Source organism: Nelumbo lutea, chromosome 4, assembly GCF_056320005.1.
Source record: "Nelumbo lutea isolate HS-2025 chromosome 4, American lotus-T2T, whole genome shotgun sequence".
Taxonomy (NCBI): domain Eukaryota; kingdom Viridiplantae; phylum Streptophyta; class Magnoliopsida; order Proteales; family Nelumbonaceae; genus Nelumbo; species Nelumbo lutea.
Window position 1 is genome coordinate 29,671,442 of NC_142687.1, and position 72,089 is coordinate 29,743,530.

Consider the following 72,089-nt stretch of genomic DNA (forward strand, 5'->3'; position numbering starts at 1 on the left):
TCTTCATCGTGATTTGTGCGTTCATGTTCTGAGCTTGCGCGCACTTCCAGGTCAGTGTTACCTGTTCTTATTCTTCAAAGTCATCTTCTCCTTTTCAGCTTAGGTAAGCCTCCTTCGTTCCTACTTGTTTTCCTTTGATTACGATGTCAAGTGTCAGAATTGATAGTCTGTTGGATGCCAATAACGAGTCAAGTGGGACCGAGGTGGACTCCTCAGGCTAAGTAGAGTCTGGTCCTGCTGAAGTGGGCACCTCGGCACAAGGTTCCGAGCCCAGCCCGCCCGAGGTGGATTCCAAAACAAAGGAGCGGGAAGACTCTAGGAAGGAAGCGTCAAGCTCCCGTAGTTCTCGGAGGCTGGGGTCAGACTGCTACGGTCCTTCCGTGATAATTGCGAAGAGGCTGCAAACATTGGCCGAGCACTATAAGTTCCCTGAGGACCATGGCTGGTGTATCCCTTTGGAGGGATATCCTTGGGACCATGATCTCGATGAGGTCGTGTTCGAGGATCAGTTGATAGTCGGCCTGTGCTTCCTGCTCCACCCTTTCATCGTGGGGACTCTTATTTTTTAACATAACCATAGGTCAGCTTCACCCAAACTCACTTCGCTCTATAGTAGGTACCATCTCCCTATTTCACCACTTCGGAAAACCTTTGACCATGGACACCTTTAGCTCGATCTGTTCTATTCAAAACTCTACCTGTCTTCCTTCTTCTAAACATCGCAGTTACTACTTGACCCCCCAACCTAGGTACAAGATCCTATATGGTCTCCCCAACATAGTCTCGGCCTAGAAGTGGCACTATTTTATCGTCACTGTGGCTGGGGGTGGCCGTTTTCGATGCACTGGAGAACGACCATCATTGACCTCGGAGTCAAGTTAGATAAGGACATGAAGAAACAGGTCCGTGCCTGGGTGAAGCTCAGGTTGGAATTAGACGACTTCCTAGCTGAGGAGAAGTTAGTTAATGCAAGGGCCGAGTCTGGGTAGGTCTCCACTTCAGTTTCACACACTTAGACTTTTTCCTTTCTCATCAACTTCCTCGTTGAGTTCGTATCTTTGTTGCAGGTACCATGGCAGATATCCCCGTCTCCAAGCTTTTCTTCGATATGAAGAAGGGGAAAAAGAGGAAGGTGTCTCGCATTGAACCCCAAGTCATCGAGCCCGTCGCTAGTCCTACTGCACCTGCTGCCCCTAGGAGGAAAGAGGATGTGCCCATCATCGACCTGGTCGAGGATGACCAGGGAACCAAGTCACCAGCTCGTAAGCCCGAGGTGACCCAAGAGTTCAAGCCCTAGCCCATCCAACCTGAGGTCGCCGCTTCTAGTGCAATTCCCGAGGAGGTCCAAAGCATTTTTGATGCCTAGGTTGCCACTCTCAAGAGAAAAGAAGCCATCTTTCCTACCGAGGTGTCGAAGAAGCCATTTTTTGTGGTGGTATGTTTTTAACTTCACTTCTCTATTCTTTGTGTTATTCTCGCCTTACTGGATAGTACAACTCTTTTGTAGATGAACTCGATGATTCACTCGTTGGTGGAGCAGCCTGACTACCAGATGGAGCTGTCGAGTCGAAAGCAGTAGAGTGCCAGTCTAGGACGTTGAAAGCTGTGGAGCTGGTGAAGAAGTGAGAGGCAGAAGCAAAGCGGAAGGAGGAGCACATCTGCGAGCTAATGAAGGAGGTCGAGGAGAAGAAGGCTCTCCTTTCTGAGCGTGAAGTTATCTTCTCCTATGAACTAAAGGAAACCAATACTTGCACTATTCAAGCTTACAAGACTTGTTCGAAGTTAAAGAATTTTGTGAATGAGACAGCTACCTCGGCCTTCCGCAAGGGTTTCAAGGTCTGCTGCTGGCTGGCGAGGCGCGCGTTTCCCCAGCTTGATCTTCAACTGCTCACAACGATTGGGATCTCCACTAAGACTGTGATTTAAGCAGTGGACGAAGATTAGGACTCCGAGGAGGATGGGGATGATGATGTTGAGCTGGAAGTTGGAGAGGTCAGGGAACTCCGACGTAGCAGTCGACAAGGTCATGGAGACCGATGAAGTTGTAGTTGTTGCAAACACATCTATGGAGGTGGACCTAACCAAGGATGCCAAGAACACTAAAGGAGGGGGCGAGGAGCCCCATCAAGATTAAAATGTGCCTCTTTTCTTGGACCTCCCTGTATATACAATATATACCGAGCCTTCGAGCTCGGTAGTAGTGCTTTCTCTCTTTTCTTTTCTTTTCTTTTGAATGTACTTCTGACTCGTTTACATCAATACAATGTAGTTGTTCACCAGCAACCGTGTTGAAAGTCTTGTTTGTGCAAATTTTTCAAAGTGTGGATTACCCCAAAGTGCTGAGCTAACGAGCTAGGTATGAGTAGGAATAAACCGATCTCGATGTACGCCGAAGTAAGCAGACATTGTAGGGTATGTGCCCAGCCTGCCTATGTACAGACTACTTTTATGTTTGTCCATGCTGAAGCAACTAGGTCTTAGGCTGCCTATGCCAAAGCGACTAGGTCTTAGGTTTCCCATGCCAAAGAGGCGACTGGGACTTATCTGCCCATGCCGAAGCGACTAAGTCTTAAGTTGCCCATGCCGAAGAGGCGACTGAGACTTGTATTGTGTTGAGTTCTTTTGTCAGCTCACCACCGTGGCCCTTAGGCTCTGGGAGTGACTCATAGTCCTCTCTCCAAATTGGTGTCATTTTGACCATCTCAGTGGTCTTGTGGACTTGGTGAAATTTTGGGAATGTTGGAGCTGCAAGCTCATAGATAATACCTCCTCAAACTGTCAACTTTCCAAGCTTGAGGTACCTGCCTCCCTTCCATGGTCTTAAGCTCATATGTGTCTGCTCCAAACACTCGTCTCACCCTATACATACCCTCCCAGTTCAATCCAAGCTTACCTACGCCGGGCTCAGGTACCATCACTTTACAAAGCACCAGGTCACCAACTCGAAACTATCATCTCCTGACCAGACATTATAGTACCACCCGCTATTGGTATGCCACATTCTGGATGTATGCTAGGTCACACACTTCTTCGATCAGGTCCAAGTTAGTTTGGAGTTCGTCATCATACGCCTCCTCGTCATATGCTTCAAACCGCAACGTCGATACTTCGATCTCTACAAGGATCATGGCCTCCATTCCATATGTCAGGTTGAAGGGCGTTTCACCAGTTGCAATCTTGACATTCGTCCTATTGGCCCAAAGGACACTGGGCAGCTTGTCCACCCACAACTCCTTAGCTCGAGCTAAGCAAGCTTTCAGTCTGTGGCGGATAGCCCTGTTTGTCACTTTGGCATGTCCTTTTGCCTACGAGTGTGCCACCGAAGTGAAATTCTACTGAATCCCCATCTTGGCACACTAGTTTTGGAACTTGATATCTTCGAACTACTTCCCATTGTCTGAGATCAACACCTTGGGTAGTCCGAAATGGAACACTATGTTTTTTCAAAAGAAGTTCTACATGTTCCGAGATGTAATTTTCACCAGCGGCTCAGCTTCCACCCACTTCGTGAAATGGTCCACCACCATGACCAAGAATCTTCTTTGCCTGGTTACCAGTGGGAATGGTCCGAGGATGTCAATCCCTCACTGCACGAAGGGCCACGGGCTAGTCAAGTACTTTAGATCGGCGACTGGTTGATGGAGGATATTAATGTGCCTCTCACAGTTGTCGCATTACTTGACGAGCTCGAGTGCATCTGCCTTCATGGTTGACCAATAGTACCCTTGTCTTAGTGCCTTTTGGTCTAGCGATTTGCCCCCCAAGTGTCCTCCACAAAGTCCTTCATGCATGTCACAAAGTTCCAATTTTGCTTCTGAAGGCCGCAAGCAACGTATGTAGGGGAGCGTAAAGGACCTCCTGTACAGCCGCCCGTCGATAAGGACGTACCGAGCTTACTGACGCTCTACTCGTCGAGTTGCGTTGCGTTCTGCTGGTAGGGTCCTGTGGAGCAAATAATCAACGATTGGGTCAATCCAGCTCGGTTCTTCTTGCAACATGGAAGCAACCTCTTCTGCCCCCACCCCCACCCCCCCTGAGAATGTTGGGTTGAGGCAGGTCTTCTGTGTATATTGTCCGCATCGAATTGTCACTGGTGCTTGCCAATCGCGGTAGGGTGTCGGCCTTAGCATTCTCGGATCTTGGTATTTGCCTGATGTACCAGGAAAGGAAGCAGGGCAAGAGTTCCCTTACCTTAGATAGATAAGGAGCCATAGTGGAATCTCAAGATTCGTAGTAGCTGTTGACTTGGTTTACTACTAACTGAGAGTCGTTGCACAGTACGAAGTGCTTTACACCCATTTCCTATGCTAGACGTAGCCTGGCAATCAATGCCTTGTACTTCGCTTTGTTGTTCGATGCCTCGAATCCGAATCGGAGAGCATACTCCAGCTTTACCTCACTTAGACCGTACAGTATTAGTTCACCACTACTTCCTCATTGGTTAGATGAGTCATCGACGTGGAGGATCCAGGGCTCCTCATCCCAGATCGATCCTACCCTAACCGGGACCGATGCCGCGTTGGTTGACGCCTCCGACATGTTAGTGGGCTCAATCAGTTCAAGGGTCGGCGCACTGAACGTACATTCTACTATGAAGTCCGCCAAGACTTGAGCCTTGATTGTTGGTCATGGCTCAAACCGGATGTCGTACTTGCTCAGCTCGATGGCCCACTTCGTTAACCTACCAAACACCTCAGGCTTGAGCAAAATATGCTTCAAAGGCTTGTTGATAAGGATGACGATGGTGTGGACTTGGAAGTACGGGCGTAGTTTCTGAGCTGTTACTACTAGCACGTATGCTAACTTCTCGATATCAGGGTATATGGTCTTTACATCCTGCAAAACTTTACTCATGTAGTAGACAAATCATTGGACCTGGTCTACTTTTCTTATTAGTACCGAGCTAACCACCTCATCACTCGCGAAGAGGTACAATTTCAACTCGTAACCTTCCTCAGGTCAGGTTAAAACCGGGGCGGTACTTAAGTACTTTTTCATCTTATCAAATGTAAGCTAGCATTCTTTGGTCCATGCAAATTCTTCATTCTTTTTTATTGCATTAAAGAAAGGTAGGCACCAACCCTCCGATTTAGACATAAACCGGTTTAGGGCAGCTACCTGGCTAGTTAGCCTTTGGACTTCCTTTATCTTTTAGGGTGGTTTCATATCTAATATAGCCTTGATTTTGTCTGGATTGGCTTCGATGACACGCCGGTTCACTATGTAACCGAGGAATTTGTCCGATGTGACCCCGAAGACACACTTGTTTGGGTTAAGCTTCATGTTAAATTTTCTTAGAATTCAAAAAATGCAATTCAAATCATCAATTAAAGAGTTCAAAAACTGGAGTCCTCACGACCATGTCATCAACATGACACTCCATTTTATTACTGATCAAAGGTTCAAAAATCTTGTTTATAAGTCACTAGAAAGTTGCTTCAGCGTTTTTTAACCCGGAGCGCATTACTTTGTAATAGTACAGCCCTAGCTTGGTTACAAAAATGGTCTTGTCCTAGTTGGCTATGTTCATCCTAACTTGGTTGTAGCCGGAGTAGGAGTCCATGAAGCTTAGCAACTCATGCCTTGATGTCACATTGGTGTGTCTGGAAGCGTGTCGTTAACCACTTTAGAACATCAGTTTCAATATTTATAAATTTTTTGATTCTCAAAATAACTATAAAACGCAGTTAGTGGTGAGAAAGGGGTCGTATCCACAGGGAAGCGAGGGAAAATTATTACGTACTTCAATCCGAACAAAATAACAAGATTTGAGATTGCAAAAATACAAAATTTAATTAACTGAACTGGAATCCATTAAAATAAAATTTTAACAATGCTAAAAGTAAAAATTACAGAAAAATAAATAAATGAAAGAAATAAAAAAAAACTAAATAAAAAATCTGCAACTCGGTCATAGGTAGCAGTCTCTAGATCCATCCTTTGACCCTAGAACTCCTCGAGTTGGGCCTTTTGTCTTACCTAGCCGAATTTCAGATCTACAGAAAGGAAATTAAAGAACAAAAAATAAAAACACGGGTAAAAAGTAAATCTAAAACTATGAAAAACTGGTTGGGATCCGGATCTAGAGGTGGTAGTAATGGCTAGGCAAACTACAAGCAGGAACCCCTCCTCTTGCCTAGGCATTCTCCTCTTCCTCTACCCTTGAACTTCTCAAGAACAGCCTTCCATCTTACTTGGGGGCAGAATCCAACTTAAAAGAAGATAAAGAAAACAAAAGGGACAATTGATCAAATCCAGTGGTGGTAGTTGCAGATTGGTTGGACTGCTTGCAAGAACCCCTCTTGACAAGATATGGGCGTCATTCCCTTCTACAACCCTTGAACTCCTTAAGAAACCTTTGCCTTGTGAACTGGGTGAATTGACCAACCCCTTCTCAAGGGCCCTTGGGTCCTTTTTATAGAGAATGGTGGACAAAACTAGGATTAGAGAGAACGAGATGGGTAGCTCTTGGGTTTATGCAAAAATATGGGTGCCTTAGGGTTTGAGAATGGAGGGTTAGGATTGTTCTAAGGAGACCCTAAGGCTGAAAAGAGGAGGAAATGACACCCAATATTATGTAGGGCTGAGATTTTGGTGCCTAGAGCTGGAAAAATGTGATTGGTTGGTGTGATGTGGCACCCTAAGGTGATTGGTTAAAGTTTAAGTTGTGAGGTGTAAGGCTTGGATGCTACCTAAGGAGAGATCTAAGGGTATGAGGGGTTGCTAAGGCTTTGATGGTTGAGATTAGAGATTAGGAGAGAGTGGAAGGTAGAGATTTGATAGTCTAGGGCGTCTAGGGTTTGTTAGACGTGAAAAGAACGAGTGGGGAGGCGCCCTAGGGTTTTCTAAGGAGAGGGAAGTATGCTAATGCAGTAGAAGGGGTGCCTATCTGGGTTTGGCAGAAAGGAGGCACCCTCCTCTGCTTAGTTATTCACAGAAACACCCCCTCTCTCAATTGGAATTTACACTAGCTTCCCAAAAACTGTATTTCAGCCCTTAAACTACCCTAGTTCTCCCTAGGATTTGCACAGGGACCCTTAGAGGTCACAATATTGAACTTAACTGGGAAAAGGCACATTTTGACTATTCTAAGGCCTAAAATACCCCTGAAATGATGCATTTAAGGCATCAAAATACAGAATTATCATGTGTCTATCACTCCATCCAAATGACCATAGTATGGTTGCTGTCATGACCGCACATGCTCTTTACTTAAATAAGCTCAATAGTAGTTACATCGTTGTTACTGGAAAGCACTAGCTAGTGTTGATGCCTCTCAGGAAATGACACCAAATTTTCCATGTTATGATCACAGAAGTAGCAGCCTGTTTTCCACCAAAAAATTCAGGTATTTTCATTAATTTTTCTTTAATTTCTTGCAAAATTTTAGTATTTTCATGCATTTCCTGAATTTGATGCAAAATTGTTGTAACTTCTGCATTTTTCTTGCAAAACTTTTATATTTTTTTTGCAATTTCTGCAAATTTTGAGTATTTTCATGCATTTTTGTAAATTTGTTGTAAAATTATTGTAATTTCTGCATTTTCCTACAAATTTTCTGCAATTTCTGCATTTTATGGTATTTTCATGCATTTTCTACTTTTTTATTTTTATTAGGGGCAAAATTGGAAATCATGGCTGATTCCGATTCCAACCTCTTGATGAACCAAACAGCATCAATCAGAATATGATTATGATTCCTGTTTGAACCAAACAGATAGGGGGAATAGACCATTCCGATTCCGATTCCAAAGGATTCCCATTCCGATTCCAATCATGAACCAAACGGACCCTAATTATTATTTGGATATAGATTGCAAAATCCAAATCCGATCCATACATAAATACACAATTTGAATCCACGATAATCAGACCGAATGATAGATTAAGCCATAGAATTTTAGGTATCAATGACAAGCATAGTTTTTAAAATCGACCCGATGACCGAACCGATCAGGGATCCGGTTACCAGATCGAATGGTCCAACCATTCGAACAGAACACTAGGCCCGTTCTGACAAGAATATAAAAAAAATCAAAAAAATAAAAAATAAAATAAAAACAGTCAAAACCGTTTAAACGATTAACTACTCGATATAACGGTTCGCTAACCAAAATCAATGATTTTAAGAGAAAATCCGGTTTTTGAGGAAAATGAAACCGGTCCGATCCGATTTTGAAAAACATGATGACAAACATAATTTCACATATCAATTACGCCGCATTGGGTATGGATAGGATGTATGCGTGTCCTAAACTCATCTTTAGGTACGTTTGTGGCTTGCTAAGGGGGATTTCACCAATGTGCATGATTTTACTTTTCAAAAATGACATGAAAAAAACAATGCTGATGTGGTAGTTTCTTTTCTTATGTTTTAGTAACAAAACCATATGCATTGACAATGACAAACACCCCAAGGACATTAGGTTGGTAGAGAAAACATTTGCATGGATTCAATACAGATTTTTGAAAAACTATGTCATCACGATATAAGATAGCCACTTTTACTAAAAAAATGCATGCATGGATTGATGTTATCACATATAAACAGCAATGGTACTAAACAATATATTGACCAATTCAAAGTATTTGTGATAGAAAAAAAAAATCCCTCGTCTCACAAATTTGCATTGACCAATCCCAAATGTTGCAAATAGGTAAAAGTGACAATGGTACTAAACACAACCTTAAAAAAGACAGATAGCAGCGATTGTCTTAAATTCAAAACATTCCAATGACCTGAATTTTCAATATTTGATAGTTTTCATGTCTGTGTTTTATTAGGAGGCCACAAGAAATGCAGCGGCTGTCAATATTGGAGCAAAAACAAATATGTATCATATAATACACCCACATGTATTGATACTTTTGCTTATTTACCAAATACGTAGTTTATCAAGTTGCATTGTTTGTGAAGTACATAATTCAACACCAATCAGATTTAAATGAATGAACCATTGTAATTTTGAAAAGTGTGATTATTGATGTAAATATTTGCATTGATTCTATCAATGTTGTATTTACATCGATTATCAGTGTAAAACTCTACTGTAAGTGAAATTTATATCTATTTTCAATGTAAAATTACACTCCATCCAAACGCTAATAAATACAAACCGGAAATTAAATTTCACACCGATCTGTATTTACACTGAAAACAAACTCAGCCTAAATGGTTACTGTTACCAGTAACCAGACCTCATATAGTGCCTATCTTCACCCAGCACCACTAGACCAGTCGTCCCCAAGTAAATTGTTTGCTTGAAGCCAAAAAGCTGATGAATAAACAACCCTTTCACTTCTAGGGTCATAACATTGTAAACCTCTACAGAAAAAATAACCCATGACCATCAAACTTGCTTGATACCAATCCAAAAGCTGGAGCAACCTTTGCAAGAAAACAGCTAACATTTAATACAGAGGATATCGGTCTTCTTGGAACCACTTGTTTTTCACCCATTCAATGATGAATTGGTACTATGTTTCTCCTAAGAGAAGACCAATGGACTGGCTAGCCAGACTGCCTGCACGAAGGCGTATTTGAGGAAAATGTGGCAACAATCTTCAACTTCTCCATCACACTGAATTCAGGCATTGTGTTATAAGATGATGTTCTTCTAAACGAACCTCTGGTTAATTAACTGCAATGGTATTGGAGCAATGGGACCAAAATAAAATTTTTAACTTTGTTTGGGACATTCAGATTCCTAAAAAGCTTCCATATAGTTTGATTAGAATGGCGTCTGGGATGTTGTCGTGCTGATCTTCGGTCTTGCTCCAATTTCCAAGCCAGGTGATAACCAGATTTAACGGTCTAAGCACCATTTTGAATCCCAAATCATCTTGTCATCCTGATCAACAGAGGAGACAAAGAAGTTGCCTCTTTTGCAGAGGTCAACAGCTTGTATGGAACCGGAAGTTATCTTGTCGGATAAAGTTTCTTAGCTGGAGAGATCATTTTCTTTTGGAAGATGTACATATTATGGTGCAGAAGTTGGAAGAAGTCAAATTTGTTTATGGTAGTATAACTTTGAATCAAGGTTCAAAGTATGGACACGTATCGGTCCGTATTGGCCGATATGTATCGTTTCAGGACCCCTTAGATACGCCCCTACAGTGGGTGTATCGGGGTCTGACCGGTTCAGGGTGTGGAGGAGGCCTAAACCGGCTCCCCTGAACCAGTTGCAAAAAAAAAAAAAAAGCACTAAAAACTATATCGGGCATATCGATATTTTGAACCTTGCCTTGAATAGTATGGCTCATAGGCTAGAATGGAAAGCATGTTTTAATTTGTAAATTAAAATATAATATGTACCGAAGAACATCTTTTGTATTCTCCTTGAAATAGTAATGAAATACTAGTATTTTGTTGAAAACAAAAACTGGCTCAGTTCAAAATTCACTAAACCTTAAATCTATCAAATACTAGTCTATCAAATTAAAAATGAAATAAGAATCTATACTGTGAACAGACAAACAGGCTTATCTAATTCCCAAATTCCACTTAATCCTAGAGGATATTAAATTAAAATCCTAACAAGGGTCTATATTCAAGCAATATACAAATAGAATCCAATCAATAAACGGATCACACTTTTAGATCCATTGAATCCTATTTTATATTTCAATCCAACTTAAATAAATAGGATCAAATCTGATCTTTTTTTCTTTTGAACTTTCTCAGGCAAATAACTCAGAATTAATGTTGGTTCACACTTTAAAGTCTGGAAATAGAGGTTGATAGATTATTCAACCAAGGAAATTCCTCCTAGAAGGACAACTATTGACCAAACCAACAAATACATTGGAACTCGTTTGATTTTAGGTGGTTTGTGTTTGCCCAGTTGGTTGATCCCCAAATTAATTATTGCATTCAGGTAAGTTGGTTTAGGATGGAATTAATTCCTGGCCAAACCACCGGGTGCCAAAAGGAAGTAAATATTTACCTCATGGAACAACTTTCTTCTATTACAGGGGAACCACCGGGTGAGGTTGGTCTTGATCTTGATCTTGAAGGAGAAGACAGAAAAGGCTTGGGTGGAATCTGCAAGGAATTAAGACTTCCTTCTAACATCTCCACAACCTTACTCATTGAAGGCCGACTTGAAGGATCAATCTGGATACACCACAAACCTACTATACTCATCTTCCTTACAATTTCTTCTTCTTCAGTAGTGATATCTCCACATAACCCAATATCCTCATCCATTCCGAGACGCTTATATATCCAGTGGGGAAAATATATTTCGCTAGTATTGCCAACACCCACGTCAATGTTCTTCCGTCCACCAACCATTTCTAGAACCATCATTCCATAGCTATAGACATCTGATTTGTGCGAGACTCCTCCAAAGTTTCTAGAGAATACTTCTGGTGCAATATAACCAGCAGTCCCTCTAGCACCCTGCATTGATATGCCACTTTCTTTCCTATCAGGACATAGTTTAGCAAGGCCGAAATCCGATATCTTCGGGCAGAAGTCTTGGTCCAGGAGAATGTTATGTGGCTTTATGTCAAAATGTAGAATGCGAGTGTTGCAACCACGGTGTAGGTACTCCAGCCCTCGAGCAACGCCTATTGCAATTTGATGAAGTCTTGCCCAACCAAGATGACGATTTGCCTGTGAAAACTTCCCTTCATATATAAACTTTTCAAGAGATCCATTGGGCATGAACTCGTAGATAAGAGCTCGTTTTTTCCCCTCAAAGCAGAAACCCAGGAGAGTGACAACGTTGACATGAGAGGTTCTACTAATGCTTGCAACTTCATTAATAAATTCTTCTCCATTGCCTTTGGATTCACTCAAAACCTTCACTGCAACAAGCTGATCATCAAATAGCTTCCCTCTGTAAACACAACCATAGCCTCCTTGTCCTAATTTATCTTTGAAGGAGTTGGTTATTTTCTTGACCTGTGAATATCTGTATCTCTTTGGGGCAAGGTAATGAAGGTATTCATAATTCTTGAAATAGACTACCTCTGTATCTCCGTTATTTTTCCTGTTGTTAACATCTATATCTTTGCTTTTCCGGCGAAGGACGATGCATATGACAAGGACGGACCCGGCTAAGACTCCGGCGGCGCTAATACCTAATGCAATCCTCATCCATCTTTTCTTATCTGCCGAAAATAAAAAGAAAATAAAAAACAAAATCTATCTTGGCTCTACCATTTTCGATTAAATGAAGAAAAAATTTTGAGAACTGATGAGAAATTGTAACCAATATGAAGTAGAACGAGGAGGGAATGACATTGCTGTTGAGTTCGGATCTTCTCCTCACAAAGCACGCCATACACCAACCTCACAGCATAGCATATCGCAGGGGTGAATTGGGAACATCCTCCCGTAAATGATAACACCATGTAAGAGAGATCTCCTCAATGCATGCCTGTGATGCTCTCTGTGAGGAACAAATCCGATCTCATTGCCAGGGCTATCATGAGATTTAGTCCTTTCCAGACCACGCCACATGAATTCGGATCTTCACCTCACAAAGCGCACCTCACAGTACGTTTTAGCGGTGCATCTGGAGAATCTCCCCATGAATTAAAATTTACAATTAGGGAGATGTTCCACGTGAACGTGCTGTGAGGTCAGTTTGAGGATGCGCTCTTTGAGGAGCAGATTCAATTTCACCTCACACCAACCATACAACATATCACAGGTGTCAATGTGCATTGGAAACATCGTGTAAGGGAGATCTTCTCAATGCATCCCTGTAACGTTCTGTGAGAAATAAATCCAATCTCATTGCTATTACTATCATAGGGATTTAATCTTTATAAAATACACCTCAGACCAGACCAACCTCACAGCACATCATTGGCTTCGGACAGTGTAAAGCCTGTTTGAATACCGTTCAAACATTCTTGCATGGGGAACATGGGGAGATATTTTCAATGCAAAGCTATAACGGTTGTTCCAATGGGTTTGGTGTATTGAAAACATATCCCCATTAATGAATGATAACATTAAACATGGAAGATGTTCTTAATACATAGTTGTGATGTACTACAACATTGGTGTGAGACACGCAGTGAGGAGCAAATCCGATCTCATCATTCATTGACATTGCCACTCCTCTTAAGAGATCAAATCTGCTCCTCACAATTGGCGCCTCACATGCACATCCTACCATGCATTTGGGGTACATCTCTCCTACTTATTAGTTATTATTCATGGAAGATGTTCTCAATGCATAGTAGATGTGCCTGTGAAGCACCCATTTGTGAAGAGTAGATCCTGGCTCCTTAGACACATGTTATCAATGAGGGCATGTTGTTAGTGTATTGATGACCTGTACAACAACTCCGAAGGGGGTGACAATAGCAACTAGACCCGGAAAAAGGTTGACTCGACCTGACCCAACTCGAAAAAATAGGATCAGGGTTTCATACTCAGCTACCAAAATGTGAAAGTGACCTGATTCGACCCAACCCGAAAAAAACTGAATTGGGTTGGGTCATGGATCAACCCAATGACCCGATTATCAAGTCTAATTAGAATTATTTATGCATTGTTAGAAGTTTTCACTCTTTAATATTTTTTTATTTAGTCTCTACTTTTTATTGTTTATTCTTTAAATTGTTAAATGTTAAAAGTTTTTTATTTTATATTTAGAATTTTAAGGTTAATTCTTTTAATTTTGAAATTTTTTATATAATTTTTCTTTATTCTTTTAGGCTTACCATCTTGGCAACTCTTCATATGGAAACCATTTTAGTTAGCGATCAAATGGGGAAAAGAATGAGAAGCAATAAAAATCATAACGAATATAAAATAGAACGAGTGAGGAAGGGCATTGTTAATTTGCTATTGGCATCTCATATATTGGCTGGCACTGCCGCTCCTCTATTCGACACATGTCCTAGAAGTGTATTGACCTGTAGAACCACTACTCCGAACTCCGAAGGGAGTGACGATAGCAAAAGGTGAACTCGCAATAGATGTAAGAGTCTGTCTACCTAGGAAAACGAAAGAGATCAGAGGCTTACCTTCTAGGCAACTCGTCAAATGAGGGCGATCGCCGCAGAGACAACTGAACCTGTATGCTTTCCAGTCAAATCCACATTGCCCCCCGCTTTCTAAGCAATCACTACAGTTGGCAGCACTCCATCTCAACAAAAACCCCTTATTTAAAATCTCCCGGTACATCTTACCCTGAAATATTTCATCCCCAATTTCCTTCTCAACCGGTACCAATACCGACTTGTCGCATTCTTGGAATAAGTAAGAAGAGTTAAATAAGGCCAATGGAGAGGAGGTGTTATCATGGGGTGTACAATTTATCCTGTAGCGTGAGTGTGCATCATCCAGAAGAGAGCTACAATTGAAGAAGATGAAGAGATAAGCCTGGTCGTTGTGAAATCTGAAGGGAGTTCGATCCAGGCTAACGTTATAAAGTGGAGATGGACAATAATCATCTGCAGCCCCTTGGTACGTGACCCTAACAGATTGGCTTTGGTCGTTGATTTCTTGAATCATATAATCATTCCCAGAGATTTTGAGCATAGGCTTGTCGCTCTTGCAGGAAATCTCAAAGCCTGGGTAGCCGCAGTACTGAGGTAGTATGTTAGTGTCATTGATCCAGAATGGATAGCTTATGTTCTGGTTCCCGCAGATTTGAGGCTTGCAAATTTCGAATCGTTGGTCAACGCAAAGAACCTTTTCTACCGATAAGACCGAGAAGAACAAGAATAAGAAAAAGGAAAGCATACCGTTATATCTAGAGAAGCAAGGAGACTCTGAATGGGGAACGTTAGATCCTGACTCCCAAGGATGAGGAGAGGGAAAACTCATGAAGGTCTGAAGGGAATTACAGATGAATTGATCGAGAAGAGGGAGGGGGGAGGGGGGTCTCTTTAGGTTTGGCTTGACTCTGCCTAAAGACCAGAGGCAAGAGAGAGAGTGCAGTTGAATTTTGAGCCATCGCCTTGCGAAACGAGGACCATACCAACTGTACAAATACCCATCATAATCAAAACGTTCAAGAGTCGATAAAATCCAAATATGACAAACGGATATTTATAAAAGAAGGGGGTCTTTACTACAGTTCAGTCCACCCCCAGAACATAACTATATTTGCAATTTTGCATTACAAATATCTCTGCAATAAGTATCTGACGTAGGCGGTCTACATATGTAATAAACTAATAATTAAGATCCGATCATCCGGAATGGATGAAGAAAAACGTATTCTTGTAGAAAGCAAAAATGAAAACGATGACAAAAGTTTAACTTTGTTCCCAAAATCTCAAGTTGTGTTTTGTACCTGGAGTTGGAGTTGAACATGACAAATTTCATTTTGTTGTTTAGGCTGCATTTGAATACGGTATAAAAGTAAAATTATATAGATCAGTTTAAAGTTATAGACCATTATAAACTAGCAAGTATGATTATCGATGTAAATATTTATATTGTTTTTATTAAATTTGTATTTACATCAATTTTGGAATGTTTAATTACACTCCATCCAAATGCGGACTGAAATGTTTAATTACATCCATCCGTATTTACACCACAAATAAGCTCAGCAGCCCTAAGACAATGTTGTGCTTTCCTACCACATTTGTGGCATAAACCGGAATCCAAGTGAGGCAAGAATTGGTCACCGAGTGGTTCATGCACCGGAATTTGATAGATAGAACATCTATCTCGAATAGATGGTATAGGCTAGGTTCCGGTTTGTTAATTAAGAATACTAGAATAGATCATGTTCTGGGCCTGTTAATTAAGAATAGATCATGTTCTGGGCAATGAGGGTACTGAATAGTGATTACTGATAAAAAGAAGGGATAAATAGACTGTATCCCACCTCAGAATTTTGAATTTTACTGCAAATTACAATTATTCAAAATTTCAAACACTTTCACCTAAACACCAATACCCACCTATATTGGCATCAATTCTGAGCTGGCACCTAACCAATCAAGGGCTGGTTCCTTGGTGTGTTAGCTGGGTTGGCCCAGCATTGACACAGAATTAAATCCCGCAACTAACACTTTGGGAAAAAGTAAAGCGGGGTAAAGGGGAAAAAATATTACTGATTAACCAAAAAATTCTGAGTTGCCACCTACTCCAAACTGTAGGATGGCGTTAAGATTTGTGGAGGTGGACTGAACAGTAAAAACCCCAAAAAAAGAAACTAGAGAGTTGTCATCTGACATCTTCTCGGGCCTGAAACTGGTATTCGCATTTACAACTGAATTAAGTAATATTGGGCCTAATTACTCTAAGGGGGCATTCTTTTTCTGAATTTTGAGAGGGGGAAATTTCCATTGACCAAGAATCCCATGTTTTTTTAAGATTTATTTGAGGACCAGGGAAAGTTTATATCCCTAGGTATCACTTGCTTGGGTAAGTGATATCCATCTCTTAGGTGGGTAAATAACTTTTCCACCTTGGGGAAAGTTGCCAACACTTGAATGGGACAAAATTGCCCCTTATAATATGGATTTTTATGGTTAAAATGGTCAATGTCTTGTTTGCATAAAAAATAAAAGAACATGGATAAATGCACTTATCCGGGTAAATTTTTCCTGAAAAACACTTATCTGAATAAGTGCATTTACCCAAATAAATAACTTACCCAAAAAACAAACGGAGCGTAAAGAAAATAGATTGAAAGTGGGTGACACGACTTCTGTATGTCATCACACGAGCCAATTCCAAGCCGTGAAGGACTGAGGAATATTGTATTAGTATGACCAAAACTGGATTGAAGTTCATAAAAATCTTCCTTCTTTGTTGAATAGGATCATGGGTCTGCCATCTTGACATTCTATATATGGTGCCATATATTAAACAAACGAGAGTTTAATTTCACTTATATTTTATTATGAGGGATCCGAGTTCTGACTACTGCATGAAGGGCGATCCAACGCTGCCATATATCCCCTCTTCTCTATTATATTACATGCAATTTTCGAAGAATAGAGGTTCTGAGGGGGAGAATAAACTACCAAGTATAGACTGAAGACCGGGGGCACAGTGCTGTTGAATTGTCAGCCATCGCCTTGCAAAAAGGAGCTATACTAGCCATGGTTTTGAAAACTGGACCCAACCCGATCGTCAGATTGGTTGACTCAGAAATCTGTCAGACAATTGGTTATATTTCACTCTAAAATCGTTTTGGGCCGAAAAGCGTTAAATTAATCAGCAACCCACTGACTTAGTCAGTCGAACTGTTGACACACGACTTGAATAATGGTTTTTAGTCATTTTTTATTTTAATTATTTTTTTTTATTTTTTAAATCAGAACAAATCATTCATTTGAACCTGATGATTGGACCATTTGACCCAAAAACCAATGGCCAAAACGGTTTTATGTCCGATCCAGTTTTTAAAACCTTGATAGTTGATACTAACCGTACAAAGACCCATCACAATAAAGAGTGAGGACTGTAGATCGAAGGTTCAGTCAAGTGTCCAGACTGATTGCGAAATGGAGTCATGCCAACAATCTTGATATGTTATTATGATTTATGCATGGGCTACTGATCATAAATTTACGACAAGATTCAACCAGCTCCTTCATTTCTCAAAGTAGAGTTACTGGAGTAAGAAGAAGTCAATTGGCAATTAAAGCCAATCAATTCAAAACCTCAACTGATGAGCTGCCCCGCAGTGGCCAGGACCTCAATGCTTTCCAAGAGTCGGCTGTTTCCTCTCACCTTCCCCATTGACCAGAAAGATCAACTCTCAAAATTGGGTGGCAATTTAAAGCAAAGGATTCCGGGAGAATTATCATTATGCTCTGTTCACTAGGATGTTTTAGTAATTCGAAAATTCAGGTTGTATTTAATGGATATTTAACTCCCACCTAAATAGCCTCAGCTGCTTCCAACCAAAAACTAAAATCACATACAGTTTCTGAAAGAAAGTAGTACTCAGTATGTTAATATATGGCTAACAGGTAATTTGGGGGTAGGGATATTTGGGGCCTGATCTTTCAGGCCAACAATAGATCGCATGAGACAAGGGTGACTTACTATGGAACAACGTTCTTATAGTATTTGCTAGCTTTTTCTAGTTTTCCGGGGAATGAATGCTGAGCAGGACGAAGCCGCCTCCAAAAGTATTTTAATTTCATCCATTGTCACAATGTTGAAAGTCGAAACTAAAGAACCATTAGAAGTTGAATTGATATTTCAGCCATTTAAGGGAAAGAATAACAAATTTACTCTTCATATGCCACAGCTGATTTATACTATTACATATACAAAGGATGCATCATCATTTTAGGAGATTCAAAACAATTGCCGGGCCAAGAAAAAAGGCCTAATAAATTGGAATGAGAGAAAGAATATGACAAAAGAAAAGTGGACAATTAAACCACTTTGACTCCACTAGGGCGTTTTCCCTCCATTGCATCCTTCTTATTACGGCAATCAGCACAAAGGAAAGGACCTTGCCAGGGTTTTGTGCTGGTGGAAAAGATAGAACCAGCATGAACTGAGATCCCCTCGCTAGGGGCAAGGTCTACTTGGCAAACAGCACATGTGAAAAGACCAGATGTTGACTGACCCATGGATGACTCACTGCCCAGTCTGCATTCCATTATCAAAACAAAAAGTACAGAAACATTAACATCATATAACTAATAGGAAATAGGTGAAAGAGTAAATGATAATAAATAAATGAATGGCAAACCAGATATCAAGCTCAGAACTAGACCTGTTCAGGGCCGGGCTCAGACTTGGCTTTTGCTAAAATTTTAATGAGCCCGTCCCAAAACCTGAGCCTGAAGCCTGAACTGTGAACAAGTTTATTGAGAGCAAAGATGAAGTTTAAGAGCAACGAATGGCAAACCAGTCAAGGGTGCTTGAAATAACGTTTTCTAATCGGGAATTGATAAATGTCTACTTGCATTAAATTTTAGGGAAAATTGCATATAGGTACCTTGTACTTTGGAGGAAGCCACACTTTAAGGCCTGATCTTTTAAATGTGCCACTTTTTTTTTTCTTGATCAATAACAATCAGCTTTGTTAATATAGAAGGAAGCAATTATAAGATATAGGGAAGGTAAAATGACTTAACTCCCCACCAACAAATTACAAAGAGAGAGAAATTAGAAATTAGCCTAAAACAGACACCCCATTCACCCCTTGCTTAGCTAACCCTTCGGCAAATGAGTTGCCATTTCTTTTCACCCAGCTGTACTTCACCTCAATGTCCCTATTAAAATCTGCCACTTTAGTACCTGAACTCTTGGAAATATACATTTAAGTCTTACTCCATTAAATTAACGTTATGGTGAAGGGTAAAATTACAAAAGTGCACATGTTTTGATTCTCTTTTTTCACTATTTGTTTTTCTTCTACCCTGGACTTTGGACGCAAACCAGCAGTAGCAAAATAAGCTCACCCCAGTCCATTCATAGGGGTAGTCTCACTTTCAGTCTTTTCCACCACCAATTTGCATCCAAAATCCAAAGGTAGAAGAAAGATGGACAGTAAAAAAATGAGTCAAAACATAGGCATTTTCATAAATTTACCCTAACCGTTATGTTAGTTTAATGGAGTTGGACTTGAAAGTATATTTCTGGATGTTAAGGTACTAAAGTGGCACATTTCAAAGTTTAGGCTCTAAATTGAGACTACCCCCAAAGTACAGGGTAGCTATCTGAAAGTTAGCTTAAATTTTATCCATACATTTACTCATTATGCTTCTCAGTGTTTTCAAACGAGCATAGAGATTAGAGACTCTGCAATTGGATCTAGAAGAATATGGAGCACCTTAAACAAAGTTTCAAGGTTTTGAGCCTTCAATATCAGAGGTTCCAGCCTAGACCACTTACTTCTTCCAGTTGACGTGAAGCTCCAGCAAAAGAAAAGCATAAATTTAGGACCAGTTCTCTCCAATTTCTAATATTAGTGTGACAAAAGTGAATATTTAGGCACCTTGGCAATAGTATTTCTAGGTAAAACTGTGCATAGAAGATTCAGTTTAGGCTTTACAGTTTAGCTTACGCAACAGCTAACACACAATGCTGGCCTTTTGGAAAAGATATCACCTATATTTATGAGGTGTTTGATTTCATTTTCCTTGTTTTTCATTCACACCAAACCAACAAAAATATTGTAGCAAAAGAAAAAATCAATAAAAATAGGGAAATCCGCCAACTGACGTTTGGGAAGGAACAGAAACTCCCACCCCTGGTTTCTAAGAGATGATAAAGATCATCATCATGAGCGCAAAAATGCAATTCATGATCCATAATCATTAGAGTTTGAAAAAAGTTTTAAATGCCAGCTGTCAACCTGACAGGCTGACACAATCCCCCTCCTTTATATGGGTTTGGGACCAGCAGTGTTAAACAAGATCACATTGGAGGAGTTTCTCATAGATGATAAAGATATCTTTCAAAAATTGAAAAGAGTTTTCCCTCACAAAAAGCTACTATTATGCAAAATATTCAAGTTACCAAATGGCCCTAGTTTCTCCCAAATCTTTCTTTCCTTAAGAAAACACTGTTTTTGAAGAATGTGTGGGCCTGTTTTATTAGAAGTAAAATACTGAAAGCTGACCTAGATGTTAAACACCCTCTCAATAAGCATTTGATCTAGATTTATAGCTCTTATAAGGCATAATCTAATTGTTGTCTGGAATTCTGGATTCCTTATATCAGCGGGGTTCAGCAGCATGAATTTTATTCCTCCATTCTGCTGTACCTAACTTTTGCCTTTCTGAGGTGGAGCTTTACCTGTTAAGAGAGATTTATTTCCATTCTATTTTCTTTCTTATTCAGGTCTGTAATTAAATACAGTTCATTCAGGTTTAAATTTTGTATCTAGCCTCTCCCTAGTCCATATATTTCCAAAAACATGATAGGTTTGAGTGACGGTTCATCAAAATAAAAAGCATCAAAAAACAAAAAAGAAAGAAATGAAATAAATAATAGAAAGAAAGAAAAAATGTCTGAATGAAATGCTGGTGAAAATCTAAATTGTCAACTCTGGGTATTGAGAAAATATTCATATGGGCATTTTAATAGTATTCAGAAAATCCAGAATGTAAACTCCTGGTATTCTCTAAACTTGATGCAGGTTTTTGTATGAAATCTAGGTGTAAATTAGAAAAACAAAAGTTTCTAGCAATTGCAGTCAACTTAAACTGAGCAAAACTGCAATGACATTTGCCACTAGCAATACTAGTAGAGAACAGTGCTTAAATGTTTAATCAAATGGGAAGTTGGTCATTAGATTTGAATTACATAAGCTTGAATATACATGTAATTTGGAACCTAGAAAGGTAATTACCAACTATCTACATAAAATACTCAGGTCAGGAAGTAAATGGTTTAGAACAGAAAACATGAAAATCTTGCAGCAATCTCTCCAGTTTTATATAGACATTCCAGGTATTTTTAGAACCTCAGATACATCATGCATATTATTCTAATACAAACCGACCAAGCTGGATTTGCAACAAGGTTAAATACATCTATGAAGAGTCTAATTTTCATCTAGGAAGAGAAAACTGGAAGCAAGAATATTTAGAGAGAAATCAAGAAGCAAAGAAGCCAAGGTAGTGCACTGAGTAAAAACATTGGATGCATTTGCACCTTTTACAATAGATGACATCATTAGGAATTGGTAGCATGTCATATCCTCCTCTATAATAATTCCTTTTCTTTTCCAGGGAGACTCTATTCTGGACCTGTTGGCATTGAGGACTCTATGAAGGTAGAATTATGAACAATACACTGAACAGAAGTCATGTAGCCAACCCCACACAGTGGACAAGGCTTAGATGATGATGGAAAAATCCTTAAATTCCAGAGACTATAGACTGAAGGAGACTCACATGTGATCATTGGCCAGATTAGAAACAACAAAGCGGCCATGCGGGATCATGGAAACTTGGACACACTTTAAGGGAGACTAATAAATGTGAATTGGAGCTGGGCACTAGCTACAAGTGAACAACATGTTATGCCAGTAGCCTCACTGAGGCAGGGGTTAATAGAATTTAGAAGTATTGAGGATTAATTCTCCAAGGATGGAGTCTGTAAATTCTTAGTGGTGGCTAGGCTAGAAAAGGCTAGCTGCCCTCAAGGGGTGCTTGAAACATGATAGTTGTACCTTATTTTTACAATATATAATTATATAAAAAAATTAATTGTGGCTGATCAAAACAAGAATCCAGCTTTTATCACAAATAAATGTTTTTAGTGTTCAAGGATAATTATAATTGATTAAATTCTGAATGGATTGTACACCTTTAGCTAAAAGGAAAAAAAAAATCACAAGTCAAATTTATACTTCTATTAACCAATCTAAAAAGTCAATGCTTTTAATATAGCTAAAATCAACCAAACAGAAGATAGAAAAAATACTAACCTTTCTGCAAGCATTGCTGACCCTTCTTCAAATAGTTCTTCCACTATACCTACAGTTGACAGACTTTTTGCCAGTTTATTTGCAGAATCACAGGACCTCTTCCTGAATATAAGAGCTCTAAGCTTATTCTGCTTTTTGGGAGGGTCTACATGTACAACAGGATTATCTGGAGGAATTATGTCAACAACAATGCAAGTTGTGTCATCTTTCAGCCCTCTTGTTCTCAATGCTTCCTGAGCGATAGAACCATAAAATACAATAAGAACATGACACCCCTTGGGGAGTTAGCTTAGTTGTGCACACACACACACACACACACACACAAAGAAAAAATAAAAAAGTTTTTCCCCTTCCTGTCTCCTTTTTTTCAATCTGAACGATTAGTTAAATAAGTACATGAACACTGATGAGAAACTGGCACTGGGTGAGTTTAAATTACCTTCACCACTTGCCTAGCAGCAAGCTCTGCAGGCAACCCACGACAAGACTTTGCGGCCATCTCAGAAGATAGTGCATCCCAGATGCCATCAGAAGCAATTATTAGCCTTCCCCCTGCTTTTGACAACTGGTACACCAAAGAAGAATGCTACAAGTTCAGAAGGATGATGGAGATGATGGATAAACAGCATTGAAATGTTGATCATAATCAATAAGAAACTAGAAATAGCAATTGGCAAAAAAGATGCCCAAAAGGGAATGGAAGTTCAAAAGTACAGTCTCACCAAGATGATCTATACCTTCACTTGTTTAACGTATGGTATGGGAACTATAAATTCCCCAACATCCATATCTCCAATGGACCTTGAAAGGCATAAACCCCCAGGCCAACAACGAAGGGGACCAACCTGTACATTAAAATTTAAGAAGCTGACCATCATACTTAATTAAAATTATAGACAAAATCTTGAGTTATGTGTTTTAATACAGAAACTAAGCAGAGACTTTTCTACTGACATTTTAATATATGAATAGCAAAACTAAAAATAACTTACCTCAACACCACCAACAATGCTTAGTCTCCCAACTTCACCTCCACTTGCAGTCACTCGTTCTCTCCTACAGTTACAGTATACACAATTTAAATGTATTCTAACATTAGTAAAAACAAATTGAACAAACAAGAGGTTCCAAGAAACAAAATAAAATAAAGAAAAAAGAAATAAACCACATACTCTTCTAAATTCTCTTCAAGCCGATGATCGACAGTCAAGATAGAAACAGAACCACCCTGAGCATCTAAGATGCAACGTGAATCCCCAACTGATGCAACTGTAACAGTCCAGCCATCAACTATTACAAATGTAGCAGTTGTTCCAGAAGTTTCCCCTGGCATCAATACGATGATGAAAGTTGGGACCAGTACATCTTCAGAAGATAACACTGATAAAATACAAGGCAGATAGGAGTTAACCCCATACCTCTGCTTTGGAATTCCTTGTCAGTCTTCACAAACCCAGCAACTAATGCCCGGGGCAAGGCATGAAGCCACTCTTCTTGCCCAAGACCACGAGGTATTGCACCCAAAACATGATTTAACAAGTTCTCCCTTGTAAAAATTGCCGCAGCATTTCCATTGTGCCCATCAAAGATCTGAAAATTAGTTCATCAAATAATGAACCACGGGCCATCACATAAACAGAACAACAAAAGTAGAAGAAAATTTCATCAAAAGAAATAGTTTAGCGTCTTAATGTTGGAAAATGATTATATAATAGCTTGAACATCTATGAACTGAGAAATTTATCAGTATATGACCAATGAATCACAGTTTTAATTTCCATTGGTTTGTATTCATATAAAAATAAAAAGCATAACAAATTTGCATTATGATGAAAAAATCAGTAGAAAAAAGACTGCAAAAGTCGATGGTTACTGGTTACATACTGCAAATACAGAAAACGTAGACGACGAATTCCCTGGAATCCTCTGACAGTCTGTCTTCACCAGGAAATAGTCTTCCCCTTTCCTAGACTGAGCAGCGTGACCATATCTCACACTCGGCTTCTCCATCTTCTCGCTCTTCAATTCTCTGCTGATCAAGGCCGCAAGAGGAACTAGATCGTGCCGATCACGCCTATCGTGCTTATCATGCCGGTGACGCCTCCCCTCTCTCGACGCCATATCAACCAACCCAAATTCAAGTCTTCGGCTCACTTCCACAGCCTCCAAATCAAAATCCTGGACTTAAAGACTAACCCGACTATGTTGTGATCTCATCATGACATCCCGAAACAACTCCATTAAACTTAAACCCAGAAAAGAAGATCCATCCTTAATATATTTCCATTTCCAGGTTAGTTGTCTTCCTCAACATCATCAATGTCCCACATTCCCACACTCCATTGCATGAGAAGCACTGGCCCCTAATTAAACACAAAATCCAGTATTTACCAAATAAGTCCAACATTCCCAACCTGATCCAATACTAATATGGTGGAATTAGTATCAACGTAATACAATTGGTCATGAGAAGAAATAATCCTAGAGAAACAAAAAGAAACAACAAACTGTTGCAATTCAAGCAACTGTAAGCTCCGCAAAGAATCCACCGCACGGAGGACAAAATGTCGAACATCTCTACGCCCCAATCACCAATTCAGCTCAGAGATAAACACAAAGAACGAGTGAGTGAGAATTACCTCGTCAGTTCTCGATCTTGGCCAAGTCACACCGCCTACACCGTCTTCTCGGAAGAATCCAAATGCAGATCCGATCCCAGTCACCGCCCACACCAACAGAAAACCAACAACAAGGAAGCTCAACACGAAACGCGGAGTGGTGACATGATATGAACTGTAAAACCTAATAATCTAAAGCTACACCCCAATTAGAAGAAAAAAAAATTCCACGAAAGTCACTGAAAATAATAATAAGCTAAAACACTCTCTTGATTTCTTCAAACCAGACCACACCATCTGCATTTCAAAGCCCCACCACCAACCTCAAAAAGGAAATGCTCAAGCTCAAAATGCTCTCCAAAGTAAAAGAAATAAAAAATTCTTCTCAAAAATTAGAATTTTGATTAGTTCAAACCTTTAAAGGAGTAAAAAGCAAACCTTTTTATTAAAGAAGAAACAAAGCGGCACCTTTGCTGGTCAAGTAAATCAATTTCTCATCCTAAATTTAAAACCCAAAAGTCATTTCTCCGGAAACATGTACAAGAAGAAAAGCAAGAATAATCAACTTAATAAAAGAAAACAAACAAATAATTAGTTAATTACAGTGGCCTCAGATCTCAGGATTCAGGAATGCTTTGAGAGAACGACTGCTCCAGTTATTATTATAATTTGAAGGAAAACGTGGAAAAGCAAGAAAAACGAGATCTGTTAAAAGGGTCCAGAGTAAGTTCATGCTATCGGGGCCTCGCTTTCACGCCAGAAGAAAACCCAGAACCATTTTGCTCTTGGTTGGAAAAAGCTGTCACGTGCCGACGTCCTCCATGTGTTCTTCTTTGCTTCTATCCCCTATCCCCAATCTGATTCTCCTAACGTGAGCCGTGTGCGCAGTCAGCCCGTCCAACGAGAGAAAGGAGAAATCTCTCTTCCCTATATACACCAGCTACCCAATTGGTGGAAGGGCCCAACTATCACAGCACAAAATTTCACGAATCAGATGGCAGTGATAATCATTTGGTGGGTCCTGTCCTGTATCACTCACTACGGGGATATTTGTAGTGCGATGCATTGTGAAGTACTAGATCCTATAAAAAAAAAAAAAAAAAGGAAGGAATTTGGCAGCGTGGAGGCAGCTGTATCAGGGCTCAGGGGCCGCGGCTGTAATTATACGTGCATGCAGGGATTGAAGTGTCCATTGACTATTAAATCTTTTCTTTGGTAAAGAATTGGCGACTAAAATAACTTTCATAAAGTCTGAGCTGTTTATGATTGGATATTCACAGTTATATATTGATTGATGATGTGTGTAGTAGTTGTAAAGAATGTCGATGGCATTTAATATGTTAACCAATGGTTTAGAAAATTTTATAATATTATAATTCTGTATATCAGAATAAATAAATTTTATAACTTTATTTTGATATTATAATTTATAATAAATCATATCTCTATATTCTAATCAACGGGCTAAAAGTAGCCCAAATTTTGGGTTATTCCTAACCATTTGATCTAATTTTGAAGCCATTCCAAGATGGGAAAAGTCATAAGCCATCACTATCATGATGTATTGGAAATGTAGTGTACTGAATGTAGGTCATTCATGATTCATGTTTACTTCACAAACTGGCGACCAAGTTCATTCATGGGGTGGAACCCACTGAAGAGAAGTGGCCGGCCCACTGGAAAACCACATCTCTGATATCAGTTGACGGTGGATAATTAACTCGCATATTGAGATGATTTACCCTAAGTTGACCATACATTCTGTTTATTTATTTTCTATCTTCTTTTTATATATGATATACAAGGACCCACACCACCCACTAGTTTGATAGATAAATGTTTGTCCAAGCAGATTGTGTATAACTTTTGTGAATCTCAGTTAATGAAAGCACATAGATTATCTCTTTGTCTGTCTTCCAGTCCTCTGCTCTCAATTCCTGGGTTCCCAAGAATCAAGTTTTCTTGGTTGGGTAAGTGCGAGTTTCTATCAACTCCACCAACTTGACGTCTCAAAAGGTTTTTAAGGTGTGGAAATGGATCCCATTACGTAGAAACCATTTATTTGGCACAACTATTCTCTCAATAATTCCAACAAGTGGAGCAGACATTAAGGAACAGTTCATGTGTCATCAGACACACATTTAGTACCACATAATAATGGCCTATACTTACTCTTTTGGAAAATTTGCACACCATTTTGGATGAGATTGACCTTACAAATTAAACTTAAAGGCTCAGTTTAGAAAGATTACAAATCATGGTTTTAAAAAGGCTAAACGTGGAGGCTAGAGGTATGCCTCAAGGAATAAGTTCGAGGAGTAAGTCTTAAAGTATAATTTTTTTTTTTTATTTATATGTATATAAATACAATGTATGTATATGACAATTTATTTCATTTTATAGCCAATTTATATATTTTCTTTTTATTACATACATATTCTTTTTAAAATGAGCTTTATGCTTTTTCTAATTTTGTTTTCTATTTTATTTGGTATTTATGACTCTGTTTATCTAAATAATTAACATATACATGCATATTAAAATTATTTGTAATATTTTATGCATTAAGGATGCAACTTATTTATTTATAGCAATTTTTATATTTATATTCATTTTTCTCTTAAAATTAATCATATGTTTTATGGTAACAATTTACCTAAATAAAAATAAAAATAGCTTTACTTAATATATATATATATATATATATATATATAATCTTTTTCCAATATAATTTAATTTATAAATGATGAAGAATTAAAACTATTAAAAAGGGGGTTCTGTTGGAGCAAAGGCAAGTGAGCTGAAACAGAGGAGAACCCCCAGGTGTTAGGGCAGAATTGATTGGGGATTTGAGGGCGGAGCCTCTGGCCTAAACCTAAATTTGTTTGTAGTAGGGAATTTTTGTTCATTGTAATTAGATTGGGAAAAAGAAACCTTATTCTAATATGTGCATTTGGTAAAAGAGAAACTAATGACATTTTTTTGTTTTATATGAAGTATTGTGGGATTTTTTTAGTATAGATTGGTTTATTTTATTTGTAAGCAACTAAATGATTAAATGTTTTTTAAATCTTAAGAAGTATTATAACTAATTTATAATATTTTTTTTCAATTTTAATGCTTTTTATATGAGGCTTATGCATCACGAATTTGAGGCGCAAGGTATTGACACATAAGCCTCTCAAAAATAAAGACAGTGGCCTCTTAGTAGAGGGGAAGGTCAAAGGTGCATGAGGCCAGGCATTTTGGCTCCACCTAGCCTCAATGCCTTTTAGAACTGAGTTACAAATATAAATAGGTACAGTGCAAGTGCAAATATATACAAAATAATATGTAGTATAAAATCTCGTATTTTGTATTTATAAACCTTGTATTTGCATTTATGTATTTGTATTTATACTGTTCCCAAACTAAGACTGGAGTGTATTTGTGAGGCGCAGATGTGATCTCCCTGCTCTCTATAAACTGTTCAGCTCTTCAGATCAGGAGGCAAACAGTGGAGATCAGTTTCAGTCAAAACAAGCCCGTGCTCATACCATCTCAACAGCCTCTTGCAACCTTGTATCGGGAATATCTCCCTATAAAATAAATCCCATGAGTAGGGAGATATTCCCAATGCAAAACTGTAAAGACTGCTCGAGCAGGCATTGCCCCAACGGAAGCAACTCCAAACAGTGGGACAGACTGGGCAAGAGAGCCGAGTAGGTGGCCCTTGAACCAAAGTCTCTTAATAATACAGAACCTCAATCTCGCCACATGGGAAGTCGCTGCACTGAATAGGTTATTGTTTATTTTTCCCTTTTCTTTTTTTTTTTTTTTGTATAGGCACGTTGTCATTCAATGAATAAGTTGCTAATGGGGTTGTGAACTGAGCTGCTTAATGGCTGAAAATTAAAAATTTAATTAACTTATCCGCTAAAGACAAAACAGGTCATTCAGTTCAGCCACTTCAACTGAGACAGGGCATAAAATTGAAGCCTCAAAGTCTCTAATCTAAATCTCTTTTCTTCTTATTTGGACGGTTGGTAAATAGGATTGGTCCCGGCCAGCCATGCATTAACTAAGCAAACAAAGTGCACCGTTGAATACACGCATACCTTGGGATAATCATCTATAAACTTTACAAGTAAGACAGAAATCAGGCGGATATAACAAAATATCTACGTTAACCACCACAAAAGTCTAAACAATAGCTAACGAAAAGCACAAGAACCCGATTCACGCCTGAATAGAAAAATGCATCTGGAACCCATTAGGAGACCCATCCTTTCCACCGCGCTTCTTTTTCCCCACAAATTTGGAGGTATTCATTGCCTACTTTCTCAGAGCTTAGCAATGACTTCAATTCTAGTCTCTTTTTTTTTTTTTTTGCAGAAAATTTCTGAACCCACTTACTTAAGGAGGGCTCTTTCACATTGAATGATCGAAATATCAATTTGAGGAATCGTTGAAGCCACGGCATTTAGATTTAAATGGCAAAAGCTCGAAGACGAATTAGTTGCTCCTAATGTGAATATCTTAATTTATGATATTCATTAATGATTGCTGAAGCTATTGGCTGTTCTTTTCTCTTTAAATAGAGCATGGTCGACCTGGTGGCTCTTGAGCCTATTAGCCTTGATCCAGGAGGTCCTTAGATAAGTGACTATCAAGTGCCAGGGGCCCAATCGCCACGATAATAAAGCTGATTCTGTTCAAAGCCAGACTGTAGTCTGTAGAGACTTGGAATCTTAGCAACTGTATGTTCACCAAGTCTGGTCACAGCATTGCGGAACTATGCACACATGGAATTGAAACAATATGCAGCTAATAGCAGAAAATCTTCTTCAAACAGATAATTCACACAAATGGAACAAAGTTGTTCCAAGATTTCAGTCAAGCTTCTGCCTCTACACAATTATCTGATTCAAAGTTTAAAGTAAGATAAAGAATGGATCATAAGAGGATCCTCCATCACATGATCAACCAACCAGTCACTAAAGATCACTTTGAAAGTAGAAGAATTGAGAACAATAGCCCTCCCATGAGACAGCAATTTCTTTCCAAAGCTTCTCTCAACCAGACTGCGGCTTTATGGCCAGCAAAGAACCATTTAATAGGGGATCTCATGCTTTTAGTAATTTTTCTTGCCAGCAGCAGAAGCCCCTTACTGATTAATGCAAGAGCCCGTTAGCTGAAAAATGTGATCTAATTACTTACCATTTGATTACCAAAAAATTTACTTACCATTTACCAGGGCAACATATATAAGAGATCAACTACAAAAATCCACACGAATGAGGAATTGTTTCTGAAATAAACGCCTTCATTGAGGAAGACACGACCAAAAAGGATACTGGTTTTATTTCTTTTATTTCTTTAATTTTCTTAACATTATTTAAGGAGTACAGCAGTGCAGCATCTAGCAAGTTCAAAGATCTAGAAGAGAAGGCCCATAAAGATATGCATAATGCAGTGGGATACAATTTAAAGGTGATGACCATTTCAAGCATGAGGGTATGTGAAATTCTTATGGTACTGTGTGCCAAATCCTTACTCTCAGTAATTACAGAACAAATGCAATGACCGAATTAGTACTCCACTCTCCAGCAGATGCTCCAAATTCAGATGCTACTAGAGTTTTTTACCTTCCATCCATTTGATGCATTTTTTTTTCCTTTCATTTTTAAGTTCAGTAGATTTCGTTCGGTGAAACTTGGCCTCACTTCCAAGTTTTATCAAAAGATGCATCACATGACAGATGGTAACTTCACTTTTTGTTCCTAATATCAGCAGTGCCTCTCTGATAGAGATATCAATGGGTCAGATTTGGTTTGGGTTTGGCTAAGCCTGAATACAGCCTCACTTGACTGATCCCCAACTCAAACCTGCCCCACCCCTGTGAATAGAGTGGACCAGGGTTTGTCAAGGCATGAAGCAGAGAAGGCAGAGTGAGATATAATGTGAAAATATTAAATATAAAATAATTTTTATTATTAGCACAACTAGAAATACTGTTTTAATCAAGGAATAAAATGATATAATAGAGAAAATGACAACAATACTTGCAATCTACTTAGAAGAATTTGAAATATTCATGGAATGGCAATCTAAGTATGACATTTATCATAACATGAGCACAAACCGAATCCAACTAGAGGTATACTAAACCCGACAGAGTAGGGGCAGCGTGGGGCAGGTCACCTAATTAACCTACCCCCATTGAAATCCCTATCCCATGACAACTACTGATTAGAAGCTGCTGCCAGACCAAAGGGAGAGGTAACCTGATATGATCTATAACTTCACATAAATACAAATACTAAACGTAACATAGTTATGTATACATAATGAAGTTGCCATCCTGATCTTTGACAATCATTTTACCAAATTGATGGCTATTGAAATGTAAAATCATAATTATGATTCAATTGATCATTTCGAAAGAGTTTTGTGCGTTGTAACAGAATATGAAAACAAAACAATGAATACCTTTTCATGGAGCTGAGGCTCATAATTTATTTGAGATGCACATAGTAGCCAATCACCATATCAAGCTCTTTCTTCTACACCTGTCAACACGGTCAGCACTCATCCGTGATTTTTCTTGCTTTTTTGACTTCTTACAATTCACAAGTTGACTATCTAAGCTGTTTCTAGAGATTTCAGAATGGTCACAACCTACTTCATATCCATCTGAAGTTCCACTTTCAACTGGTTTACTCTGATCTCCTGAGCCCGTCCTTGCTTTTTTAGGACCATTTGTTGTTGTCCTTTTACCAATAGTCAACACAAATTTCTTCAGGTGTTTAATGTACTCGGGGTAAAGTTCAAGATTGCAATGGCCACCACCATTAAGCCAAAGAGGTTCATATTTTTCCTTGCAAAGTTCCCAAAGCTGCTTTCCATGGGAGAAATCAACAACTTCATCTGCTGTGCCCTAGATGAATCGAAAATACTATCATTAGGTTTGTTCAACAAATTTTTTAAAGATAAAACTAATGCATGTTCAAATATTATAGACATATAATAACCACGAGTATCACATAAGAGACTAGTTTAATGTTTCTAAACTTTCATCTTATAGACAGCTATTGCATCGGTCCTTGTCTTCTTCTTCCCAAAGATAAATTTTGATTTCAGTTCCTTGGGGAATCCTGGACAATCATGGATTTGGGTAGCATTTAGAAGGGTTCTTATTGTTTACACTGGTCTGATTGGTGAGGGGATGACTATTAGAAAAGATGCATTAGCAATTAAACATTAAACGAGATTCAAATGGATTCCGGATTGCTTGCTGGACAGATGCAACATCACATAAGAGAGGCTAGATCATTGTAGCAGGGTGAACATCTCAACACATTGGCAATGCATTAACTGATAAGAGAGGCTAGATTGTTTGCTGGGCTGAGGGGGTCATTTTCCATTTGCCAAAAGGTGTTGATCTTCAGTAAATAGTAAGTCTTGTATTAAATTAAAAGTGTAGCAGAGGATTTGCAGTATGGCTTAGTAGTCCCCAATGTGTGGTGGGAATCTATACAAAAAAATGCAAAACACAAACAAAATGCTATGCAGATCTATATTTTTTGTCTCTATGTGAAGAGACTATCATGAGAGAAAAAGGAAGCTCTCTATGCTATGCAGTTTAGGAATAAATCATCTGCAGTTTCTAACTCCAATGCCAAAAAAATTGTCCATCAAGAATGGGTTTTAGATTCTTGAGTTGTCCGTTGCAAGGCATGGGTTGCCTGTTATATTTTGTTGGGTTTTCTATCTTATAGTACTTTAACTTGCTTCTTTGATTTCTAAGCATGGTTTTATTATCTGTAACTAAGGCTCAGTTTGTTTGCGCATTTGCATTGGTAAAAATGAATGAGAGTACAAATAGGCAGAGTGTAAATTCCAGTTTACTTTTGCTTTATATTTGACTTCGTTTTGTTTTATTTGTTTGGGAGAAGTAAAATAGGAATTAAAATGATGTGGTCCCAAACTGTTTGAAAGAGAACAGAGGTGGGAGGTTTATTTGTTTGGAGCAAGCTAAGAAGCAAGATGATGTGGTCCCTACTTTATATGAGAGAGAATTGATGTAGGAGGAATGTGGTTTGATTTGTATTGGTTTTTTGGGATGCAAAATTTGCACTGTTAGTGAGTACAAATGAGACAAAAGTACACATTTTGTATCAGGTAGGAATACAAATCATGGTTACAAAAAAAAAATGCAGAACTGAATCGGGTGAAAATTTTGTATCCAGTTCAGATTTGCATTGCAAACAAAGAGAGCCTAAGATAAATTTATTGGCAAAAGCAGGACACAAAAGAAATTAAAATAAAACAAAAAATACACCACAGTGGCTCCACTTTGCTAATGCATTCTCATCTCAGATATAGATAAACAATGCACCTGACCACTAGTCATCCTCGGTTGTGGTATTGACAGGAACACAAAGATTTTGTGCCAAGTGGAAAGATAGCCCTATATTTCATTTTTATTGTATGAGACATGTTATGACTCGGCCTGCCTTAGAATTCTATCTGTCTGAGATCGGTTAGGTAGAAAGAGGTAGAAAGGTGGAAGAAAGAGAGAAAGAGAGAAGGGAAAATTCTGGTTTGAACTGGAAGTGTCAACATAACATTCTCCCAGTCGGCCAGGCAAAACTTATATTATTAAAAATGATTGAAAAGACATATGTGCCCTTATTTAAGTTAGGCGCATTGGTTCCAACACAACATTACAGATCAGCAACATTAATCTAGGTAAAAAGATAAAAATACCCCTACGCTAACACTCCCCCTCAAGCTGGTGAGTATATATCATATACTCCCAGCTTGTTACATATGTAGTCCACTCTTCCCCAACTCAAGCCTTTTGTAAATAAGTCAGCCCACTGATTTCCTATATTAACATGTGTAGTGTCTAGTTCTCCATTCAGCACCTTCTCCCTTACAAAGTGGCAGTCAACTTCAATGTGCTTGGTTCTTTCATGAAACACCGGATTAGACAAAATATGAACTGCAGCCTGATTATCACAATAGAGCTTCATTGGAGTGTTGATGTTGTACTCTACTTCCTGTAGAAGGTTCCTTAGCCACACTAATTCACAAGCGGTGTGCACCATAGCCCTATATTCTGCTTCTGCATTGCTTCTTGCCACAACTGTCTGCTTCTTACTTTTCCATGTCACCAGGTTACCTCCCAGGAAAGTGCAATAGCCTGTAGTAGACCGTCTATCAGACATAAAACCGGCCTAGTCAGCATCAGAATACCCTTCTATTTCAAGTTTTCCGCCATTCTTGTATATCAGACCGCGACCCGGAGCCCCTTTTAGATACTTCACAATTCTCAGAACTACATTCCAATGAGGAATCAGAGGTTTTTGCATGAACTGGCTTACCACACTAACCGCAAATGAGATGTCTGATCTAGTAATGGTTAGGTAGTTCAGTTTGCCCACAAGTCGTCGGTATCTGCTAGGGTCTTCAAACACTTCACCCATATCACTGCTTAGCTTGGTATTTGTGTCCATGAGTGTTTAAGCTGGTTTGGCACCCAACAAGCATGTTTCTTCCAGCAAATCAAACACACATTTTCTCTGGCACAGGTTAATACTATACTTGGATCTTGCTACCTCTATCCCCAAGAAGTATTTCAGCTTACCAAGATCCTTTGTCTGAAAATGATCCTACAAATAAGTCTTCAGCCTGTCAATACCCATGTTATCATTTCCAGTAATAACAATATCATCTACATACACCACCAACAGTATTTTTCCTCCTAGAGAGTCATGACTAAATACAGAATGGTCAACTTTGCACTGTTTCATTCCAAACTTCCTTACCACCTCACTAAACCTAACAAACCATGTTCGAGGAGACTGTTTAAGCCCATATATAGCCTTCCTTAGTCTGCACACCTTACCATCCTCCCCCTGAGCAACAAACCCTAGAGGTTGCTCCATGTAGACCTCCTTGAGTAAGTCACCATGCAAAAAGGTATTCTTGATATCAAGTTGATATAGTGGCCACTCATACATGGCTGCAAGAGAGATCACAACACGAACTGACCCTATCTTAGCAACCAGTGAGAAGGTCCCTGTGTAGTCAATACCATAGGTTTGGGAGTACCCTTTTGCAACCAATCACGCTTTCAGGTGTTCAACACTACCATCAAGCAGATACTTAACCGTATAAACCCATTTGCAACCAACAGCTTGCTTCCCAGGAGGAAGAGCAGTGATGTCCCAAGTATGATTGTGATGAAGGGTAGAGAGTTCTTCTTCCATGGCTTGGCACCACCCTGGAGAGGCAAGGGCTTCCTAGACATCCTTAGGGACAACAACTAATGATAACAAGGTGACAAACTAGCGATGGGGAGCGGAAAGGTGAGTAAGTGAAACATAATTAAAAATAGGATGAAGGGTGCAAGTGCGTTTACCTTTCCGCAAAGCAATGGGAAGGTCAAGCTCAGATGCTAAGTACGGGTCTGGTGCCAGATCCGTTGACGGAGATGTAGCCGGAGGAGTAGTAGCTGGTCCGCGTGGGCGATGTGTATACACATGACGAATAGGTGGGCGTTCAATAGGTGGTGGCACCGGAGGCAATGGTTTGGTCACTGCTGGAACCAAGGGAAGAGGGTCAACAACGGGAAGTGGAAGAGGAGGAGGTGATGAGGAGGAAGAAGTATCACCGGACCCTAAAAAGAACGGAGTAGACTCAAAGAAGGTGACATCAACACACACAAAGGACCGTCGAGAACTAAAATGGTAACACTGATGCCCTTTCTAGGTCCGAGAATAGCCAAGGAAGATACACTTAAGAGAACGGGCATCGAACTTGTCAATCCCGGGACCCAAATTATGGACGAAGCAGACACACCCAAATACCCTCAGCGTAAGAGGAAACGGAGGCAAAGCGGGAAACAAGACTTGAAACGGAGAATGACCTTCAAGGATGAACGTGGGCATCCGATTAATCAGAAAGCACAAGGTAAGCACTGCATCACTCCAAAAGGGTTTGGGAACATGCATGTGATGCATGAGGGATCTTGTTGTCTCCAGGAGATGGCGATTCTTTCTCTCAGCCACCCCGTTTTGTTGTGGGGTGTAGGGACATGAGGTATGATGTATAATGCCGTGTTGGTCCAGGTATTCCTAAAATGATTAGGATAAATATTCGCGGCCATTAACAGAATGGAAAACTTTGATGTGGGTACCAAATTGGTTACGAATCTCAGCATAAAATTTCTGAAAAATGGTAAACAATTCACTTCTTTCTTTCATTAGATCATCTACAAAAATGATAAAATATATGTATCCATTATATGACATCACTTTATAAGGACCCCAAACATCTGAATGAATTAAAGAAAAAGGACTGGACACACGGTTATCAACCCTAGAACTAAAAGGAACACGATGGTGTTTCCCAAACTGACACAACTCACAATCCAAAACAGAAAGCTGACTCAAGGATGGAACCAAAGACTTCAAGACTTTTAGCAACAGATGACCAAATCGGCAATGCCACTGGAGGGGAGAAAGAGATGACTGGAGAGCTGTTGAAGTTCTACCACCACCACCATCAAAATAATACAGTCCACCAGCTTCATGCCCTCCACCAATCTTCATCCCCATCTTGAGATCCTAAAAAACACACATAGAAGGATAAAAGGTACATAAGATTAAAAGGCAATTTAGGAACATACAAAACTGAGGAGAGGGATACAGGATCTAGGTCAACATTACCAACACCACAGATTGAGGATGTGGAACCATTAGCAAGGGCGACAGATTGTGATGTTGAGCAATGAGATAAGGATGAAAACACACATGGAGTTCCAGTCATGTGATCTGAGGCTCCAGAGTCAATGATCTAGGGATTGTGTATGGATGCCAGACAAGCCATACCTAAGTGAGCAAAAGTCGTCGTGTTCTGCTGTGATTGGATAAACCTCTCATATTCATCACGGGGAACACTCACCATCTCCTTCACGGGACCATCTGTGGGTGTAGGAGGTATCTAATCAGATGAATGATTCTCTTGTCTAAAGTTGGAGCTTGAGTCACTAGTCGCGGCATGATTGGCCCAGGTTGGGAGTGGACCATGTAGATCATAACAATAGTTAATGGTATGTCCATCCATGCCATAATGAGTGCACTTCCTCAGGCCTGAGCCACATCCTCTACCATGGCCTCCCCCTGAATCTCTGCCCCCAGTACGACCACCACCACGATTATAAGTAGGCCCACCATTACCACTTCGGCCATACACAAAACCACTACCACCACCATGGCCAGACTGAGCTCCCCTAGCTCCACCTCGAGTACAACGGCCTCTCGATACAGCAAAGGCAGATCTATCTGAGATATTAGAGTTCTCAGTAGATCCGATAGAAATCCTTCGAAGTCGAGCAAACACCTCTTCCAAGGAGGGAAGAGTTGATCCTCCTAATATCTGAGCCCATACTGGTTCATATTCAAACTTCAGTCCCACCAAAAATCTAGTCACATCAAGTTGTTCTCTCTGTTGCTACTGAATCTTGACATCAGAAGTGAGAGGGTGATAAACATTCAACTCATTACGTATGTTTCTCATGTTGGCATAGTACTCCTCAAGACTCTGATTGCCCTGTTGCAGGTTAAAGTACTCTTGATACAGCTGATACACTCTGGCTGTATTGTCCTGACCCGAATACAATTTCTTCGCATGGTCCCACACATCTTTGGCAGTGTCAAGAAACATGAAGTTTACACTAATCTTGGGTTCCATACTATTCCAAAACCATGTGATGGTCTGAGCAACCTCTTGCTCCCAGTCTTCATACTCGTGAGAGTCAGTGGAGGGTTTCTCCTCTCTTATGTGTTTTACCTTCTTCTTTGCCTTCAGAAAGACTTCGACGGATTTAGCCCAAGGCACATAATTCTCTCCATTTAGTTTAATGGAAGTCATCTGAACATTCAGGTAGCCTGTAGGCACCATCACACTAGGTTTACAATCACTGTTATCTCCCATTATGTTATCACCGATTCTGCACACTTGCTGAATTCTATTACCACTGAATTCTGCATGCACACAACTAGATCACACCTGTCACACTGGTTTCAGCACTTGTTGTTGCTGAAAAGTGTGCTCATTACACCACAAACCCTACGACTACGACTACCTGAAATCTCACCACTATATGATTATAACTCTTCCTTCGAAATACACAAAAACCAGCATAAACCCTAGCACATTACTGTCTGAAACCCTAGCATATGGTCTGAAACACACTTCCTATTTGATCCATAACAGATATCATGCACTGAGATCTCTTACCTATCACTGAAGTAACAACCACACGAGCAGGAAATCAGTCCACACACGACAACCACTACACCACACAGATCGGCTCTCAATTCTTCATCGATTAGGGGAGGGCGATCTTAGAAACCACAGCAACCAACCACACACGACCTGACTAGAGGCATAGAAACCTCCAAGGGAAGAGGGCAATCACTCCTTTTCAGCCCTTTCCCTTATCTCCAGTCGAATGCAGAAAAAAAAAAAGGAGAAACCCTAGATAGGGTGCGCAGAGAATAGAAATCTAGGTAGACAGAAATCTAGGTAGATTCAATCAGCTCTGATACCATGTTATGACTCGGCCTGCCTTAGAATTCTATCTGTCTGAGATCGGTTAGGTAGAAAGAGGTAGAAAGGTGGAAGAAAGAGAGAAAGAGAGAAGGGGAAATTCTGGTTCGAACTAGAAGTGTCAACATAACATTCTCCCAGTCGGCCAGACAAAACTTATATTATTAAAACTGATTGAAAAGACATATGTGCCCTTATTTAAGTTAGGAGCACTGGTTCCAACACAACACAACATTACAGATCAGCAACATTAATCTAGGTAAAAAGACAGAAATACCCCTACACTAACAAGACAAATTCATGAGCATGCCTACCATCCATTGATACTGTTGTAACATCTTCAGGGAATTTTCTGTGATTTTGACAAACGTCACAAACCATTGAAAGAACGTTTGATATTTTTTTTATATATTTGATACTTCAGATGCATTGGAATTTAAAAGCAAGAAAAAAAAAAGAAAAACATGAAAAGTAAATAGAATAACTAAAGGGCAATATATCAAGTTTATTTCAGCTTGTATTGGGAGTTATGCTGTTTGACCATCTCAACTACTGAGTCATTGGAAGAAACAGTTTACAAAGTGCAGATCTGGCATATAGCATATCGCCCTATGGGGATCAAGGCACATTACAGAACCAATAAAGAAGTTTTTTTTTGAGAAGTTTTTGTCTCTTGATCTTGTTTGATATTTCTGTGTATCTCAATAAAGGAGTTTCTAAATTATTTCTTACTTCTGAAACAAGTCATGCTTGTGCACAGGTTATCAATCAACCAGTGCTAGGCCATACAAACAAGAGACATAAGGGATAGAAATCTCAACAGTGCTAGGTCATACAATCAACCATAATAGCCCAGATTAACCTGGCCCTGCATTTAAACCATCCCAGACTGCTTTGTAGCCTGGTAGGCTGGGTTGAAAATACCAACCCTCTATTAATGCTACATTAACATTTGTTATGTTATATACATGAATAGTTTAAGAAATGTAATCATGCATAGAAATAATAAAGCCTTATCCCACTATTAAGCAAATCCTACTCTGCCACTAAGTTCTAGCTAGGATTCCTGGTCCACAACATCTATGAGTTATGGAAACTCTGAAACTGATAGAGGAAACATGGGTAGTAGTAAGAAATGATTTGTTAAAAGACCACCAACAGCTCCAGTTAGAAGTGATCTGTTACAAGTGGAAGGGTCTAAAAGAGCTAGGGGTAGAAGTAGTAAGAAATGATTTTGAGAACTAATAAATAATAATTTAACAGTGGATATGGCTTTAAATAGAACAGATTGGTGAAACAAGATTCATACAGCCGACCCCATGTAGAGGAAACATGAAATGACCCTTCATTTCTCAAAATCCATGACATGGACATTGAGAAGTAAACTATCAAAGATTTGAACATGCAAAGTTTTTATTTTAGTTTTCTTGAGTTTACCATCTATAATACTAGCAACCATCAATCCTAATGAAACTCAGTCTTACATGGACTCTTCAAAATAGATTCATGCCTATGTAGTGGGATCATAAAGTCTCTTTACAAATCTTCGGAAAGTTAAAGGCATAGATGATAAGTGTCACAGTGTCATAGTTTTGTTTACTTTGTTTTCTTTAATTTATGGGAACAAAATGTATTGCTGTTATTTCAATATATTGGCAGTGAGTTTCAGTCATTAGAAGTAATTTGTCTAGTCATTATTTCGTTAAGTTTCAAATTTCATAATACTAGGTTGAGTAAATACTAAATAATCGTTACAGGTGCTTTTCACTTATTTCTAAGGTCCAATAACTTTATTGTAATTACAGGAAACAATATTCCATGGTACCGTCTTTCACCTATAAATTGTTCTTTAATTTATGGTCAAATAACTCTCTTGCTTGGTCTTGCTCTTGTGATGCAACCAGACCCTATAAGTGATTCTTAAACCTCTCAGTGATTATTAGAAAAATCCTAGAAAGCTTTTAGGGTTTTATCTACCCCATCCTCTTTTGCTTTTCTGTTTCAGCTTTTGAAAAGCCATCAACAGCCTGGGAATAGCAACCTATTTATTTAAGGGTGAATGGTCAATTGATCTTTATTAAGTTCTTAGTTCCACTTATACAAAACCTAAGACTATGTTTGGTTTGAAGGAAAAGGTAAAGAAAGGAATGGAAAGGTAGGGAAAGCTTTACAAATCTTATATAGGTTTCCCTACCTTTCCCTTCCTTTCCTTACTTTTTCCTTCAAACCAAACACAGCCTAAGTTTCTTGCTTTTCTGGAGAAAGAGATAGTTCTCCTAGAAATCACTATATCTACAAATCCTAGTTTCTGGTTATGAAATCCCCACCTAACCTGGCCATTCGCTTTAACTTTGACCCCAAACATTCCTTTTGTGCCATTGTGAAAATTCTACCTATTTCTCTACTCATGAAATTTCTTATTCTCTTTCTCTAGATATTTTTGCATAACCAAGAATTTTTACCTTGTTTTCTTCTCTTAAACCCATCCCTTGAACTTCCAACCCTATATTATCATCTATATTCTTTCCACAAACTTGTACATACCTTTCCTACACAAAACCTTAACCTATAAAGCCTAACATTCACCAAATTCTCTTCAAAGTTCTTTACTTTTGAAAGTAGTCACTACCCACTGATACAAAACCACCTATTTGACAAATTTCCCTAACCATTCCCATATCACCAGATTCACCACGTCAAGCAGTGTGGACATCTAACAAACATGACAATTTATGCTTGAATATACAATATGTGATTGAAGAATCTTCTACTGTGATGAAAAAATTTGATATTGAACTGTACATTAGGAACACTTGATAATTTAATACAATTATTTGTTTAGAGTTTTTTGCATTAACTTATGCTTTAAAATTAATTTGTTCTTTCCTAACTACAAGTTTATTATTCATACAAAACAAAAACATGCTATTAAAATCAAAATTTAAAAATAAAGGACACCCATTAAGCCTCAGAATTCTATTTTTCCAAAGTTTTGGAGTCTGCTAGTGCCATATTCTTTCCACAAGTATCCACATTATTCCAATGGTAAAATGGGGTAAACTAGTAAATATCCTTAAGAGGTCTATAATGAAGCATATAGTTGAAGAAACAAAAGGTAAATTAGTATTTTCATATGGTAAATTGGTAATTAGTAAGTAACTCCCTTTTTATTTAGACAAAAAGGGAAACAAATCATAATAGGGTCATCAAGCTTTTTTTTTTTTTGATAAGTAGGGTCACCAAGCAAATTATAACCCCATCTTTTGAAGGAAGAAACTAAGGCTTTATTTTCTTGCTCGAATTGTAAGTTATGATGAAGAACTGAGAAAGAAGTACGATGAAAATAAGGTAGAGGAACAGCAAGTATGCTTATCCCCATGGTTCTCTAAATCTCATCATCTCTCCCTTTCATCTCAATTCGTAGTAGTGGGATTTGTTGTTCCTTTCCTTGGGCATGAATTTATTGTTTTGACAAGAATGTCATCCCAAATATCATAAACTAGATTACAAAGAAGCCCGATTAAATGCTGCCTTCCAGCCCCTTGTTTAGTTAGGGAGTCAGCTAACACATTAGCACTCCTTATCCACTTGAATTCAGCATTTAAATCCTTTCAACTTCTTTGGAGACATGTTTGAGAGTCCATGGGATATGTCTATTACATCTCACCCATGTGATAATTACTTTTGAATCCCCCTCCACCTCCACCTATCTAAAGCCTAGTGGATTTGCCAACTGAAGACCCTGCAACAATGCGAATAGTTCAGCCTTCAAGGAGTTTGCAGTACCAATTGGCCTTGAATATAATTCCAGGATCCTGCTCTCTAAATTTCTGATTGTTCCACCTATTCCTGCCATGTTTGGGTTTATCCAAGGAGCTCCCATCAAAGTAGTTTCACTTTGCTGCTTTCTAGGGGTTCCATTCCACTTATTCTTTCTTTTTCTCTAGAAGACTGTACTACCTCCTTCCATGCCCTTAGAATGTCAGTAATAGAAATTTTGAAAGCAGTCCAGTGTTTTAACCCATAGTGCAACCTTCACTTTTATACTATCTATTACCTCCTCCAATGTCCTACTTTTTCTATTAAATATTTTGCTATTCCTCTTTTCCCGCACCACCCAAGTAACTGCTGCCTTAGTAGCTCTCCACATTGTTCTCCCTCTTTTCTTTGGTTGCCTCAAGAAGTTTGGGTTGAAGATGTCCACCACATCTTGAGGGGGGTCCCACCTGCATCCAAAAAGAGAACTGAAATTTTCTCAAATACGAAATACAAAGGAACAGGAGATTAGTAAATGGAGAGGGTCTCTCCACTACCCCTACATAAGAAGCAGATATGAGGATTGAGGAGAAAGGCAAGAAGAGGGCCTCCTTTTCTACAGCACATCACATGTATTTACCTTTCCAAGGAAAATTTCCTAGTAGAAAGCTTGAATTTTTGGTGGTACAGGCTTACTCCAAATTTCTTTCACCAGAAAGTCCACCCCTTGAGAACTAGGTAAAGCAAGATGCTTGAAAAAGGAGGAACAAATGAAGAGTCCATTTGGAGAGATTACTCATATTCTAGAATCTTCCAAGTTTGGGTCTAGGAAAACTGACTCCAAAATGTTTAGTATGCCAATCAAAGAAGTACACTCACTTTCTCTTAGGCCTCTTCTGAAACCAAGGTTCAATTGAAACCTAAAGGAGAGGGTGCTCCCATTCTAGACACAATTTCACCCTTGAGGTTAGAGAGGGAAAAAAGTTCAGGAAATTGATCTTTTAGTGGTGTTTCCCCTATCCAAAGATCTTCCTAGAAAAGGATTTTGTCACCCCTTCCCACATCATACCAAATTAAACTACGAAGAGAAGGATATAATTGCTTTCCAAGGAGAAGCTGAAGTTGAGTGAGGAGTAATTTTAGCATAAGCCATTACCCTCCAGACCATGAATGCTTACTATTACCTTGTGCCACAATCTGTCTCTTTCAAAAGGAAAGCTCCACAACCATTTTCCCAATAAAGTGGTGTTTCTAAGAGCAATGTTTCCTAATCCCAGGCCCCATTTCTCTTTTGGTTTACTAACCCGTTCCCATTTAACCAAATGGTCCTTTTTTTCTCTCCAGGTTCCCATAGAAAGTCCCCCATATATTTCTCTAATTGTCTTGCTACCCTAGTCAGGATGTGGAAGGTGGAAAGGAAGTAAACAGATATATTTGCTAACCTAGCTCTGATAAAGGTGATTCTTCCTCCTAAAGAAATATAATTCCTTTTCTAGAGGGCTAGTTTCTTTGCAAACCATTCCACCACTGGCTTCTAGAACTAACAAACCTTGGGTTTCCCCCCAAAGGTAAACCTGGGTAGGTTACAGGCCAATTCCTTATCTCACATCCCAACACCTCTGCTAATCTCAAAGTTCCCCTTCTTCCAAGTTAATTCCAACAATTCCATTTTTATTCCAATTGATCCTCAAATTTGAGATTCCCACTGAGCTATCAATCAATAACTTCAAATTTCTCACCAATTCTAAGTCTACATCCTCACAAAACAGAATTGTCATCGACAAATTGAAGATGGGGTACAACTGCTTAATTTCTACCAATCCTCCAACCCCTAAACAATCCATGTACATTTGCATCCAAAATCATTCTACTTAAAACCTCTACCAGTAGGGTGAAAAGGAAGGAGGACAAAGGGTCCCCTTGTCTTATTCCTCTCTGACCCGGGAAGAAATATTTTTTCTACCCCATTAATAAGAATGAATAGTGAACTAAGCTAATACAACCTTCAATCCACAACCTCCACCTAGCTCCAAGCCCAAGCCTCTCTAGGATTTCTATCAGAAGCTTCCGGTCCACTAGATCATAGGCCTTTTTGTAGGTCCAATTTACACACCAAACCCTTCTCTTTACTGCCACATTAAGTAAATTCTTTTATCAATTTGCCCTATTCTACTCTCTCTTAAAAATATTTACTAATTTACATCATTTTACTACTTTGAAAGATGTTTACTATTTTAATCAATTTAATGGAATTGACTCATTTAATCTATGATGGGCTTTTCTTACACAAATTTCTTAGTGTTATTAACCTGGGAACATGAAGATATAACTTGATAATAGTAGTAAATCCAAAGTACATGAAACCAATCATACATGATTAAATTAACAAACCCTTCAATACATCCATAATGAAATTCAATGAGAAGCTTCAGTAATTTATGGGAGACACTTTTATAAATTTAATAAATAAAATTAAGTTTTGATTGCCTAAGTAGAAGGTCATCACCCAATGTTGGTCTCAGCTGTTTGGAGTATTGAAAGGGGTGGTGGATACAAACCAAACCTTTGGAATTTGGCATTTTTTGCATAAGTGGATGCTCCCAGACTCAAACCCATATGTTATCACGCTTGTCACCCAAGATTTTACCATTGCACCAAGAAATGAACCATATTTATCCCCTTGAAATCAATCCAACAATAAAGTACCTAGAATTAACGCCACCTAGGTACCATCTAGACACCTTGCCTAAACTACTTGCCATAAATCACAAAGACAGCCAAAACAAAAACAAAATACACAAAAAATGCCTTTCACATAACTATTAACTTCAACTCAACCATTAGGGATGTAACTTGGGAACCTAGACTAAAAGGGTTGGGTTGGGGTTAGGGTTGAAAAATATGAATCCAACTTAACTTCAGGTTGATTTAGAGTTAAGGGCTTAAGGCCTCTGGCAACCCAACATGTTTATTAATATTTGTACAGGGTTCTTGGTTTAGTTCAGAGGCTGCTCCTTGGCTTTTGGATTTGGATTTTTTCTGTAATCTTCTCATTGCCATCAGTAGATTTTTCTGTTTGGCCTCACCAATAGAAATATCCAGTATAATTTTTCCAAACCACAAATTATCTTCTTGTGGTTGTGACTTTCTATTATGTTTCTCTCATCATGGAGTTATCATCAAATCCTTGAACCTGTTTCTGCACAATAAGCGGTATCAGAGTTTATAGTTGTGCCTAACATGTGTCATAGGCATAAGTGCATAACTGATATTCATGTTAAATAAACTCTATTTACTCCACTGCATCTTGGTCAGTATTAAATTATTTTTCACAAGTTTCTTGAACTATTTACTTATAAAGTTTGTGATACTTTTCATTATCATCCAGCCTTGTCCCAACTAAATGGGGTCAGCTTCAGCTACATAATCCCATTTCGCCATTCAGTTCTGTTCAGTGCCATATCGATCATTAATTGTATCATCCCTTTACTTATATTAATTCATTTTGAGCCTCCATATGTTACTGCACAAGTTAATTTTCACATTTGCATCTCAGAAAATTCTAGTATCATTCATTTATGATGAAATTACACACGCTTTTGAATAGAATGGTTTGTAAAGAAAGTAGTCAATACCAACAAAAAAAAGTAGAAATAAAAAGTTCAGAATTGCTTAGTGATTGAGAAATGCTGAAATAAGACAACAAGCCAACCAAGGAGATGAACAAAAACCAAGACAAGGAGGTCAAAGATGTAAATAGTCATAAGTAAAACCACTCACATGAATTACTAGAACTGGACAGTTCACCATGCCAACTTTGTCAATATTCTGGGAGAAAAAAGGGAGTCAGTTTCCATTTAACACAAAAGGGACATGCTAGACAAAATTGAAGATGTGATATTACCTTGTAAATGTCAAACCAGTATGTCCGCTTTACAGGGTACAAAACTCGCAAACCAGAGAGAATAGGACTATGAAGAACAACAGATCTCAAGTTCGGTAAACGTGAAGCAAGATCAAGAGTTGGGCCACTTCCAACTGACTGGCCATATAATATTAAATCTTCATCTTTTACCCCATACTGCTCCTTAAGGCATTTATGAGCTGCCTCTATGTCTGCATATGTATTAGATTCAGTGGGCTGTTTCAAAAAGGACAAAAATGAAAGTTATACTAAGAGAAGGGTTGAAGCATTGTGAGAACAGAAAATGCATTCTCATAATCTCATTCTAAGTGATTTAAAGACCAGATATCTAGATAAGAAAGAGGAACTACTAGATTAAACATGACCAAACAAAACCATATTTTATATGAACTAGGAAAGAAGTTCCAAGCATCTAACCTTGCCACTTGATTGTCCATAGCCAGAGTAGTCATATCTGCAAAAACCAGTTACTAGAGGTAAAGGACAAGAGTAACATATTTGAAATGATAAAATTGATTTAATAATAACTTTTTCACATAACAGAACATCCATGATCAAACAAGAAGATATATCATATATCATGTGTGTGAGGTTTGGACATGTTGTAATAACATTACAAAGAAAAATTGCAAAGTTTCTAAAATAAGAATGTCACATAAAATAAACACAGGATCCATACATATGGTAACAATTAGATCCATAACATTCTATTAAGCATATGTACTGCTTGAACAAACAAAAATATAGGTATTATAAACACTCAAATAAATAAGTGGCGCTAAATGACAAAACAGCAGAAAGGGCACATTGTTAGTAGTTACAAGAAATCCTAAAATGAACGTCAAGTGCACGTAACTGATAGAGGAAGAATTAATATTAGACAGAAGAAAGAAAAACTGGAAAACACATTAAATAGTATTTAATACTCCCTTTTAACTGGACCGGCAATATTAACAAGGAGCTACACTCTATCTGGTACAATTAGCAATCTATAATTAAAATAAGAAACCACATTATGAGCATTAATCATCCTAGTGTCAATATTTGTTATGCCCAACTGAGAAGGAATAACTTAAACTATTTGTCTTCCTGGTGAAGTGTTGATATCAACAAATGCCTCAATGTCACAAACTTGCTTGATCAAGGTATACACCTAACATTCCTAGATATGAAAATGGATACACATAAAGGGAATGGAGAATAACTCCATTTATTTAAACCAGGAAAAGAGAAAATACAAATAACCTATCCAATGTATTGAATCTGCCAATACCATGTATTTTGCATTTATTTAGTTCAAGAACCTTTTCTCAACAGCTATTTCTTATCAAATTTAATAAAACCTTCTAACATTCAACATTCACAATATTATTATTAAAATACATACCAATTATAAGTGTTCATAACATATACTCCAGAGTTTCCATGCAATATTGGGTGCCAGTGTCCATTATCATACCATGTCAATATGGACATACTAACCATATTCAGGTATGTTGCTATCAGAGGTGTACAATAGGACCCTGTCCCAATTACCAAACACCAAAATCCTCGCAATAAGTTACCAAAAGCACCATATAACAACAGGAAATTTGTGACTGAGGCCCCGAGTTAAACCCATAGGATCAATTCAATTCCTGTTAGCAGGTCAGTCACCCAAGAAGATATTTCCCTGGGGTTTGGTACATATTGGACCACCTCTTAGATTTAGATAACTTTTCAGATTTGTTTGTATTGACCAACCTGATGTTGAACATCTAATCACCCTCAGGAGTGTATCCATTTAACAAGAGCATGTTTGGTAGCTTTTTCACCTGAGGTTGAAACACTGCCACATCAGCGCCACATAGATCATTTAACTTTAAAGTTCCAAAAGTGCATTCTATAGAGCAGATTCTACTTGAAACAGAAACACCATATTTTGCATCGGGTTTCCCACATAGGGGGAATTAGAAGAAATGACACAGCATTCCTGCTTCATTTTTCCTACTGGACACCTAATGATGTCTACATATTTGAAACAATAATAAAACATTTTACTCCAAGTTCTGTGCGAAAATGCCTCCCCAATTTCCAGTGCATCTTGAAACACCAGGAATCAAGCTAAGAAGCTTCAGCTTGAAACACCACAGTACCAAACAACATCCAAAACTATGGATATCAGGCCAAATTTTTTTCCATTAATGTAGAGACTCTTTTTGAGATCCAAATTAAGTTTCCACATGGAAGATTCCTGGGTTATTAAGCAAAGCTTGCTAAACAACCTGGCTGCCACATCCATTCCCTTGTGACAATGTGTACCGAAAGATCCCATCTGTCAGTCTCTCTGCTTAATAGAATCATTCTTCTTTGAGATAATGAAATCAGTGCCAAGTAAAACAATATATAAATGTCAATGAAAGGATAACTGATCGAGAATGTCTGATAATCTGAACAATCCAATAAAATAATAAGAGACCTTCAGTATAGCTTCCACTCAACAGTCTCTTGTATCAGTAGAACCATAGACCACCTTGTTGATATAAACCGTTTGCCACATAGGATTCCTTTTCTCCCATGGTAATAGAAAGAAAACCTTCAAAGATGTCTCCCCTTTGTCGCAGAAATAATCCACCAAAATCCACCATTCCTGGAACTAAAATTATACACCTGACGGAACTTATTTAGCAAATTACCTGCTTCTACCATAGTTCATCAATTTCCACCGACTGTTATCAGGAAAAATAAAGTTAATCGCAGTATAAAAACTAATGATTGAACTCATTGGATTCAAAAACTAATTGGACATTCCAATGTACTTTACAGTGTACAATTGGGACTAGTTTATATTGACAGAAAATCGCCAGCCTAAAAGTCCACAAGGATCCAATATATGATTCACACGTATTTGTTAAATAGCAAATAACACAAATTAAAGTCCATTTTCTTGCCATAAATAGTTTCCAAATTATGAATTACCATAATACAACTGAACAAGAGGGATTCAAGATTTCAAAAGTAACCCTATTGCATCTGAGCATTGAATAACCAAAATTTTTATAAGGATTTACCAGAAGCTACAATGGAATCTTTCCGACCTAAAGCTTACTAAGACAACACAAGAACCAAAAAACAATAGAAATTACCCCATGAGATTGATGCGGAGACGAAGGCTAAGCTCGACGAAGAGCTCAAACATCTGGCCCAAATCAGCCGCGTTACCATGAGAATACAGGAGAGTCATAGTAGCCTTGGGATGCTTGACATAGATGGCCACGATTTCGTTGCCTCGTCTGGTTCGGAGCTGCAATACATCAACGTCATCTCGCCTGGGGGCGTCCAGAATGAATAATCTGCCGCCGCAAGCTTCGTCGCCGATCACATGGTAAGACGGCGGGTTAGGAGGGAAGAAGGCAAATTTCGCGGCAATCGACGAGGTGACAACGCCCATCTTCTTCGCATCAGAAAAGTTGGATTCATAAAGCCACCGTGAGTTGATATTTAGATCTCTGTTATGGATCAGCGGGAGGTATTGAAACTCAGTGACTCGCGTCGAAGGGGGAAGAGAGCTTCGTGTCAAAACTCTACACTACAGGAAGGAAATATCAGGCTTTGAACGTCAGAAAGTTGTAGCATTCCTCTTTCCTCTTCTTATCCTATTGCTTCCGTGCGCAAGCGAGAGAGAGGGTGGGCGATGGCCGACGAGCCGACGATCATTGTTCGCTCAGCTTCCGCCTAGAAGCAATTAACAGAGACTGAAGGAACACTACTATTTCAGCTTTGTCGTTTTGACGGCGACCAGGCATGATGGGGACCCTAGGTGCGGTCTACAGAAAAAAAGCTAGGAGTAGGACCCACCATAGCTAATAATCTAGATACCATCTATAAAGATTATTGATTGGATAAGATGATCAAGACCGTCCGTAGGTAGTGATGGAGGGTGATTTGATTGGGAAAAGTGAAAAGAGGATCGTTAGAAGCGGTCAACCTTCAATCGTCAATCGTCAGATATGAGATATCTTTAGTTTTTGGTAGTACGTTCCTTCGATCCCAGTTGGTTGTGACAATCGTGGACTAACGTTGGATGGTTGCTGACCGTTAACACCGTCACGATTTCGTAACGGCCGTTAATGACGAACGACGGTTATTACCGTTATTCACTATTTCACTCAGTATACTTACTATAACGTAACGTGACGCAGTGAAAGAAAAGAAAAGTTTATGGGAATAGGAGAAAGTCAGCGGAAGTTGATAGGTTGGGTTTCGAAACTCCCAAGCTAAGGTGGAGATTGTTTTTGTTTTCCCAACAGAGTTATTAGTTGTAACATCATTAAGAATGATCCCTAAATTTAATTAATCTAATCCTGGTAGTGCGTGAGCTGGATTGGTGGTTCATGGATGTACTCCTCCGGTCTCTGAAATCTGAACCTCGATTTCGTAAAAAGGATGGGGCAAAATTCGTCTTGGTAAAGTGGAATCTAGAGTCCATAGGTCTCGGTCAGTGGAATCACAACTGTCAATGCACAGTCTTTCTTGGATCCCCAGCCCCAGGCCCATCCTAAGATAAGGCCCAAATTGCCAAGACTCGGGCCACAGTCCAGCCTAGTGAGGTTGGTCAGGTTATGGGCTTTCCTTGTAAACAGTAAAAAGAGGTGCTAATGATGTTACAGTTATACAGATAGATGAAAATTTCCAGATTGAGTGGGTGAAATCAAGAGTCTCAATCAAGTTTGAACACAAAGCGAGGCACAGTGGTGCCACCTTTGGGCTTTGGTGGGGGAGCAATGGAGGACACTTGGAGTATGTGTATTTGCTGGGCTAAATTATCAAAGGTGGCATTGTGAATGACACCCAGATTTCCATTTCAAGGTGTTCCAAAAAAGGTGTTGATGATGGATTGATGGACCAAGGAGTTTTGAACACTTGGGGTATCCAATTGCCCATCACACAGTAGCAACCACCACCAACTCCATTCAGGTGGGCTATGGCTGCTGCATATTGCTAGGAATGGGTGGAATTATTGGCGGAGATGGAGTGTTTGGAAGTGGAGGCCTTCATGAGATGAGAATCAATAAAATCAGGCTGTCTTGTTTTGAACAAAGTAATGTTGAGTTGTTCTCCAAAAGCTTAGAGCATTATTATTTACAGCAACAGGCTATATATATACTTATCTATAAAAAAAAAAAAAAAACAGATTATATATATACTTTGTTCATGTTTGAAGAGAGAGATCGATTGACCGGATTTTATTTTATTTTATTTTTTACCAAAACCCTATTGGGTTTATACTTACTTTCTGTCTTGTACAGTCTTCCCCCGGGCCCTGGCTTATAAGAAGGTTAGTAGTAGCTGCATATCCCGGGTCCCCAACTTATATACTAAAATAAATAAAACTTTTGAATAACTAATGACACCCGAAGGGAAAAGCCAAATAAAAAGGGTATATGAGCGATGCAGAGTAGGGAATTGAACTAAAAGGGCACATGGTCCGGGTTGAGCTTATATGTACTCGAGACCCCGCCCCAATTTTGAGCCTATTTGTCAATGGTCTAAAAGCTGAACCCAATTTGTAGGGCTGTTCATAAGAATACCTAAACCGACCAACTTGGACCGATCCAATCCGAGTCGATCAGGTTTTCTTTAGTACCGGTCGGTTTCGGGTTGTAAAAAATCATAAATCGATTGTTCGGATCGATTTCGATTTTCACATATGAAAACCAAAATCGATCCAAACCGAACCGACTTAGTAGTTAGTAGTTACAGCCTACTTAGTTCCTACTTAACTAAGTTGTCTCTATCCTAGTTACAACCTAACTTAATTTCTAGTCTTCTAATTAGGAATGACATTAATGGTAAGTATTGTAAGACAACTAGACAAGGATTTTTTTTTTTTTGAAAAGTTTAAAGAAAAGGATCCTAATTTTTATGGTTTCTTACACCAAATAGGCAACCAATTACAATTAGAATTAGGTGTCATTTTTTACTTAGATTAGAAGGTTTCTTGAAATATACAAATTTCAGTCATTTTCTCTAATACAGTTTGACTTTATATTTTCTTGATAACTCCTATTCTAACTTGGTCCGCCCCCCTACCAATTTCGGTCTTCTTTCTCTAATAGAACTAGGTGTCCTTTTTTACATCAAATTTCAATCTTCTTTCTCCAATCTACCAATTTATTATCATGGTTGAACTTAGAGCCAAAACTGACCCAAACCGACTCTAACACAGGATCAACTTTGGTTTCAATTTCAGCTAACCCGATCAAATTGAATAGATTGAAAAAATCTCAGCAAACCGACCCAACCCGACCCGTTAATAAGCCCTACCAATTTGTTTGGCCCGAAAGGCTAAGGTAAGCCCAATAGACCATGGCTAATGATTTGTCATATATGTTAGAAATTTGAATTCCCCGTCCACATTCCACATGTCTTGTCCTAACTATATCAATTAAATGAGAGTTTGCATTCTGTGAACCCGTGGGTGTACTAGGCACGTGAACCCGTCAATCAGATTCGAACACGTCGACCATCCAAATGTTATCGGTCAAACACACGTTAGTTTTCGACAGTTCAACCAAACACGAACCGAAGCCAACATGACCCACTGACAACAAAAGGCCTGTAAACCTCATACTGTGAGATTTTTGAATGATTTTCCCCTGGAGCTTTCCTCCTTCCACAGAACCCTACCCACACACCGAACCCTTCCTCCATCGGCAGCAACAAGGAGAGCTCCGCTAGTTTGTTTCTAACCTCCTCTTCTCTTCTTCTTCTCCTCCTCCTCTTCTTCTTCTTCTTCTTCTTCTTTTTCTTCTTCTCCTTCTTCTTCTTCTGTCTGTTTTCAATAGAAACAACCCACCTGGAAGGAGGACCAGCAAGAGAAGCAGCCACTCACCTGGACAACCACCTGCGGGAATAGCTCCAATCTAAAGTTGTTTTCTTCATGCTATATGAGTGCTTTGGATATATCTTAGAATCAAAGAAATGCTCTGATTTAGGTGATAAACTTTTGATTTGAGAAAGGGTTGATTAAGGCAATATTGTATATGATAAATTTAGGGCAATATTGTAAGTCTAATTTAGGTGATAAATTTTCAACAGAGCTCTATAATAAAAAATGACAACTATAGCAGCTTAGGGCAATATTGCAGGAGAAATCTCAACATTTCATGGAAGCAAAAAATTTTCATATGTTGCATTCGAGAGTTCATATGTTGCATCATAAGTCACTCTTCTTCACTGAATTTATAGGGAAGAAGGAAGAGGAAGAGCAACAGCTTATCATTGATCACCAGTTGATCCTTTGCCGCCAGCATTGGTTGATGTTAGTTACCGATGATCTAGTAACAGGGCTAGGTTCGGAAGACAAAGGGGGTTTGAGTCGAGTTCTAACATGAGATGAGAGTAAAGGTCAAATCGTGCTTTGTGGCCAGTTCAACCAGCCGAACCACTACTGATAATGGAGAAAGTCTCCATTTAACTCATATGAAATGATGTATTTGCCTCTCATTGGTGGATGTACTCGTCCACTGCACCTAGCCGACTCGCTAAGACTATGTTTGATTTGAAGGAAAAAGTAGGGAAAGGAAGAAAAATGTATGAAAACCTATACATTGTTATTTTTCACTATTTCAATCCATGTCCTTTCTAGTTTGTCCCTATCTCCTCTAACCCCTTCAATTTGTAAACAATTACTTGGTTGATTACTGCATCCGTTGTTAAGCTATGGGCCTTAAATCATTTTGCACTACTTAAATTCATGCCAGGTCATCTGACAGTGTGATGCAATGGAAATTATTCAAATTAGGAACACCATTTACCCAATCCCCCTGCGTCTCATGGTGGTTTTACATGGCCAATTAAATGATTCTAGACTATTTTAATTGAATTGAAAAGGAAATTTTGAAAATTTAAAGGCTTTGATTGGACAAGAATGTCCACATCTAAGGCAATCAAGTTATAGTGGAATGATAAACCAAGTGTAGGATGTCAATGGGATTCTTTCAGAAAAAGCTAGACCCACAGTCATCCATCAGGTTTCGACAAATGCAGAGAATAAATGTTCTCTTAATTGGTGTTGAAATATCCTAGTTTGCTCAAATGGGCAATATTAATTATCCCCTCATATTGCTGCTTATCGGAACCGCAAATTCATACCTAGTACTTATTCTAATTGCCGGTGGTCAAATTGTATCATATATGTAGTATTGTAGAAACAACGCTTCTCATAATTTATTCTCCTCTATTGCCTTCTTTCTTTGAAACATGCAGCGTTCTTTCTTCTTGTCTCAGTCTCATACCACTAATCAATGAGCCACTTGTGCCTAATATTTTTCTTTTGTTTGTGATTAAACAAACTGTTGTCCAACCATGTTGAAGTCTTAACTGAATGTAACAGACAGTTGTAGTTTGTTACACAATTGTCAAGAAGTTAGATGGACAGTTGTAGTTTGTTGGACAGTTAAATAGAATTACCAATATCTCGTCGCAGATGGATCTCATCACAGATGAGTTTCATTGCAAGTCAATAAACTCATCCTTTTGTCTTGGCCCATTTCTTTGTTTTTTCACATGGTATCAGAGCTCTAGGTTGTAAACTTGGTTCTCCATTCCTGATGGACAACCTTTTTTTTTTTGTCTTTCTTGTCTTTCTCACCTGTAGTCAATTGACAACCTTTTTCTTTCTTGTTTTTCTCACCTGTGGTCAGAGATGACTACAGAATTGGGTTACGGTAGTGATAACAACTCATTCACAGATCCGTCGTCATTGTATTTTCTCCATCCATCGGATAATCCCGGTGCAATACTAGTATCGTTCCTACTAAATGGAGAAAACTATCCGACGTGGAGATGTGCAATGATCAACGCTCTCGGTGCCAAAAATAAGATCGGATTTGTGGACAGAACAATAAGCAAGTCAGACCTCACCAAACCGATGGAATTGAGAGCTTGGTCCAAATGTAACTGCATGGTGGTCCCGTGGTTGTTCAATGCCCTGGCACAAGAACTGCACCAAAGTGTTGCCTATATTGAAAACGCACGAGAAATCTGGCTCGACCTAGAGCAGAGATTTTCTCAGGGTAATGCTCCACTCATTTTTCATTTGAAACATGAACTGGCTGTTCTGCGTCAAGAAAATCCCTTAGTCTCATCATACTACACCAAAATGAAGTTTGGGATGAATTCTCTTCTTATACTCCAACCTCAGTCTGTGCCAACTACGAAGCAAAAGATCTCATCGCATAAAAGGTTTATCAATTCTTGATGGGCCTCGGAGATCGTTTCAATATCATACGATCTAATATTCTGAGCATGGAGACATTACAACCGGTCATTAAGGTCTATGCATTGATTTCCCAAGAAGAGAACCATTAATTGTTCTCTACTTCTTATTTCCTAACCACTGAATTTGCTGTTTTCTTTTCCTCCGCTTTCATTGTGACCACAGCAAGAAATAGGGGCACAACAAAGATCAGTGTTATGAACTGGTCGGGTACCCTCCGAGATGGGAAAAAGGCAAATCATAGGCAAATAAAGCAAATAACGATCAGAACATCAAACACTCTATGAACCAAACATCCTCTGTTCCTGCTCATGGAACTGGTAACAGTGCATCCCTTGTTCCTAGTCTATCACTTGAACAACATTGTCAATTCATCACCTTCCTAGGTGCGAGTAAGCAATCAACCTCTGCCTCCAATTTTGTTGGTAAGTCTTTGGAACCTTGTTCAATCTTAAATATTGAATGTTGGCTGCTTGATAGTGGTGCCTTGGATCGCATGGCTCCTGCTATAGGCATTTCTGGTCAAAGCCAATCAAAATGGTTGGAAGGGCAATTCATTCACCTGATGGAACAAAATTGATTACCGAGTCTCATGGCTCTATGAGAATAACACCTGAGATTCAATTGAAGGATGTTTTGCTCATTCCTGGCTTCAAGTGCAGGTTATTGTAAATCAACAAGATTACTTCTCAACTGAACTGTGTGGCAATATTTTTTTTCCACTTTTGTGTATTATATGACCTGACCTCCAAGAGAGTAATTGGGCTCAACAAGATACGTGATAGTCTTTACCATTTTGTATCGGTCACACAATTAGTAGCCTTACACTTCTTAGATTTAAATACAGATGTTTCTTCCAATCTCTGGCACTCCAGATCGGGGCATGCATCTTATGAGTGACTGGCCTTGATTCCTGAAATACAAGTTTCAACACATAATAATGAGTAGTGTTGTGACACTTGCTTGAAGGCTAAATAGCCTCGATTACATTTTTCTATTAGTACTACTAAGTTTGATGATTGTTTTGAGATAATATATATAGACATTTGGGGTGGTTATCGAACCCCTTCTTTGCCAGGTGCTAGATACTTTCTCACAATTGTAGATGACCATTCTCGTGCTACTTGGGTATATTTTGATGAACTATAAATCTATTGCCTACATGTATCTAGTTATGTTTTACAACCTGAACACAATTCCAATCTCATGTGAAGTGTATAGGGATGGACAATGGACAAGAATTCCATTCAGGGCCTATGCAATATTATTTTAATGAACATGACATTCTCCATCAACATTCCTACGTAGACACTCCCCAACAGAACGGAGTGGCAAAACAAAAACATCAGCACCTCCTTGAAGTTGCTTGAGCACTAAGGTTTCAATCTGGTCTCCCCATACAATTCTGGGGAGAATGTGTACTCACTGCCGCCTACATCATCAATTACCTCCCTAATTTGATTTTGAAGGGTAAAACACCATATGAACTATTGTACCGCCGAGCACCCACCTATGATCACCTCAGGACATTTGGCTGCCTCTGTTATGCCAGCACACTGCAGCAAGGGAGAGACAAATTTGCTTCATGCGCTCAAAAATGCATGTTCCTTGGCTATCCTCATGGGAAAAAGGGGTATCAAGTGTATAGCTTGGAAGAGAACAGGTTGTTCGTCTTGCGAGACATCCGTTTCTTTGAGGATCAATTTCCAAATCAGAATTCTGTTACTAGTGATGTTCAAAGCCCGGTTATACCATTGCTAGCTCCTAATGATGTTACATGTGACCCATCTGAACTGTTGCTGTCTCTTGATCACCTATCTACAAACAATCATGATACAATTCGATCCACCATGGATTTGTCCCATATGTCACCTGAGTTACCAGTTACGACAATCATTCCATTGGTGTCCCCTTTCGACCCAGGAGAGAGTGCCAACCTCCACTGCGTCTATCCATCTATGATTGCCCAACAATTCACACTACGAAGGCCCATTTGACCACTCCTGACCCATCCAAAGTTATCAGCAATGTCCACAATTTAGAACCCAGCACATATCAACAAGCATGTAAATTTGATCACTAGAGAACAACAATGGCTACTGAGTTGGTATCCCTCGAAGCCATTCAAACCTGGACATTGATTAACCTTCCTAGCAACAAATCTACGGTGGGTTGTAGATGGGTCTTCAAGGTGAAAACCAATCTTGATGGTAGCATTGAGCATTATAAGGCGAGTTTAGTTGCAAACGGATACACCCAAATTGAGGGTGTCAATTAAATAAAAACATATGCACCGGTATCAAAACTAGTGACTGTGCGGTGCTTATTGACCCTTGTCACAGCCTATCATTGGCATCTACCTCAAATGGATGTAAATAATGTTTTTCTAACATGGACAATTGCATGAAGAAGGCCTGTCATTTGCAAACTCAACAAGTCCATTTATGGCCTTAAGTAGGCCTCTTGCAACTGGTTTGATACACTCGCCAAGGCCTTGAAGGAACAGGGTTTCAGTCAATCTAAGGCTGACAACACTTTGATTACACTTCACAAATCTGGTCACTCCCTCATAGTGTTAGCCTATGTCGACGATTTGGTGCTAGCTGGTGATGATCTTAATGACATTAACAGTCTCAAGACATATCTCAATAGTTGTTTTCCTATTAAGGATCTTGGAGCCCTCCATTACTTCCTTGGAGTTGGAAGTCATTAGAACATCTGAAGGCATTTTTCTTAATCAACAAAAATACATTAAACGAATCCTTAAAGACACGAGCATGATAGATTGTCGGCCTAGCTCATTTCCCATGGAACAACATCAACATTTATAGCCCAACATTGGCCCTCCCATTAAGCATCCAACGCAATATCGACGCCTTGTGGGCAGGTTATTGTATCTAACCATTATAAGGCCTGAAATCAGCTATTTGGTCAACACACTTAGGTAGTTTATGTTTGATCCTTGACAGCCACACCTTGATGCAGGAATGCATGTCTTGCGATATCTCCGATCTTCTCCAGACCATGGGATATTCTTGTCCTTTTCTAGTGATTTCACAATTAGAGCTTACTGCGATTCGGATTGGGCAAGCTGCCCTACCACAAGGCACTCGACCACATGCTACTTTACCACCTAGGGTTCCTCTCCTCTATTGTGGAAGTCCGAACAACAATCCACTATTTCTCGATCCTCAGCGGAAGCTAAATATCGATCAATGGCAGCCACAGCAAGTGAGCTAGTTTGGCTCAAACAATTGTTCTCAGATCTTGGACTTGATCATCCACAACCTATGAAGATCTTCTGTGATAACAAGGTAGCGCTGCACATTTCAGCAAATCCAATCTTTCATGAATGGACCAAGCATATCCAAATAGATTGTCACTTCGCAAGGGAGCTTATTCAATCTTAGTTCATCACTACAACTCATATATCTTCCAAGGGACAACCTGCGGACATATTCGCTAAGTCACTTGTCATGGTTAATTCCACTCCTGCTTACCCAAGTTGGGCATCCATCCACCTTCTACTCCAACTTGAAGGGAGCGTGTTGAAGTCTTAACCAAATGTAACAAACAGCTGTAGTTTGTTAGACAGTTGTCAAGAAGTTGGTTGGATAGTTATAGTTTGTTGGATAGTTAAACAGAATTGCCAATATCTCATCGCAAATGGATCTCATTGCAAATTAGTCTCATCGCAAATAGTACCTTTGTCTATATATACTTATTCATCTCAAGTCAATAAAATCATCCTTTTTTGTTGGTCCATTTCTTCTTTTTTTTTTTTTTACAAACCATGATATTGGGAAAGTCAATAATATACTTAAAAAAACTTATAACCAATAAACTTGCATCATAAAAGTTGTAACCAATTAGATAGAAGTGTTCACGATCCCATCAGATCTGATTTAGAAAAGATCTCAGACCAAATTAGAAAATTACTATATGAGAAATTCTCACACCAGACAAAACCGCTTCAGTATAGAAACCTGACCACACTAAACAATGTTGGGAATCTAAGAGAGTTAGAGAGAAGTTAATTAGGTTTTTCTTTTTTTTTTTTTGTTTTTAGGCTGGAGATTATTATGTTTGGTTAGGTATTTACTAGTTAATCAGATTTTAAATCTTATTAGATTACTATCCATCTTAGGGAGAATGATTGGTCAAAGTTCTCTGCAGATGTCCAGCATGATAAATATTGCTAATAAATTGGTTTAATTGAAACGTAAATCTATGATACATGAAAGGTAGGCTTCAATAACAGTTCTGTCTATCAAATTCCCTCATGAATTTGATTAGTTACCATGCTCGACCCCACCTTAATATTTGAGGTAGCACCATCAAAATTGAGGTGCGAAGAAGTTACCTTTGCTAAATGTTGTGAGAAGAATGTCGTTATCGTAGTTTGATTCCATTCTTTGGTAAGGGGGGTAATGAGAGTCACCACCTTTCTATTAACATTAATTCCCAAGCCCCAAATATCTTCTAGATTCCAACCTTCAATTCAGGGGTCATCATTTATATTAACCTGCCATCCATTTCCAATGACCCACTTCAAACCTTTCTTTATGAAATATCTCCCCCTGTAGCATTGAAGCCCACACCCCCAAAGGTTTATACCCTTTTTTTGATACTCCAAAAAAAGTCATTTTGTTTCATGTATTTTTCCATCAATACTTGAACCAAAAGGTTGTCCCTCTCCTTTAGGAAACACCAAATCAGTTTCACGATCATTGTCTTGCTAATATCCAGCACAAGGGATCAGATTGGATTCGAATCAGGGTATATTTGAATTCAATCTGATGTTGTTCATGTCACATTCGATCGGATCTGATAAGACTCGATTTGAATTCCTATCCTATCGATAAGTCGGATCTTTGGATCTGATGCGATCCAACTTGTTTTCTTTAAACATTAATAAATTATTAAAAGAAAAATAAAATATACTAATTTAAATAAAGTAAAAACAAAAAATACAAGTATTTTTTAATTATTTTCATCATATATATGCATGTTTTTTATAAAAAATAAATAATATAAAAATTTATAAATAAATAAATAACATTTACATGTATTATATATATATATCAGATTGGATCCTCTTAGATTGGATAGGGGTGATCCAAATTCAACCAAATAGGATCGGATCTCAAATCAGATCATGATCCAATCCATTTGCACCCCTATCCATCACGTTCCTAAAGCCTAGACCACCAATTTCTTTGGCCATTTAGCTGGTTGTGGAATCAAGGTTCAAAGTATCAGAAACGTAAGGTGTATCGGAAAGACAATTTTAAGAGACATATCGAGATACGCTTTGGATACAAAAGAAAAATTATGATAAACATAAATATGGTAGAAAATATAAATAAATCCTAAAATATATATTACTAACTATATTTACAAATTTTATATAATTGTAAATAAGTCATTTAAATGCAAAAAAAAAACCACAATTTAATGGTTTATATAAAGTATGACATATCGGGACACAATTAGTAACCGTTTAAAAATGATGGAATAACTAAAATGTAAAATAAACAAAAAAAAACAAAACAGTGAATGTCAATTTTCAAAAACCAATATAATTAATATTAATATTTATTAGTATATAAATTTTAATAATTAATTCTAACATTTATTAATAAACACTTGTCACTCATTAAGAAAAGTAAAAATTTATTTAAAATAAAAAATACATATAATCATAACAAACAAATATGTGTGGCTCATTGGCAAACTTGTGTCTGTTAGAAGCAAGTGGCTAAGGTTTAAATCTTGTTATTGCTAAAATTTGAAGTTTCTACACTAACAAAATGAAATTAATGAGAGGGGATCATTAATTGAAGGATTAATAGGAGAATTTGAATTAGGCGCTAAAATTCAAATTCAAATTTAAATTTGTCTTGGAGTAATTGACTAATTAATAAAAGAGAAATTATACTTAAATAAATGACATTAATGAGATATTCGGTATTAAATATGGATTAACGAAATTAATGATATGTATCAAACTGCATTGGACTATTTTGGACCCGTATCGGCTGATACGTGCGAAAAGAAATGGAACAAAAGATTTCTACACGTTCCACGTATCGGGTTCTTGTTGGAACGATACATATCGGCTGATATGGCCCGATACGTTGCAGTATTTTGAACCTTGTGTGGAACCAATGATAAAGTTTCTACGCCAGTAGTAAAATACATGGGGTTTGCACCTTTCACAGTGGGGCCCATGAATTTATTACTGGCGTGGAACCTCATCATTGATTCCACAACCCGCTGAACAACCAAAGCATTCATCAGCTAATCCGAATTCTTTCTTTGTACCTCATAATAAAATCCCAACTTTTCATATAAACAATTTTCTCCTTCTCAAGGTTAAGGGTGTAAATGGATCGGATTCAAATCGGATCAGGCAATATTCAAATTCGAATCTAATTAGAAAATTTGATATCCGACGGATATTGAAAATTAATATTCGAATTTGAATCCAATTAAATATTCAAATATTCAATTCGATTCAAATTCGACTAATTAATTATTTTAGGTAATTAATAAATATAAAAAATAAATATTTTATTTATATAAAGTATATAACTATGTAAATTATTTATATAATTTAATTATATATATCAATTATATAAAACATTTTAAATTTTTATATACAATATATAATAATTAAATAATTAGTCAAATTCAAATATTTATCGAATCGAATTAGGTCATATCCGAATTTGACTGATTAAATACTCGAATAATCTGAATTCGATTCAAGTATGTCAAATCTCAAATTCGAACTTGGATTTTTGAATACCGTTGTCACCCCTACTCAAGGTTGCCCCACCAAAAATCTCTACAAAAAGAATTAATTATCAACACATAATCTTTGGATATGAGGGAAGTAGAGAGAAAGAATTTAGGAATTGCTTGTAGAACATTTTCAATAAGCACTGCATGCCCCACTTGTGATAAAAGTTTAGATTTCCAACTTTGCAATTTATTTGGAATTCTGTTTACAATGAGGTTCCAATTCTCTTTACATCCCCATTGTTAATAAAAAAAAAAGACCCCAAATAAATTAAAGACTATAGGACCTTGAGATATAGCTTGGAAGGAAAAATTTAGTATCAACATGTTTTTATAGAGAAGCAAATATAGCTGTAGATTGGTTAGCTAACAAAGCTCATGCAATTTTTGTTTTGAATGGTCTGATTCCGAGACCTTTAACGTTAATTTCTTGCTTAGATTTTTTGGGGCATGCTACCCCCTAGAGTTGTGTAGCCCCTCCGTTATTATCCTGTTTTATCAAAAAATAGGACCCCAAATATTTTTCCATCTTGCTCATGATCTTCACTCCCAAGATTGAAGCAAGAATTTTCCTGCATCTCCTATGCACATTGGGACTAAAGAAGATGGATGATTTTTGAAAATTTACCAATTGACCACACCACCCACCGGAGTGTCTAAACAATCATTAATTTCTTGAAGCTCAGTTGGAGAAGCCCGTGCAAATATCAAGATATCATCTGCAAAAAACATATGATTGAGAGCACAACCTCTCCTTCCAAACTTGAAGCCTTTGAGATTCCCTTCCGTAGTTCTGCTTGTAAGTAGGCTTGGAAGCACATCTAAGCATAAATTGGAAAGGTAAGGGGAGAGAGGGCAACCTTGCCTCAATTGAATCCTATAACTATTTGACATGATAATTTAAGTTTTGGATAATAATGGCTTTGTGCTTTGGGTTTTGTTTGGTTGTGATACAAATTTATTTGCGCTACTACAAATGCATGGAAGAGCAAATAAGGCTGTGTTTGGAAACAATGCAAATGGAGTGTAAATCCTGATTTATGGTAAATTTGCACTCTGGTTCACTTTTACCTGTGTTTGGCAACATTACATTTATGCATTGACAAATGACAAAAAACACATTTTCCAATGCATATTTACATTGACAATAAGATGTAAAAGTACATCAATAAAAAATAAGTAAATTTGCATTCAAGTGAGCTTTTGATAAAAAAAGCATATGCTTTATTAGAATTTGTGTTTGCATCCATTACAGCTAAAAGTCTATTTGTTAAGAAGGTAAATTTATTAGTGCAAAACTAACACAACTATGCAATTTATATGAACCATTTTACACTCTACATATTTGCATTTAGACTTATTTGCATTGTATCCAAACACAGCCTAAAGAGAATGTTAATTTTGATTTAATTTTATTTTAGGTATTACTTTATTATACTTTAGGTCTTATTTAACTTCATTATAAATCTATAATGCAATCAACAAAATAAGGTAAAAATTGAAACAAAGATAAATCAGAATATGTGTTGAATAATTTGCTTCAATGCAAATAAATTTGCACTGTAATCAAACACAACCACGTGAACAGAATGCCAAGGAAACGCCATGTGTCCCACACATAGTAGGACATGTGAACATTGGAAACTCTTAAGCTGACCACTCAAACAACAGAACAGCTCGAGGTCTCCTACTCTGCCCATGATGAAATGTGTAGGCCATATAGAAGAACGGTTGGACTACAAACCGGGGGCATAATGGTTCAAGGCATCTATACAAGGGCATATCACCTAAGGTAAGATTTTACATATAACTTGAACACCCTAGCACTCTTGCTCTCTTATTCTCATTATGCCCTACATCTGATATGGCATAATAGAGATCCCACCTCTCCATTTACTCTTATTGACTTGAGTATTGGATTCTTACTCCCCAGGTATCCACCTTACGGAATTTGAATGTTTATACTCACACATTGCCAAATCCAACTTACCTCAAAACAACATCATTTAAAGTTTTTTTTTCTTCTTTAAAGACTTTAGATTTCTATGTTATTGAAAACAAACTCTTACTAAATGCTGAACACACTCGGAGTGACAAATTTATCCAATGTTGTCTTCATTAAAATGGGTTTTTATAGTCTTCGCCCTTATAAATGTTTATAGATTTATAAAGATGAAAATAGTGAAAAATAGAGGAATCTACCACAATTCAAATAGGTATGGGGTACTATAGCATAAATAGGAATTTGAGACAATATAAAAACCAATAAAAATTTACGAGGAAGAACAAATCACAAATTTCCCTAATTAAAATCATTACATACAAAATGAATATATATGAACATGTGAATGCAACACATGAAGGGAGTCTATTTATTTATGGGTATGACTACGATATCGGAAAGATATGATATTTAAAAAACTTATAACCAATCAATTAGAATTATAAACGTGATAGCCAATCATGTGCTATTTATGAGCTTAAAAAAATCAAGTGTTATTTATCAAGATTCATGGGTGGGTTTTGATTGGTCGAAACTCTTCCAGTACCATGTCTTTCGTGTATCATAGATTTTCCCTTTAGTTATTTATTTAGAGGCCATTTGGTAAGCCTTTTTTGAAAGATCTTCCTGAAGCTCTGACAGTCAAAAGACGATGTGAGTGTTTGCATCAAGATCTTAGCAGCTTGAAGACAGCTTTGTTAAGGCGTGTCTATTCTTGCATCTTTCCACACGAAGACAAGTTAAAAAAAAGGCAAAAAACTCCATTTGGAGTTTCCCGAAAATAGCCCGAAATAGGCTTTTCACGTCTTTTCAGGGCTATGACTTTTGGCGACTAGATCTTTCCCAACCAAACGGGAAAAGATCAAAACGCGGACTGCCGAGCTTCTAAAAAGTCGTCAGCCCACACGAAAAGATGCACCAAATGGGGCCTTATTTATTTTTGATAAAAGTAATTGAGGTGATGTGGACATCGTAGCAAAACTATAGATATTTCAACGTACAAGGTCCCGAAATTACCTCCTTTAATGTGTTTGGAACTTTGGATCATACAACCTATAATATCCAAGATCTGTGACTTTGCTCCCATGGAAATAATTTGAATATTTCAATGGATATGTGGCTTTAGTTGTTGGAGTTGGACAGTTCTTTTTTCTTTCCCTACGTAAGTTGTTTGGCGCCCAAAGGTGCCATATTTTAAGGCTAGGCCATCTTAGTGGCCCCGTGAAATGGAGTCTGAATCTCCTGTTTATAAGAACTCTGCCCATGTCTACCTACATAACGTTGCAGTTATACATGGGGAACATCTCATCTTCGTACATAATATTATGCACGGGAAGATATTTCCAATGCATGGAGATAGTGTGTTGTGAGTAGACGTGGGTAAAATTCTTGTAGGCAGGAGTCCATGAAGTGATGGTCCTCATAGCCCGATAGCCAGCCTAGTACTTTTGGTTTTGTAGATTTGTAATTCATGCTTCTCCTCAAAGTCTAAACTTTGAAAATAAGAGACTTGGTGATAAAACCTTGAGGCAACTGTAATGAACAATATTGTTTAAATGAATCTAGTGTATATGTTTTTATCGTTCACATAAAATTTAACATTGAAGATTAAGAGCATGCAACTTAATTACATGTTTCCTAGTTAGGGTGTAAATGGAGTAAATTTGAAGTAAATCAATTCATATTTGAATAATCGAAAAATGATAATTCGGAGTTGATTAGAATCTTTATTGGGCCCATTTGGTGTATCTTTCCACATGGTCTTTTAGCTATTTACAAGCCACGCAGACCGATACTTGGTCTATTCCTATTTGGTTCGCAGAAGACCTAACCGCCAAAAGTTGGAGTGCTGAAAAGACGTGAGAAACCCATTTTCGGACTGATTTCGAGAAGCTCCGAATGAAGTTTTTCATGTCTTTCTTGTTCTATTTTTGTGCGGAAAGACACGGAAAATTCACGGAAAGATGTGCATCTACCAAACTAGCTTCAAGTTGCTCAGATCTTTATGCAAAAGCTCAATGCGTCTTTTGATTATCAAAGATACCAGAAGATCTTCCCAAAAAGACTTGCCAAATGGGCCCAAAGTCTACCAAATTCGAATATGAAATCCAAATCGGATTTTAACTAAATTGTTTTACTATCATACCCTTTATAATAAAGAAATAACATGTAATATAATTTAATTAAATAAAATAAAAAGTACATAGGTAATCTTATATACATATATTGTTGAATGGATTTGCCTAAGGACGTTTTCAAAAAAAATCTTATATACATATATTAGTGCTATAATCGGTTCAGATATTTATAAAATTAAATGGGCCATATTCAAATTCCCTCTAATAAAGAAAATGGTACAAGCTTAATATCTAAATTCAACCAATTATTATTGCATTTGAGTATGTAAATTCGATCTAGTCTAATATATAGGTCTTCAGGCTACAACATGGTCCCATCATTCAGACACATGGCCTTCTCATTTTTCTAGAAATCTAGACACGTGCCATTTTCTGAGAAGTTATTGTTAAGGCCCACAACCCACTAACACCATTCAGACGAGTGGCCTTCTCATTTTTTGAAAAGCTAGACACGTGGCAATTTATGAAAAATTCCTTCTAAAGCCCACATCCCACCAAGCTATAGCCCCCCACCATTCAGACATGTGGCATTCTCATTTTTCTAGAAAGTTATACACATGGCATTTTCTGAGAAATTGCTACTAAAGTCCACAACCCACTAGCACCATTCAGACATGTGACATCCTATTAATTCAAAAAATAGGATTCAAAAAGTGGGTAGTTTCACTCCTAAACAATCTCGATAGACAATTATTTATTAGCTTAACACATGTTTATCGATAGTCTATTAAATACAAATGGTGTGACTCATTAAAAGATTACCATAAACCCATGTTTGTCTTTAAATGATTAAAAAAAAAATTCTTTATTAATTACAAACTTGGTTTAACTTTTAAGAACCAACCTAATAAAGAAAATACTTTATTAATTATAAAATCAAAATAGATTTATTAGATAAATAGTAAATACCAAATAAAGTGGGTTATTGTTTACTAATAAGATCTCATTTAACATCTTAAATCAAATTAAATAAAAAATATAAATTAATAGTGGGTTTCAAACAAAATAGGTCAAAATAGATTATCGGTTACAAAGATGTAAGACCCATATTAGTTTTTTTTTTAATTTAATTTTTGATAACTAAATAGTAAACTTCAAAAACTGATTATGCATTAAAGTTATGTAAATTACCAGAATTTAGTGTAATTAGAAAATCTATTATAGCAACAATACTTAGTAATTAAATACTGAATATTAATAAAAATATAAGAATATAATCATCACCATTACTAATTAAAAATAATATAAATCTTTAATATAATTAAGTAAATACTATACTTTGATTAATCTTTAAATTTTTATAGTAAAAATTTTAATTATAATAATTATTATGATAATAAAATCATTAATTAAATACTTAATAATAACAATAATAATTAATTAACTAAATATTACAATACAATTTTTCTTTAAAAAATAAAGAAATAATAATAAAAAATTAGGCATTTTTTGTTTAAACAAAATAAAAATTATCAAAAAACACTAGCCTCGTAATTAGTACGGGGTCATTCTCTAGTTATATAGAAATGGCAATCTAATTCTGCCTCACCTAAATCAGTTTTTTTTATTGTTGACCCAGTTAGGGAAAATCTGAAACTCTGATGACTAGGGACGGACTAGGGGTGATATTTATCCACCTTGCCCCAACTCCCAAGCTTGACCTCAGACCCACCCCAATAGACAGTATGTGTAATATGCTATTTTATTATGTTTTATATTTTATATGAAAATTATAAATACTATAATATGATACCTATAATACATGTTATATACAGAACTTTATATTAGGTTTCGACTATGATACAAAAATACATGTTATTTGAAAAACTTGTCACCAATTAAGTGATATCATAAACATATTAACCAATCAAGTGGTATTTATCAAAATTCATGGGTGGGTTTTAATCGATCAAAGCTCTTTCGATACCATGTCTTTCTGGCATCATAAATTTTTCCTTTATATTATTTAAATATATAAAATAAATTTATACACATTATAATACATACATAATATGTTTTTCTCAAAAAAAAAAAAACAAATTTTACAAGTAGGAATAACAAGATGAGGTGGGGCAAATTCAGGAATCTCATTCTTAGGGATAGAGACAGGGTTGAGACTTTCGGCTCCACTAGTGTATGGAATCGAAGATAGGGTTCAATACATCAAATTGAATTTCCTGCCCACTACTCTCTACTCGGAGTGAGCAAATGGGTAGGTTCTACCCAGAACCGAATGGAAGCAGCCTTGAAACGGCCCTACCCGATTTGTTACAGGGTAGTTTGGTTCCAAATGATTGGAACCAAGCCCCACTCAGGTCGGTTCCAAGCTCTAGGGGTTTACCCTACCCAATTTGACCCAATGAACTGGCCTTGGTTGGTCATGGTGGAACTGACCTAATTGAAACCTTCTTTGGAACTGAACTTGCCTTGAAATAAATCCTAGAATATTTTTGGGGATGCGAAGATTTGCACCCAAGCATTTATGGTTATAAAGGCTATGGTGTCTCACTTGACCATTGAATTATTTAAGTGATTTGATCATTTATTTTCATTTTAATATTTGAATATGTATAATAAATAGTGCAAAAGGTAATATTTGCAAAATATAAATTTTATTTATAAGTTTTTAACCAAGATAATTACATATTAAATTATCCGATTTAATCAATAAAGATAATATAAGTTTTAAAGAACATACTTTTTTTTTTGTGAATGGGGAGAGTAAAAAAAAGTACAGGTTTCATGGATAGATCCTGGAATCGATCCTAAAACTACTAAGGCTAAAATCGACCTTAAAATTTACCTTCATAGGGTAGATTCCAGTTCCGAAAACCTAAAACTAATCCCTACAAAATAGGTTATAGGTTCTGCCATAAAATCGAATTGAACCGGCCCATACTCACCCCTACTCTCTACCCCCAAAAAAATCTTATTCGCAATAGACGTATTCGGGGTTGGGATGGGGATTTTGGCGACAAGGTACGAAAAACCCAAATCTTGACAATGAAATCGGAATTTTCAGATACCGATAACACCCCCAATCCACAAGTCCTCACTTTCCTATTATTAAATGCATGGGTATTTAGAAAGGGATTTCCTCAACCAAATTCCCCTTTTGACTCGTAAGTTTTAATCCAAATTTTCAGTTTCAAAATCACTTCTTTCTACAATGTGTATCTTTTTCCAACAACCCACATTCGTAAAAGAATGCTCTTTCTTATTGAAAAATGTTTAGGTTGTTCAGGAGGATCAACCGAGCACTGCCATTTGGGCCAATTCTAGCGTCATCCGCTCCGAAATGGCTGAATAGACACATTCAATAATGAACGGCTTTCCAACTAAAATAGAACCTGGATGGATGGATTACATTAAATTCAACCATAACAGTACTACCATCCTAACTTTGAAGTAGTGAAAGAAAAAGAAAGAGGTCAGTAGCTTTGGTCCCCCCCCCCCTAAAATCAAAGCCAATTAGATCCAGTCACGCAGCTACTAACTTTTCAACCACTGGATCAATATTAGGGGTGAATTCGAATCAAGCCGAGTTGAATATTTGACTATTCGAGTTTAGCTCATAAGAGTAGTATTATCAGGCTCGACCTCGAGCTCGATTATAAGTCAAGTTTTTTTTGAAAAATAAAAATTATTTTTTTTTATTTTTTAGGCAAAAAATTAAGAATTATAAAAATTATTTTACTATTATACATAAAAAATAAAAGTATTATATTAATAAAAATGTTATTATATAATAAAATTATTTATTATATATATATATATATATATATATATATGTATGCATATATAATAAAAATTATTTATTTAATACTAGGCTCACGAACCTCACAAGCCGAGGTTCATTGGGCTTGAGCTCAACTTGAGTAGCAAATGAGCCTATATATCGAGCTCAAATTCAGCTCGAAGCTCGGTTTAAACCGAGTTGAGATTGGATAACTTGTGAAAGGCTTGGCTCGTGGCCACTCCTAAATTCAACATCCAAGAGTTTCCATGCCGGCCCATTTATTTGAAGATAGATTCTTGGTGATGGTTGAATATATATATATATATATATATATATATATATATAGCAAGACAATCCACATCACCATGGTTCTCCTTCCCTTCCTAGTTTCCTATATTTTTGAGTTCTTTATTTTTTTAATTCCACATAATTACCCATTAAACCAATAAGGAAATAATATACACTTAACTATTTATAACAGCCATAAAGAAAAAGGGGTTTGCTTATCTAATGTTTAGCCAAGTGGCACCATTTTCCCCCACTTTCTCTTAAATTGTCTCTAATTCTTATTTATCTCCTAAATTATCTCTAATTCCTATTTATCCCTTAAATTATCTCCAATTTAGTAGAGAAATTCCCTCTTAATCTATCTCTAACTCCTATTTATCCTCTCCCCCACTTTTTATCTATATCCATCTAAAGAAAGTTTCAATTAAAAAAATTAGAACTATTTAAACATTATAACAAATTATATACTAATTTTAAAATATTTATTCAAAACACAAAAACTAATTATAATAAATTCAACAATGTTCATATTATTAATAATTCTATATTTTTATAAAATTCAGCATGAAATTATGTAATAACAGTATAATTTTATAACAAAATATTTAATTTTACGTAATAGCATTAGAATAAATAAAATTCAAATAATGAAAAATATTAAATATTTTATATATTATTTAAATATTTAAATAACGAAATATTTAACATGACTAGATTTTAAATAGTTAAAAATAATTATAATAGATTTCATAATGATCATATTAATAAAAGTTTAACATTTTAAAAAATTAATGATGAATTATGTAATAATAGTACTAATTATAATTTTATGGATTATTAAATTCAATAAATAATTAATAATTTAAATTTTAAATAAAATTTTTATTTAAATAACTAATTTCACTTATATGAATTAATAATTGTAGAAAATAAGTTAAAAAAAATATTTATTAGTAATAATTGTACAATAATAGTGTATGTTCATTATAAATAAATAAATAAATAAATATATATATATATATATATATATAATATTGTAAATAACTAATTTCCATAATCATTTATTGTATTTTTTGATAAATGTATTTTTAATAATTATTTATAAATCTATTTTTGTTTTGATATTTAACAGTAAATTGTCAATAATTATTGGGGATTAAACAACTATTATTTAACTTTTGAAATTTAACTTATCGTATTTATTATATTTTTGTTATAAAATTATTTTTACTAATTATGTATTTTTTTATAATATATTGATTAATATTTGTTTGAGGTTAAAATATTATTTGGGATTGCACTAGTCTATTGTATTTTCATTATGAACTTATTTTCCATAATTGTGTACTTTTGCTATAAATTTTCAATAATTATTAGAGATTAAACTATTGTTATTTATTAGAGATTAAATTATTAATTTAGCTGAAATTAGAAGTATTCAAGGATTGATTCAGTTCGGTTGTAGGCTCTTTCGTCTACCAAATTAATCTGGTTAGGTCGGGAGTTTGTCACCCGAAACGATTGACCATTAGTGAAAATCCGTCAACTGAGATTGTATTAGTTTGGTTCTATTTTCGGTATGGTTTATTTGTTTAGAAATTAA

At 37.4% G+C, this 72,089-nt stretch overlaps 3 protein-coding genes across 21 annotated transcripts; all 3 read right to left on the bottom strand.

Annotated features, from left to right (window-relative positions):
- Window positions 1-9,052: 9,052 nt before the first annotated feature.
- On the bottom strand, window positions 9,053-15,219 carry LOC148854901 (LEAF RUST 10 DISEASE-RESISTANCE LOCUS RECEPTOR-LIKE PROTEIN KINASE-like 2.1). 2 transcript variants are annotated; one of them, XM_088984801.1, is made up of 3 exons: window positions 13,996-15,219; window positions 10,947-12,120; window positions 9,053-9,581 (listed from the first exon to the last, which is right to left on the bottom strand). In XM_088984801.1, the coding sequence occupies exons 1-3, from the start codon at window positions 14,798-14,800 to the stop codon at window positions 9,512-9,514; spliced, it is 2,049 nt and encodes a 682-aa protein (XP_088840927.1). In that variant the 5' UTR covers window positions 14,801-15,219; the 3' UTR covers window positions 9,053-9,511. The 2 variants fall into 2 exon arrangements, with proteins under 2 accessions (XP_088840927.1, XP_088840928.1); XM_088984802.1 differs by lacking the exon at window positions 9,053-9,581 and having other exon boundaries at window positions 10,519-12,120.
- Window positions 15,220-18,121: 2,902 nt separating this feature from the next.
- On the bottom strand, window positions 18,122-25,868 carry LOC148854902 (putative protein phosphatase 2C 15). Of its 10 annotated transcripts, XM_088984806.1 has the most exons (12): window positions 25,568-25,765; window positions 25,403-25,463; window positions 24,986-25,156; window positions 24,231-24,709; window positions 23,765-23,936; window positions 23,519-23,672; window positions 23,339-23,402; window positions 23,084-23,191; window positions 22,786-22,911; window positions 22,347-22,579; window positions 18,903-18,965; window positions 18,122-18,550 (listed from the first exon to the last, which is right to left on the bottom strand). In XM_088984806.1, the coding sequence occupies exons 4-12, from the start codon at window positions 24,465-24,467 to the stop codon at window positions 18,331-18,333; spliced, it is 1,377 nt and encodes a 458-aa protein (XP_088840932.1). In that variant the 5' UTR covers window positions 24,468-24,709; window positions 24,986-25,156; window positions 25,403-25,463; window positions 25,568-25,765; the 3' UTR covers window positions 18,122-18,330. The 10 variants fall into 10 exon arrangements, with proteins under 10 accessions (XP_088840932.1, XP_088840939.1, XP_088840936.1 ...); XM_088984813.1 differs by adding an exon at window positions 18,678-18,756 and having other exon boundaries at window positions 24,986-25,868; XM_088984810.1 differs by lacking the exon at window positions 18,903-18,965.
- Window positions 25,869-29,754: 3,886 nt separating this feature from the next.
- On the bottom strand, window positions 29,755-50,082 carry LOC148854903 (uncharacterized). 9 transcript variants are annotated; one of them, XR_016113443.1, is made up of 7 exons: window positions 49,376-50,082; window positions 46,668-46,704; window positions 46,230-46,466; window positions 46,106-46,153; window positions 31,629-31,883; window positions 31,436-31,515; window positions 29,755-30,113 (listed from the first exon to the last, which is right to left on the bottom strand). XR_016113443.1 is itself a non-coding variant. In XM_088986784.1 (6 exons), exons 1-6 carry the CDS (start codon window positions 49,678-49,680, stop codon window positions 31,510-31,512), a joined length of 888 nt encoding a protein of 295 aa, XP_088842910.1. In that variant the 5' UTR covers window positions 49,681-50,082; the 3' UTR covers window positions 31,237-31,509. The 9 variants fall into 9 exon arrangements, 3 of the variants coding, with proteins under 3 accessions (XP_088842910.1, XP_088842908.1, XP_088842907.1); XR_016113442.1 differs by having other exon boundaries at window positions 29,755-30,137; XR_016113441.1 differs by having other exon boundaries at window positions 31,625-31,883.
- Between the last annotated feature and the right edge of the window lie 22,007 nt (window positions 50,083-72,089).

Coding starts and splice junctions, on each gene's coding strand:
- LOC148854901 (XM_088984801.1), bottom strand. CDS start 14,800: ATGAGTTTTCCCTCTCCTCATCCTTGGGAGTCAGGATCTAACGTTCCC. Junction 12,121..13,995: donor TTTGACGAGTTGCCTAGAAG/GTAAGCCTCTGA, acceptor TATTTTCGGCAG/ATAAGAAAAGATGGATGAGG. Junction 9,582..10,946: donor GAAGAAAGTTGTTCCATGAG/GTAAATATTTAC, acceptor GCCTGAATTCAG/TGTGATGGAGAAGTTGAAGA.
- LOC148854902 (XM_088984804.1), bottom strand. CDS start 24,467: ATGGCGTCGAGAGAGGGGAGGCGTCACCGGCATGATAAGCACGATAGG. Junction 23,192..23,338: donor GCATTGTTGGTGGTGTTGAG/GTAAGTTATTTT, acceptor TTTAATGTACAG/GTTGGTCCCCTTCGTTGTTG. Junction 18,966..22,346: donor TCAGCAATGCTTGCAGAAAG/GTTAGTATTTTT, acceptor TTATTGATCAAG/AAAAAAAAAAGTGGCACATT.
- LOC148854903 (XM_088986781.1), bottom strand. CDS start 49,680: ATGGGCGTTGTCACCTCGTCGATTGCCGCGAAATTTGCCTTCTTCCCT. Junction 46,705..49,375: donor CTCCGCATCAATCTCATGGG/GTAATTTCTATT, acceptor TGGTTTTTGCAG/ATATGACTACTCTGGCTATG. Junction 46,467..46,667: donor ATGGACAATCAAGTGGCAAG/GTTAGATGCTTG, acceptor TTTTTGAAACAG/CCCACTGAATCTAATACATA.